General features: G+C 43.0%; 2 protein-coding genes across 2 annotated transcripts; one reads left to right on the forward strand and one right to left on the reverse strand.

Moving 5' to 3' along the window:
* Positions 1–1,738: 1,738 nt before the first annotated feature.
* PFDN4 (prefoldin subunit 4) lies at positions 1,739–5,569 on the reverse strand. The gene is made up of 4 exons (XM_044985815.1): positions 5,413–5,569; positions 4,078–4,185; positions 2,792–2,935; positions 1,739–2,165 (listed from the first exon to the last, which is right to left on the reverse strand). The coding sequence occupies exons 1-4, from the start codon at positions 5,434–5,436 to the stop codon at positions 2,034–2,036; spliced, it is 408 nt and encodes a 135-aa protein (XP_044841750.1). The 5' UTR covers positions 5,437–5,569; the 3' UTR covers positions 1,739–2,033.
* A 16,047-nt stretch (positions 5,570–21,616) lies between these two features.
* On the forward strand, positions 21,617–32,210 carry LOC123347928 (1,25-dihydroxyvitamin D(3) 24-hydroxylase, mitochondrial). Its single transcript, XM_044985112.1, has 12 exons — positions 21,617–22,034; positions 22,238–22,428; positions 23,124–23,217; positions 23,698–23,794; positions 24,426–24,517; positions 25,309–25,420; positions 27,013–27,158; positions 27,744–27,910; positions 28,118–28,196; positions 28,972–29,166; positions 29,291–29,402; positions 30,381–32,210. Exons 1-11 carry the CDS (start codon positions 21,750–21,752, stop codon positions 29,399–29,401), a joined length of 1,569 nt encoding a protein of 522 aa, XP_044841047.1. The 5' UTR covers positions 21,617–21,749; the 3' UTR covers position 29,402; positions 30,381–32,210.
* Positions 32,211–72,089: the final 39,879 nt, after the last annotated feature.

Here is a 72,089-nt window from a genome sequence, read left to right on the forward strand (position 1 = left end):
GCTGAAGCACATTGAACAATGAGTCCAATATTAATGTTTATTAGTAGTCCTTAAGCCATAGGGAAACAGAAGCAATGATTTTGTTCACATTCAGGTATATAGGAACAGAGCTAGTACTATGCAAGTGGGATCTCATTTTATAAAAAATCCAATGCTCCAGCCAACTGAAGTCTCTCTGCTTCCCCTGGACACCTCAGAAACCAGAGCGCTCTCATACCTCCTGCCTGAAGAACACAAGGGTTATGTGGTGTGACATGGAGTTCAGTAAATCTAGGACTTTAAAGACTCCTAACTGTAGAGTTCATTCTCTCACTAAAGGCCCATCTTGTAGTACCATCATGGTTTGACAGTCCACCGGTTTACTTAAGTGCCTTAGAAGAGTTCAACTATCAAAGAATTATAGCAAGAAAGAGGTGAGCTGAAATAACAAGGGCCCAACTAACAGTGCGACTAACTCTTGTGATTCTATTGTAAGTTTTGCAGGTTTGGCAAGCCCAGATCTTGGAAGCATGGCCTCAATCCTCAAAAGACATGCAGTCATGTTCTATGCCTCTTTAAGTCCCTAAGCCTACCATTTAGGCATCACTGACACTTTAAAAACCGCTACTCAGCTGTCGCCTAACCCCATCATTGCCTAGGGATGTAGGCACTTAAGTTTCCACTGGTCAGAATTTGCAAAGCCACCCTACAGCTAAGCTGCTTTGATCCCTAGCTCAAGCTGGAGCCCCAAAAGTCCTGAAGATTCTCAAACTAGGTGGGAGAACATGTATCTCACAGCAGGACACGATCCTGTAGGTGCATTCTGAGCATGCCTACGCCATGATACCTGTCAGATGCTGGAGGAGGAGGGTTGGATGCAGGCCACCAACAGGTGGGGGAGGCAGCACAGCACCACACAAAAGACAGCCAGGAGTGGAGAGAAACATGACACCTCTAGCACTCAGCCTATCATGATCAAAAGACAAACTGTTTCTATTGCTAGGAAATGGGTTAATGGAGCTGCCTAGGTACCCAAGCCCCTTGCCTTGCCACTTCATTTCTGGTTAGTTTAGGAGACTCCCTGCTCAGTTTGCTGGCTTCTGAAGATCTCTCAGGAGGCTGGGCTTAAATCAGGGCTGAGGATTCCACTAGGAAGCAGGCCACCTAGAGGGTTAGCTGTAGCTCAGTAGTTTTGAGGATTTAGACTGATATGATTAGGTGAGAATCTCAGCTTTTTCTTTGTTTTTTAAATTAAAGTAAGCTTCTAGTCCTCAAGGCTAGAGAGAAAAGCTTGAAAACATGATTCAATGTACCCTAAGGGCTCAAAGACCAGAATGAAGTTTTTAAGGTAAGCCATTATAATAAAAACTAGATATTTAGTCTAAACAAAATGTAAATTAGTTTCAAGATATCAATAAGTCTGAAAGCGTTGGATGGGCTACAATGACTTTGGAAACTAAACTTTCCTGAATCTCAACTGCCTCATAATACTTAATTTTTTTTTAAGTGCTTTGTGATCCTTGGATGAAAAGCAACATATCATTGATTGATAATGATCGTATATCGTGCTTTTCATCAATAGACATCAAAGCAGGTAAAAATCATTAAACAATCATACTAAAGTATTATAGTACAATTGTTAACTATTACCTGTCAGTGAGGACAGATTAATCCAATATATCTGATGGCAGAAATTTCAGATTTTTAGCATTTCACACACTCTGGATAGTAATTTCCACAAACAAAAACAAGGGAAATGTATGATATTTGCTTGACTTTATTATTATTTCAATAAAGAGAATGTAAAGACCTCAATCTTGATGTGCATCAGCAATACATGGAAGGCTATTGCTTTTCCTGAAACAAATAAATAGTTGTAGGTAAGCAAAATAAGAAAGCTTTCATTATATAGGTAGAACTCATGACTGGAAAGCCATAAAACAATAAATGAGTGGGATTTTTTTTAAAAAACATTATTGGAAAGAAGGGAAATGTCAAGAGTCACATTTAATAAACCAATACAAAAAACTGCATACTGTGTATTTAGGAAAAAATTAACTGTCATCAGCCTCAAGGTTTATATTGTTTCCAAATTTTGCATAAAGCTGAACCTTCAGGTCAGATAATACCCTCTGAATTGATTCCACTCGAGATTCTAATGCTTCAATTTCTCCTTGTAAGTTTTTCTGGAAGACAAAATATTGGCTAATTAATACCAAAGCACACTGAGCAAAGTGTCTCATTTATTTACCTATAGATTACATAGTCAAGCAAACTATACTCCAATTATTTTAGAGGATTCATGGACTGGGAACAGGACAGAATTCAGAGCTTTCAGTTGCAAGTTCAAATCCTGGTCAGTAGTGACCAGAAACAAATTACTCTCCACTAGATGTTCTGGGCCACATGTTAAGTTTACCGGTGGCATCTCTTCAGTTACTAATAGACAGGTAGATCTACATCATAAAATACAAATGCATATTCAGCAAAAGCCAAAGACTGAATCAGTCATCATGGCACACACCCTTGTATATATTCCCATCACTCCTCCAGATCAGCATAATACACACTGATGAGGCAGCAGGGGGAACCATTGTGCTGTTATTGCCCATGCAGCACTTCTTCTGTAGCTAACTTGGGGATTTCAGACTAGAGTCATTATTAATATTTGACATAGTACTATGTCAAAGATTCAGAAAGAATAAGGTTCTAAGTGACAGATGAACATCTCATGACCATCAGCACACCCATCCTAATGCAGAGCTCTCTGTAGCACTGAATATATCAAAGGGACTCTCCCACCCTCACAAACCTTTGCCTCCTCCAGCATCTCATGTGTCTCATCTTGGGAATGACTGATAAAAACATCACCAATCTGATAGGGTATCAGTATTGAATCTTCATCATCAAGCATCATCATGTCATCGCATGCGTCCTCCAAATTCTGAAGTTGTTTCTGTGAAGTCAAAACCCAGTCAAAAAGCTGGTCACCTTATCCCATACGATTTATGCATTAACAGCTACTTCAGCTTTATAATCAGAGCTATTCTGAACTGTAGTGGCATAATGTGGAGGAGGATCAGCAGAACTGTCAGGTATACTTGGCAGAGACAAAGTAGGTGAGGTCGTATCTTTTTTTGGACCAACTTCTGTTGGTGGAAGGGACATGCTCTTGAGAGTCACAGAGCTCTTCTTCAGATCTGGTTCAGGTAAGGAAATATTTCTTTACAAACTGCACAATCAACTTGTGAAACTTGTTGCCAGGGGATGTTGGGAAGGCCAAAAGTATAACTTGGTTCAAATAAAGAATTAGATACGTTTATGTAGGACAGGTCGATCAATGGCTATTAGCCAAGATAGTCAGGGACATAACCCCATGCTCTGGGTGTCCCTAAACCTCTGACTGTGAACAGCTGGGACTAGATGACAGGGGATAGATCACTCAATTGCCCTGTTCTGTTCATTCCCTCAGAAGCATCGGGCATTGGCCACTGTCGGAAGATAGGATACTGGGCTACATAGACCTAGTCTGACGCTGTTATGGCCATTCTTATGCCTGAGCTAAATACAAACTGGGACAGATTGTTAAGCACAAGGGGTTCACATATGCTGTAGTAGGCCTGACGATTAGGATTTCAACAGAGTTGCACCAGCATAACTCTAGAGTAATGCTTTGGGGAGTCTGGCCCAGAAACTGTAGCAAAAGCTCTGTATAATCCTTGATTAATTCACACACACCTTTTTCCCATATGATGATTAAGGGGTTCTAAGCATTGCATGCACAAGTAGAAGATACACATTCAAGATAAATATTGGTCATCGTGTGATAAGCTCATGCTAAAATAAATTTGTTAGTCTTTAAGGTGCCACAAATACTCCTGTTCTTCCTATACCTAATCACTCTTCCATCTTCATTTTGCTTTAGCTATTTTCAAACTAACTTTATAGACAGACTAGACTCCAAAAGCAAAGCCAGAACCAAAGTTCTTCCAGTTATAGTACACTCCAGCCCCTACTACGGATGTGGACCCCTATTTTGAGCTGCATCAAAGATGAGCTCAGTGCCCCTGATGACATGCGAGTAGATAGCAAAGGTACCTTTTTAACTTCTATTTCTTCTTTCAGCTCTGTAATCCTGCTGGTATTTCTCGCAAACTTGTTAATTTTCTGTTGATCTTCAAAAGTAACATTGACATCTTCAGCAGCCTGGACAGGGGGAGAGGTTATAGAGAAGACTTAATTGTTACATAATATTTTTAGGGACAATTAAGATAAAGTAATACCACCAAGATTGTTATAATTTTTATACCTAAAAAAGTTAAGTTATACTTATATTTCTCATAGTTTCTTTCCTAAGGACAGATCTATACTAGAAAAGATTTGCCAGTACAGTTATGGCAACAGATGCTCCTCCTGTATATACTGCTTATATCAGCAAAAAAGTGATTTTCCAGTATAGCTTATACTCATTCCCCTGTAGAATACTGACAAAAACAGTTTTATGCAGATTTAAATGCATCTACACTAGGGCTTTTGCCTCTTTAGAAACATCATTAAACAACCTCCCCCCTCCCTTTCATTATTAGACCAAGAGGTTTCAGTTGGGGTGACCAGATGTCCCAATTTTATAGGGACAATCCTGATATTTGGGGCTTTTATATGGGCTCCTATTACCCCCCCACACACACACACACACGTGCCCGCCCTGTCCCGATTTTTCACACTTGCTACCTGGTCACCCTAGTTTGAGTATAGACCTGACCTGACACCAACATAGTTACCTTTTAACCTTACCAGCACTGTGGAGCAAACCTTAATGGGAAGTGCACACAGCAGGGACTAGGCCAGGGCCCCCCATCAAGCTGAAAGGCATGGGGGGGGGGTGCCGGGGCAGTGCCTATGGGAGCACACAACAAACACACAGAGCAGCGGGAGGGGATCAGTGCCCCCGCCCCGCCCCGGGGGAGGGGAAGAGAAGATTGAAGCCCCCCCCCCGGCCCAGCACTCCCCTAGGCCCGGGAACGCCCAGCCTGAGGACAGGCCAGGCCGCAGGGGAGCCCCCCGTATGGAGGAGTCTGGCGCGGCCCAACACACCGGGACCGCGCAGGCAGCACCAACCCTCGGGGGGTGGGGGGGGCTAGAGGAAGGAGGCGCAGAGCGGGCCCCGGGCCCCTCAGACGGGGGGGGGGCGCAGAGCGGGCCCCGGGCCCCTCAGACAAGGGGGGGGCGCAGAGCGGGCCCCGGGCCCCTCAGACAAGGGGGGGGCGCAGAGCGGGCCCCGGGCCCCTCAGACAAGGGGGGGGGCGCAGAGCGGCGCCAGGAGCTCCCTCTGACGGGGGCGGGGAGGCGGCGCAGAGCGGGCCCCGCAGCCGGGGAGCGCAGACCGGGGAGACGGACTCAAGGCTCCCCGAGCCGGGTCCCCCCCACACTCACCGCTTTCTTCATGGTGGCAGCCATGTTGGACTGAACTATTGGCCCCTCTGGGAAGGGGGAGGTCCCAGTTACCAGCTCCCTCGCCCTAGGTCGGTCCCGGCTCAGCCGCGGCGGCGCTTCCCGCTCCCGAGGCCGCGCTCGCCGGCCCCACCCCAAGATCTTGGGTCAAACATATTAAACTGGAACCCCCGCACTTGGTACCATCCGCTTAAAGGCGCTGTCAGTAGGATATTTATCCGCCGACAGAATAGGGGGCTTTAGATGCCGGTCGCGGCAGTTGCCGCTAGGTGGCGCAACGAGCCAGCAAATGGAGGGAGGGAGCCCAGGGTAGCTTTACAGTAGTGAACCCCCGCCCCCCCCCCCAGCAATGCACCCATCCACACCTGGGGGAACCAGCCACACTGACTCTCCCATTACTGGGGGGGGAGCAGTCACCCATGCACTCCCCATGCTTGGGGGAACCAGTGCCTCACCCTTCTCCACCTCCCACTCATCAGTCCATTTATTATAATGAATATGGATCAATTACATTAATTACAGTCCTGTAAATAACATATTAATAAAGATGGCTGGTGCCAACGGTGTCTTCTGACTGCGGTAGCTGAGCGCCACATGAATATTAAGGGCATCTACCCTCACATACTCTGCCGAGATCAGGAAGCGTTAGCCCCATTTACAGATGGGGGCATCGAGGCACAGAGGGATAAAGCAACTTGGCCGAGGTCACAGAGCAAGGCCGTGCCCAATCTAGGAGCTGGTCCCAGGTTTCTCTAGTCCTAGGCCGGTGCCTGAACCACAAGACCAGTCCTCTCCCAGGGACATCAGTCTTGCTGTGGAAATTACTAGAGGTGGAGGGAAAAAATTCTTCAACTCCAAATTCCTTTCCTGAGGAACTTTGTGAGCAAATAATAAATATTTTGTTAAAACAGAGGGATTTTTTTTTCCTAAATAGAAATAAGGGCAGTTGGCATTTGTACTGCATAATTGCCTCCACATGCTTCGGTTTATTTATTTAGCTTATATCACAGCTACGAAAAAAATCAGGTCACCATAACATTTCATAACCACAGCTGCGGGGGTGTGTTTTGGCTTCAGTGGACTCCTGACAACCAGTTGCCATTAGTGCAATGTTGGGCCCAACATTCAAGAGCCTGGAGCCTTGGTAGAACAGGGTGTATGACTGATGATGTGTTTGGTGAGCTGACAACTAGCCAAGGTTTTGAGAGCAATTTTATTGACAGAAAGTAGCTTTGGTGGGCCATCTCCCTAATATTTGCAAGAGATCTTGTGCATACATTCAGAAATAACTGCTGTGTGGTCTCCCTCAAGCCTCAGTGAAGTGACCTTGACTTCAGAAAAGCATTTTTTTTAAAATCGCTGCTGACTGGCACAAAGCAGCCAGAGCAAGGTTTGAGATCTGGCCCTTAAAATTATGCTACTGGTTAGTAGTCCCTAAGTGCCTAATCCTGTAGTCTACCAAGCACCGCCTGAGGGTGATGTTGTGTGTCTTCAATTCCCACTGATTTCAGAAGAACAAGATAAATACTATAGCACTAAAGATCAAAAGGGGGGATTTCCAAGAAACATGTAGCTCATAACAGTAACCTTTGCAAATTTGACTTTCCTGTCATGCCCATTTGCTTGGTCTCTTTGGTCCAATAACTATTTTAGTATTTACACACAGTGGACTGGCACACGTACAGCACTTGATTTACTGTAAGTAGGCTCAGTGAACTCAACTGGAAAGGACTTCCTATGTGCAAAAAGTTAAACATTTGTAAAGGTTTGCAGGATCTGGATCTTAGATTGCAGGACGTGTTAATTGACATATGTAACAATTGCAGGAGACTCAAATATGCAAAGGTTCTTGGAAGCAACCCTATTTACTGTTTAGTGTCACATTTTCCTGAGCCATCTTTCCTGTACATGTATCCTCTCTTGGTTATTTTAAATAAAATAAATGAGGAAACCCACAAAATCAAAAGAAAAAAATTATACAGACACACACAAGAAGAAACAAATAGAACAGTATCAATGTGTGTATGTTTATGTGCCAAGCCCAAAATTAGTGCTTTACAGTTCTCTAGTACCTGTCATGCAAGACTTTCAAAACTCTCTACAAACATTAATTAATACTCACATCATCATTATGAGGTATCTAGGTAGGTATTAACTCCATTTCAGAGATGTGGAAACTGAGGCACAGACAATTTAAGGCCAACACTGGGTGCCCAGATTGAAGCATCTAAGGTGTCTCAAGTTGGGCACCCAATAATTGAGTATGTTGGAGAATTTGTGCCTAAGTAATGTGAGTTAGAACAAGGAATAAAATCTGAAGCTACTGACTCCCCACCCTGTGCTTCTGCCACCAGGCCATCCTTCCTTCACAAAAGGCTCATAAAAATGAATCCAGTTAACAGATGAGAGTAAAAATGAATGAAAGTGCCCCAAGAGCTATAGACACAAGAAGCGATGGCTTACAGAAACTGCTCCCGGCTAACACCAAACAGTTGGGGCTCATTAGTTTTGAAAGAGACGTCCTAGCAGCCATGGAGAAGAGTTAATGCTTCTTCCCTCATTAGACAAAGAGATACACAATAGCAATACAGATGCCAAGTCAAGATAAGGAAGAAGTCTGCATTTCTGTCCTGTTATCTGAGCATACTCCTCACAAATCCTCAGATTCTGAGGGGTTGGGGTACTGTCTGCACTGGAGCTGGCCAGGAATTTTTCAACAAAGCTTTTTGTGGAAAATGCAGATTCATCAAAACAGAAACAGTCCATTTCAATTAATTCCCTGTTCCTAAAAAATTTTTGGGAAAAAAAAGGTTCCAGAATTGTTCTAAGTGAAAGATATTCCATTTTTGGTTCAGAATGACTGTTTCAAAAATCAGGCTAGTTTGTAGTAAAAAGAATGTAAAATATATAAAATAAAATCTTCAAAATGTTTGGGCATGATCAAAATGAAACATTTCAATTGGCCTGATTCTCCCTCCTCAATATATATAAACAGTTTGCAAACATTGGTGAGATTTGCAACTTTTTGTCCCAATTTGGGATGAGAAAAATGTTCAAAATGTTGAAGATTTGGGACAGGAAAACCACTTCTGGCCACATGTATTCCAGAACCCGTCCTTTCATTGCACTAGTAGTCAGCCACCTACCTCTCTGAATTCTCTGCAATGTGCACTTCCCAGAGGTGACCGAGTTCTCTTTTCCCTTCTTAAGGGTTCCCCCATGAAAGAGGATGATTTAGGTCATAGCTATTCCTGTATCTGCATTAGATGAATAATACATGCTATATCTGAGCCAATTTAATTTCCCTCAACATAAAAGGACTGGAATTAATAGCAACTGGATGTTTCCAAAGCTTTGAAACTGCCTCTTCTCCTACATGCTTAGGCAGGATTTGTGGTGAGTACATGTTTATGTGTTACTGTGGTATATAAAGAAAGGAAAAGCAGTCTGCACCGGTACAATTTTCTGAGGGTGGCATAAGATAAACTCGTTGAACTCAGTGACCTAATTTCTCTTTCAGTTGCACAAATGGGTTGCTCTTTCTTGCTTGAGTTTTGTTTTTACATGAACTTACTCTCAGTTTTCTGTTTGGCAGAACTCATTCCATCAGTCTGTCCTTTTAGTACTTGTAACCTAACCACCCTTCAACTCATGCCTCTTCCTTGGTTCTTTGGGCATTTTCCCAGCCATTACATGCCCTAGTTTTTGCAGTACAACTCAGTGGGAAAGGAAAAAAGGCACAGACAGAACTGATGGAAGCAGACTAGGGCCAGGTCTATACTACAGACCTAGATCAGTATAACTGTGTTGCTCAGGGGTGTGAAAAATCCACATCCCTGAGCAAAGTCATTATACCAACCTAATCCCCAGTGTAGACAGTGCTATGTTGACAGGGGAAATTCTCCTATCAGCATAAATACTCGGAGAGGTGGATTAGCTACGCAGATAGAAGAAGCTCTCCCATCGGCATAGTAGTATCTTCACCAAAGCACCACAGAAGCACAGCTGCACCATTGTAGCACTGAATGTGAAGACAAGCCCAAGTCCATGCAATAGGTTCCTGCCCCAAAGTGAGCCCCATGTGCACAGAAGTGACTCACCAGCCAAAACCCTTTTGTGGTTGGAGCCTTCTCTTAGTCTCCCTCCTGTTGGTCATGGTGTCTGGGTCTTCCATGGCCAGGTAGCTTCAAAATTCAACCCTTCAAGTCCAGCTGTAACTGGTCACTACCCAAGCTGGCTTCTCCCAGCTCACCTCTTAAGTGTCCTTCACCCAGTTCTCATCTGGTTAAAATGGAATTAAAAGAAATCTTTTGCTTAGCATATCTAGACTTACACCTCTCATAAGCTAAACTAGACATAGTGTTGTTAGCTTAGGCCTTATGTGAGGGATTTAAGGTTTTATTTCAAGGAGATGGCCAAGAGATTCTTAAGTAACATGGCTAACTTACCTTATTCCACGCAGTCCTGGACCCATGCTTCAATTGGAAAGAATAAACCAGTTCTGTGTACTTTTCATGAGTTCTTTTAAAAAGAATAAGCAAGCAGATATTAAGCAAAAATGTCACTAAGGCTAAAACTATTATGACTTCATTAAATTAATTAAGAATGAAATGATACAATGATCAAATCAAGGGCACAGTTAAGAGTGAATCAATAGATCAATGGGTTAACAGTGATGTTGGCTTAGATAACCATCATACCCCTGGGAAAGAGCACTCTTAAATCCCTAAAATTAACCTTTAAATGTGCCACCTAATCAGTATAGTATCTCCTTGGTTAGAGTGAGCTGTGAGCATTGTAACACCCACCTCTGTTCTGAAATCACTTGGTAAAACTCACAGATGCCCTGGGGAGTAAGAAGAGAAGAAGAATAGCCACAATAACAAGAGTGAGATTTAATGAGCAAGCATGTAGTATCACTGAGGTTGGTCTCTGTACTGCCTTCAGACTAGCCTGATGGAGTTTACTGTTCCAGGGGATCCCTCTTGGTCAGGATCTAAAACCAAAGTGGACAGTTACATTCTACAGCAGTATCAGAGGGGTAGCCATGTTAGTCTGGATCTGTAAAAAGCAGCAAAGAGTCCTGTGGCACCTTATAGACTAACAGAACTATTGGAGCATAAGCTTTCGTGGGTGAATACTCACTTCATCAGACGCATGTGGCGGAAATTTCCAGAGGCAGGTATCAATATGCAGGCAAGAATACTTCTGTTAGTCTATAAGGTGCCTCAGGACTCTGTCGCATTCTACGCCAGATTTCACTGTCAAGACAGGATCTCTTGGTTGAGGGGTTTTAAACTAAAGCAAAACAGCAACTTCCTTCAGTTATGGCCAATGTCATTTCTGAAAAATAGCTAATGGTTTAATCAGCAACATATACTCACTCACACATTTTCTCATTAGCACATTACAGTCTTACATGTTTACAGGTCAAGCCCTGTCTCTGACCTTTCTAATGAGAGCTCACAGATTTCCAGAGCACACACTGTCCAGAAAAATAACGTTTCTGTCCTCCCACAAAGATCTAGCCCAACCCTGTTCAGACACAACCATCTATCTCTGATGTCAAGGCAATGTGTTTTCTAAGCTTCTCTCTCTAGTGCTAGAATTCATTACCATATTATGTGAAGTCTCTTTTCTTCCCCAAATCAGTTTTTTTCCTAAACACCTTTGAACCAGGTCATCTCTGCCACAATAGGAGGTTCCTTTTTCCCCCCAAGCATTAAGTGTATGGCTTCAAATCATTCTGCAATTATCAATCTGACCCACTGAGCTCAGGCAGCCCAAAGCAGGCAGAAAGCTCCCCTAGTGAAGCAGCTAGAGATTCCCGTTGTGTAGAGGAACTCTTTGGTGGAATAAATCTGTTTCGATGTCTCTACTTGACTTATATGGAAACCATGTTGGGGCAGGAGGTAGTGTGACCAGAAAGCTCTATGCTCCAGTGATTCTGGTCCAGTGGAGTGGCCTTCGGTATAACTTAGTGCAGCCCTGGAGCTATTCTTCCTTCCAGTATGGCAGGTAGCACCAGAATGAAGGACGTGAAGAGCTGGCACAAAAGAACGTCTGTCTCTCCACTGCCCCATCAGGACATGCACCAGCCACTATTCAGCCAGACACAAGGCTCTGGGCCTATAACCTTAGCTCTGTATCATTATCTTTCTACCGTCAATTTAATAAAGCATCGGCTTACTCTGACAAGTGACTATAAAACCAGCACATTGTCTCTTAGTGACTCCATATCAAATGTGCTCAGTTTACCATTAAAAATATGTTTGTTTGTTTGTTTGTTTTTCTTATGTGCAGACCCACAAGCTCAGCCTGGGATCTAAGAGTCTATCTGGCTTCTTGGTTTGCACATCATCACCAATAATGAAGGCGCAGCAGCTCAAATTACTCTCAGTTATACCTGTACAATCCAGCTGTACTCAACTGACGGTCTCAATGATACCTAGGCAACCCTTTTGTTCCCACTGGGTTGTGCAGGTGTCCCTTAGTAAACAATTCATATAAGAAGGGATAGAATCTATCTCCCTCTCCCTTAGCTGTGCTGTCTTTGCAGGGCCAACAAGAACAAAAAGCATTAAAAACTTATTCTACCTCTGGCTTTAAATACAGACAGGAACAGAAGGTCTGGTGAGTAAGCTGTCATTTTTGCACAGGCATTTTCAGAGTAAAACCGCACTCTAAGCCATAATCTGCATTCAGATTGGAAGCGTTTTAAATAATGCTCACTTAAACGATACCCTTTGCAAGCACTGTGTCTGCCTGCCTCCAAGCCAGTATGCATCTCAGGTTCTCTAAGACTGGTGCCCAATACAGCAGATGACAAAGCATGAATGGGATGGAAGAGAAATGGAATACTACCAATATATTTTGGTCCCTTTAGCTAGTTATTCCAAATCCACTGCTAAAGCCTCGTCTACAGTGAGCTTTCCCGTAAAAACTCCTATCTTTGTTATAGCACCAGAGCAGCTCCTCTGTAATAGCAATGATGGGAGCTGGTGTAGACTGGGTACAAATGTATTTACCATCTTGTAGTCTAGGCTTGCTCTGAGCACTATAGATGACAGAGTAATAAAAACGCCCCATCATGGGTTGCAGCACTTCCACCGCTGTTATAACTGGGGAAATTGTACCAATGACAGTACAGTGTCTGTGGAGTTCCCCCAAAATACTAGTGTTATATGTATGGAATCAGCAAAATGAGTTTGACTCACTTTCTAATGCTAGTCCTATCCATTTTCTCCCTTTTTTTCTTATCTTTCCAGTAATTACTAACATATCCTCCCCCTATATCCCAAGGCATATCATTGGATGAATTCTATCTATTAGAGATGGGCTCTAGCTGCAAAAATCAAATATAGATCCAGATTCCAAACACTCCATGCATTTCAATTCTGCTTATTAGGGATGGGAAAATTAATTTTACCAAATTGGACCCTACTATGAGTTCTAGATTTATGTCAAGATGGAGCTCTGAATGGCTCTAACAAAATATGAGCTGTGGGTTGCTGTGAGTTCCTTCCCCTAACCGCCCTAGAAGCAGAACAAGAATGGTTATTTAAAAAATCCTTAGTTTGTATACCATAAGATGTTCTTTAATTAGAAATTCATGTGTCTAGCTAGCTAGTTATCGTCAGTATTTCCGAAGTGCCTACATGCTGTCTAAATTTTCGAGTTGTTGTTTTATTTTAAACCCTCCTTCCCCAATTCTAAACTGTAGTAGGGAATGTTTCAAGAAAATGAAAATGTTTGTGGAAACCTAATTTTTTCAAAACAAAACAACAACAACAACAACGGTATAGAGGTTTCACACAGGCTCAGTTTTCCCCAGCCTTAGTGTAAATAATATTCAGCATCTTTTAATCTGCAAAAGTTCTTTCTTGCATTTTTCACAGAATCCAGTGGTATCCTGGGTGAAAGCCTGTGACTCCTAGTGAGTATCTGACATATGCACTAATTTGATGCTTGACCAAATAAAGAGATAAATATGGTGAGTGTTTTCCCCATGGTGATATCTGTATTCAATAGTCATATAGGTAGGAAACTAAAATCCCATCTAGAGAAATTCATGCATAAGCATTAAATTGAAAGAAACAGCAGGATCCCAGGAGGGTTTAACTGATGAGCTGCTTAGGCACTTGCTCTAATCCCTGATGTACATACACATGAATAGAAATAACCAGGATGTGGTCTAGAGGGTATTGAGTTCAATGGAGTGTGGCCTCAGTGCCTTTTGACTGACTAATGGTAAAGGCAGAGATAATTTTGATGTCTTTTTGTACTTTTAATGGAACGAATGATGCCAAAATACACTGTGCTCCATACAATTAGCAAACCAACATTTTAACTCATATATATGTGATCATGGAGATGTACTGCTGGAATAATAGTATCTTTTACATGTATATGGGACCTTTGATCTCAAAATAGTTTACTGACTAAACATGAGGATTGCTTCATCCACTCCTCGGGCGAAATACAACAATGCCACATAACAGTGTTGTACAGAAAGTGAAATGTCCCTGATTCTTTTGACACTGCAGGAGGAAGTTACAGAGGCCAAATGTAATTACCGATTTGGAATTTGAACGGGGGTGTTAAATGTCCTCTTCTCTGAAGTCATAAATGATCACAACCACGATGTTGAACGTGGTTCAAAAGATGACAGCTACAACAGCAAAGTGGCTCCTAACAGTACATTAGGACTCTGAGTTCAATACTGACTCAGAAGGAAGAGTGTTACTTCTTAATAACCAGCATAACTTCTTGATTTACTTGCCCAAGCCTCAGGGGGCTAAGCTTGTGAGATCTAATAAATCTGTATATTTCATGGAAATGAGCTATAAAAGTATCCTTCACAATACGTTATAAACCATCCTTACAGCAGGAGTTGTTCAGAACACAGATGAAGGGTATTTGATTGTATTAATGCAAAAAAGTTTCAGAAAATACTCTTACAGCATATTTTATTTTTTGATATCTCAACACAGCCTCCTAAAAAGAATATACTCATTGTCCTTTGTTTTGAACATTAGCTAGTAGCATCCTGTAAAAATGTAACCTGGAATAACTTCACATTAGTAACAGCATCAGTTTGCTTCCAAAAGATTCTGTGTGGTGTCAAGCTTGCCTGAATCAATATCACCCCTCAGACTGAAAGTAAAACATCTGCACAAACATTTCAGGCTCAATCAACTAATCCTGTAAGTCAGCTGGTGTTGCCTTTGGTTCAAGTTTTGCATAACTCTAGTAAATTTATTCAACAGGGCTAGACAGTGGCTACGTTTATTGTGCCAGGTTACAGACAGGATGTTAATGCAACAAGTAAAGGCCACTCAGTTCATTAAGTTCATCTCAGAGACTTGTAGTATGATACATATTATTCAAATTTCAGGGATACATTTTCCAAATGAAAATCATACATATTTTTAAGAGGTTTCCTTGTCTTTTACAAACACTCGTGTCACTGCTACCATCTTAGATTATTAATGACAAATATTTTTTAAAAAATCAGAGACAACAATTTTCATAAATGTGCAGTACAAATATGCTCCCATTAATAAGCAATATACTAAATTGTACAATACAGCTCCTAAGGTTACAGGAAATGCACATCTAAAATGGCCAAAAAGACAGCATGAAAACTGTGCATGAAACTGCATGCATAATTGCACCTGGAAATTAGGCACAGAACCACAATCATTTTTAAGTATCAGAGGGGTAGCCGTGTTAGTCTGATTCTGTAAAAGCAGCAAAGAATCCTGTGGCACCTTATAGACTAACAGACGTTTTGCAGCATGAGCTTTCGTGGATGAATACCCACTTCTTCGGATGCACTTCTTCTTGCATCCGAAGAAGTGGGTATTCACCCACGAAAGCTCATGCTGCAAAACGTCTGTTAGTCTATAAGGTGCCACAGGATTCTCAATCATTTTTAAGTTCACAGTTCTGAAAATCTGACCCCAGTCTTGCTTTTCACTATTCGGGGTTTTTACTTTTAGCATTTGACACATCATGGTCAGTAAAACTAGTTTGTCCGTTATAGACCGTGGTTCATTTTCTGTTGATAAGAAGTTGAGTTTGTTGGGGGCAGGGGGCAGTTAGAGCACCCTCCCTTGAATGACACTTTTGTTTTGAAACGGCTGGGAAGATCCAATGAAACTGCATCCCCCTTCCTCATTGGAATGAAAACAAAAGATTTAGAATGGTTTTCTGAAAACAGAATTGTGTCAAAATGTGTGTTTTTGCATCAAAAAGTGAGCGGGTGGCCTAGTAGATAGAGCTGTGGTGTGGGAGACCTAGGTTCAAGTTCCTGTTCGGCCTGATTCAGAAGAGCGTTCTTCATCCCAGATCACTCTGGGTCTCTAAGGGTATGTCTACACTACAGGATTATTCCGATTTTACAGAAACCGATTTTTTGGAAACAGATTGTATAAAGTTGAGGGCACGTGGCCACACTAAGCACATTAATTCGGCGGCGTGCATCCATGTACCAAGGCTAGCGTCGACTTCCGGAGCATTGCACTGTGGGTAGCTATCCCATAGTTCCCGCAGTCTCCCCCACCCATTGGAATTCTGGGTTGAGATCCCAATGCCTGATGGGGCCAAAAATTTGTTACGGGTGGTTATGGGTAAATGTCGCCAGTCAATCCTCCCTCCGTGAAAGCAACGGCAGACAATCATTTTGCGCCCTTTTCACTGGATTGCCCGGGCAGACGCCCTCGCATGGCAACCATGAAGCCCGTTCAGCCTTTTTTCACTATCACCGTATGTCTAATGGATCTTGCTAACAGACATGGTACTGCAGTGCTACACAGCAGCATCCCCTTGCCTTTCCAAGTTAGCAAAGATGGTTACCTGCTCTACTGTACCGTCTGCTGCTTTGCAAATTGACAAAGATGGTTACCAGTCATACTGTACTGTCTGCTACTGTCATGGGTGCTCCTGACCGGCCTCGGTGAGGTCGGTCGGGGGTGCATGGACAAAAATGGGAATGATTCCCCTGGTCATTCTCTTCTTTAAGTTTTGTCTAATGGAGAGTCGGTCCTGCCTAGAATATCAGGCAAGCCTACTAAAGAACCAGAGAGGCAAACGGCCACTCCGGGTCAGAGCCCCAGACATCCCACAGAAATGATGAGCTGCATGCCATTCTAGGGGGTGCCCCTGCAACAACCCTACCCGCTGCTTCCCTCCTCCACCACCCCTCCTGGGCTACCGTGGCAGTTATCCCCCCATTTGTGTGATGAAGTAATAAAGAATGCAGGAATAAGAAACAACACTGACTTTATTGCCTCTGCAAGCAGAGATCAAAGGAGGGAGGGGAGGGCAGTTAGCTTACAGCAAAGTAGAGTGAACCACCATTCTGCATTTACTCAGCCTATAGCTGAAAATGGGACTCTGTGAGAAGCACTAGGATAGAAGCACAGGCAGGACTGAATCTCCATTTGCGTGTGGGCCTTTGGTTGACACTGGTAAAATACAAAATGTCCCAGGATACGTATGTTGAGGGACAGTTCTAAACGGCAGCTTCATTTTTTTATTTGCAGCAAAATGTAGAGGTCTAAATATCTGATTGTGAGCCCTGGTAGCAAGGGGTAGGCGCAACCGCGCGGTGCTGCTGACTGGAGAGAGCAGCCTGAGGCAGAAGCCTCCAGCTGCCATGATATTCCAGGCAGGAGTGAATCTCCATTAGACAAAACTTAAAGAAGAGAATGACCCAGAGTCATTCCCATTTTTGCCCAGGCGCCCCCAACTGATCTCACCGAGGCCAGCCAGGAGCACCCATGACAGCAGCAGACAGTACAGTATGACTGGTAACCGTCTTTGTCAAACAGTAAGTACAAACAGTAATCAATAGGAGGTGAATCCTGCTTTTATGGAAGGATGTTGATGAAGTATGTGAATGAAGACAGACACAAGGCTGGATTTAATTAAAAACGAGAATTGATGAGTGATCTCATGCCCCCTTGAAGTCAATGTGAGTTTTGCCATTGACTTCAGTGGGGCCATGATTTCACCCAATAACTCTTGCTTCAAATGCTCTGGTCTCAGTGCCTGAACCAAAGCCCACTAAAGTCAGTGGAGAGACTCCTATGAACTTCACTTTAGATCAGGCCCTAAATGAGGAATGTTGTATCATGTACTTTGGAATACATTTATTTATTTATTTATTTATTCATTTTCATAGATACATTCAAAGAGTTACACAGCTATTCTTGAACTAAATGGATCTCTCAATCAAGCTGTTTTTTTGGTGAGATCCATAGAGGAGGGGAGGAAAGGAAAAGCTGTTGTTTTAAAATACTCTTAGCACTGCATTTTAACAAAATTTGAGAAAATCATTAGCTCTGGCAGATCCTGAACTTGCTGAGCTGTGGATGTAGTGACTTTCCTGCCAGTGAACTACATCACACCCATAGAACTGAAATAAAATCCTTTTCCATTACAGAATTCAAAAACTGCTTAGCAGAGGAGTGGATTGCATATTAACAGGGTGTTTTCCTCCCTCAGATTAGCCAGAATTATGGAAAATTTGATCAGTCTAGTCTTGCCCATTTCAGACTCTTTCTAAGAAGATCATTTTTGCAGACACCGAGTTGTGACCGTTTAAATAAGTGAGTTCAATGTTCTCAGTCTGGTTCCTAAAAGACAGCTGTCCATGTCACAAAACCACCAGCTCAGTGGGCACTGATTGTCCTTTTTGTTATCTGTCGCACCAGAAGGACCAAGTATCAAATGTAGCACAGAGACTGAACTCCCCAACCATTTAGACCTGGAGCAGGATGTGTTTTGAATGGAATTGGTTGAAAAACAACAATAATCTACTTTTGCCTCCTCGTCTTTTTGGGAACCCTTGGACCAGCTCTAATTCCGAGGCATCTTGGCAGGGCATGTCCCGGGCATACCCTGATTCTGTGGCTAGATCACTTCATTCACCAGGGTAACCCATCTAGTGTCTTTCCCCTGCAATAAATTCACTAAAGGTAGGGGTGAATGTGGTGTTTTGCGTCAATGTTTTAAAGAATTAATAGTAAAACCCTGGGGCTAGGTTTTGTGACTTTGCTTAATGCTGCCTTTGTTGTGTTGTTGCTTTTTTATCTCTGCAGTAATCACTGGTTTCCCTCCCTCCCTCCCCACCCTTCTATTTTCTTCACTGGTCTGATTATGAGACATAGGAACAAATATTCTTTATACACTGATCTCCAGTGAGATCTCATAGGCAACCCCTTTGTCTCCAGCTATTTCTGTCTGGATATCCCATGTACACTGGAGCCATCCCCCAGACTCTTCCATTTCACAGAGAGCTAGAAAGAGGCACAGGGGGAATAGATATTGACACATGAAATGCAACCTGAGATAAAGAGAGGTGAAAAAGGGATCAAGCCTCTATAGTTTAGTGTCTGCCCTGCACGCAAAGCCTCTGGATTGCACGTGACTCCCTCGCTCACAGCTGCAGTTCCAGCCTCCGTGGCTCTTGCCCTGTGAGAGGGAGAGAGAGGAGAGATGACTGCACACACATACACACATGCTGTGAACTGCTTCACCTCTGCTCACTGTCTCCAGTGCCAGGCCCTGGTTTGAACTGCTGCCTCAGAGGTGGGGTAGCAAAGTGTATTATCACAAACCACTTCACATCAGATTTTGCTATAGCAGCAGTATCAGAAATGGCTTCTTATCAGGGAATTTTCTACTGGTAGAAAAAACTGACACTGCAGGGGTACCATTTTTAACTGCATTCGCTTGTTCATAAGCATTTGGGTAGCAAATTATGAAGGAGGAGGGTCTCTGTGTCGGAATTTGTTACTCACCTTTATTCATTGCTTTTTAAATCTTAGATGTTTTAAATCTGAATTTAAAATGTGCACATAAATAAAATATTTGACCACATATAAACACATTTTAATATAGTGATTCAACTTTAAGTTTTGTTTGTTTGGTTGCATGTATATTTATATATATATATATATATGTTATAATTGTTTTAATGTGTACAATGTCAATATATTAATAAAATATGAATCAACAAAATACTGTAACTATTAAAATATAAGACTGAGTTAGTCACATAAGTATAACATATAAATTCCTATACATAGAATTAATCTGAATATTTCAAGCAGATATACTCTTTCATTATTAAATGACTTTGAAAAGTAATCAGTCAATTTAAAAAATGATGACAGAGAAGTAATTCAAATTATGATTGGAATTAACTCATACATTATTATATTTTTAAACTTTTTGCTAGAATTAATGCATATGCTTTTATTTTTCTCTATGCAGATGATCTCTAACCAAATTATGACTATTAGCTGCATTTCAAATGTTAATATTAATTACTAATTATCATTATTAATACAAGCCTAATCCTTATCCCAGTTTTTCCATGGTGTCCAGGTGTATATGTTATTTTCTGGATACTGGATCGTGACCTTTATTCTTATGCTCTGAAAAGTTATTTTTTGTTTCCTAACCTGCTCTCTCTCATATGGTATGCCTGCATATACCTCTTTTTTTCTCTCTCTCTTTCTCTCTCTCAACATTATCATCATTTCTCCTTTGGACAATTGATATAGTTGCAATAGGTACAGCAGCTCTCCAAGCAAACAACAAAATAAATATGATTTAATCTGTTTTTTTTTAATTAGAAAAGTTATGGAAATAGAAATCCAACTTATTGGTAAGATGTGATATTTATTTCAAAAATGAAATGTCATAGAATTCTTTTCATTTTGGGCAGCATATTGAAAATCATAAATCTCTCTAGTTGTCTTAAACTGTTCCTTTCATGCTGGTAATTATCATTACTGTAGCCCATTATTTTTGAATGCTTTTTCAAACACTGCAGGGAAGAGAAATCGATGAACTGCCATGAGGCTATATGCAGGTATGTCACACCTCCCTCAGCTCCCTAGGACACCAAAACACCAAAGACAGCTATGGTAACCATGAACATGCTCAGGCTGGTGTGGTAAAATATTTCGCTGAATCAAGTGTCCTTAGGCAGCTCGGAACATCATTCCAGATAGAGACGATCTGCCGTACCTGGGCAGTAGGCTATACTGTGCCTTTAACAGCACAGCCGCGGGGGAGAGAGTGCTGAGATGTACCATCCCTCCAGGAACACAAACCCCTCTGCCACCCATACTCAACCAGAGCAATTCGGTAACTGATCTGCCCCATCCCAGGCTTCTGCTCCTCCTTCCCTCTCTTATCCCCAGCTCCTGCCCCAGTCTATCAATCGGACTTTCTCCTTGCCCTGTTTTCCCATCCTCTGGAGGCTTGGGGGCCACCCTGCACAAACTCTACCCACCCTCCTCTCCGATATGTCCCCTCTGCCCCCCAGCACCGAGCGGAGTCAGGGCAGCGCCTTCAGCAGATGCTGCTCCGCGCTCAGCACCAGCGCAGGGCGGGAGAGGCACTGTCAGGCAACACACTCCCTCACCCGCAGTCAGCTGACCCCCTTAGTGAACCGCCTGCCCCGCCGCGGGGTCCCGGGGCCACGCCACCGGAGTCCCGACCCGCCCCACCCAGCTCTCCTATTGGTCCCAGGTTAAAGTCCAACAGACATCCCCAAGTGCTATATATACACACATCTCCGCCCGGCTATGGGAAACCACAGAGCGGGAGAGAGGGCAGCAGCAGCAGCATCTCTGCCTGCAGCTTGCAGCCAGAGCCCCTCTGCCACCTGAGAGCCAGGGCCCCTTTGCCACCTGCAGCCAGCTCCCCTCCGACACCCAGAGCCAGCGCCCCCTGCCACCTGCAGCCAGGGCCCCCCGCCACCTGAGAGCCAGAGCCCCTCTGCCACCTTCAGCCAGCGCCCCTCTGCACCTGAGAGCCAGAGCCCCTCTGCCACCTGCAGCCAGAGCCCCTCTGACACCTGAGAGCCAGAGCCCCTCTGCCACCTGCAGCCAGAGCCCCTCTGATACCCAGAGCCAGAGCCCCTCTGCCACCAGCAGCCAGAGCCCCTCTGCCACCTGCAGCCAGAGCCCCTCTGATACCCAGAGCCAGAGCCCCCCTGCCACCTGCAGCCAGAGCCCCTCTGATACCCAGAGCCAGAGCCCCTCTGCCACCAGCAGCCAGGGCCCCTCTGATACCCAGAGCCAGAGCCCCCCTGCCACCTGCAGCCAGCGCCCCCCTGCCACCTGCAGCCAGCGCCCCCCTGCCACCTGCAGCCAGAGCCCCTCTGCACCTGCAGCCAGCGCCCCTCTGTCACCTGCAGCCAGAGCCCCTCTGTCACCTGCAGCCCCGCAAGGCCACCTGCCTCTCCCGGCCAGGTCCCTCCGACCAGCCCCTTTGCGCCCACCCCCGTGGTGATGAGCTCCCCCTTGAAGAGAGCCCCGCTGCTCAGGTCCTTCCTGACGCTGCGCGATGCCAGCACGCAGCAGCAGCAGCAGCAGCAGCAGCAGCAACCCCGGCTGCCCACATCCTCCGCCTGCGCCTTCCACCCTAAGGCGGAGGAGGTGGCGCCGCGCGAGCCGGCTCCCCACTGCAGGGGGCACCCCCTCTCCGCCCTGCCCGGCCCCACCAACTGGCCGCTGCTGGGCAGCCTGCCGGACGTCCTCTGGAAAGGGGGGCTCAAGAAGCAGCACGAGACGCTGGTAAAAATACCCATCAGCTGGGGCTGGAGGCGGGAGGCTGCGGAGGGAGGCGCCGAGGGGGTTCCTGAGTGGCTCCGCCGCGCGCCTGGGGTCTGCCTTGCTCCCGATGCACTTCGCCTGGGGCCAAGCAGGGAGGGGAGGGGAGGGGAGGGCATCGCAGCTGGGCTGGTCCCTGCGCTCACCTGGGACTCTCCTTGCCCTAGGCTGATTACCACCGAACATATGGGAAGATTTTCCGCATGAAGCTGGGCGCCTTTGACTCCGTTCACATCGGAGCCCCCTGCTTGTTGGAAGCGCTGTACCGGAAAGAGAGCGCTTACCCCCAGAGGCTGGAAATCAAGCCCTGGAAAGTCTACCGGGACTACAGAGACGAGGGCTACGGGCTCCTGATCCTGTAAGTAGAGCTGGGGATCTGAGCCTCTCGGGGTGGGCAGGGAGCCACAGCCCAGGGAAATCCCTCAGCGGGATGTGAGAAATAACTTGAGCCCTTTAACCTCCCTGCCTCACTGCAAAGATGAAGACCGATACAGTGCGGGGCTCGGTGAAATCAAGGATGCAAAGAGGAGAACGGGCGCAGCAGCAGCCCCACAGCTGATAACGCTGCCGGGCATGCTGTGCAAATAGAGCGAGGTGCCAGCAACGATGGCAAAGCCCCATTTCAGAGGCTGGGAAATCGATCTTGTTTGCAACGGCTCTGCCTTGCTCAAGGCACGTGCCTATCCCGGCAAAAGGCGATTTCCAATTTACAGTGCAGTGATGCTATAAACCTCCCACTATCATTAAACGTGTAATATTTAGTTGCCATGAAGACCAGCTGTGCTTTAGCTTATCTTTGCATCCTTACCCACTGGAAGCTAATTCCTCTGAAGTGATGACATGATCATTAACCAGACATAACTGTACTTATTACACATTTTATCTGTTTCTTATTCTTTTTTCCGCTACTTTTTAATGTGATGAAGATGTATTGATACCTTAATGCTGTTAGTAAATATGCTCCCAATTTGCAATAGTTTGATTAAGCTTGGACATTGTAGTTGCTTTGCTTCGTTTTTAACTTTGCTCTTTTCTTGCCGTTATTTAATCTAGAGAAGGAAAGGACTGGCAGAGAGTAAGAAGTGCCTTTCAAAAGAAGTTAATGAAGCCCACAGAAATCATGAAACTGGATACCACAGTCAATGAGGTACTTCATGCTGAAAGAATGTGTGAACTGTCTTTTTCTCTTCCTTTAATCATTTTGTATGCAACTAACTCTTACAACAACATTAGGTAGTACGCTTTTTAATATCACTCAGGATAAAACTGTACACAAAGACTACACAAGAGTCTGATCCCAAAGCAGTACAAACTGAGAAGCTGATAGCTAAGGCCCTGGTCAACATCTAGATACCATAAAAAGCATAGAGAATTATTGTGGTGCTTTGCAGTAGTCTTCCCTTAAATATGTTGCTGTAACTGTTCTGTGCTTTAGTTTATTCTGATACAAATCCACCAGAATTTACAATTGTAACTCCTCCGGATAGAATAATCTTTTAAAAATATTTATCCAATGCTTTGAGATTCTCTCTGTTGAACTTGAAGAGTACTAGATAAGCAGTTCAAACCCTCTGCTTAGGCTCAAGAAACCAAACTTGGCTCCAAAACTTTTTCTCCCATCTTTTAGGTCCTGGTGGATTTCATGCACAGAATAGATGATCTTTGTAACCACAATGGTGAAATTGAAGACATATATTCAGAATTCAACAAATGGTCCTTTGAAAGTAAGTTTTCTTCTTTATAATTGAAAATTACATTCATATTAACACCTGTTATGACATTTTAATTTGGACTAAATGTTAGCAACTATACTATAGGCAACAATCCTGTGCTAGTCCCACAGGGTTGGATTAGATATGGCTAAAAGGTTTCCTCCATCTCTAATTTCTGATTTTATGATGTTTGCTAACAATGTCAAAAAAATTAGATTTTGATAGTTCTGATGCAATAAATAAATAAATAAATACATAAATAAGACATATGCATCTTTAATAGGACATTCAAAATCCCCTTAAATGTGCATTAGGGAATCCCATTAGCTCATTTGGCAAATAAGGTGACTGTGAGGTGCACAGTAAGAGATGCCACTTAAAGGAAGGGGTCAGTGGCAAGCCTTCCCTGGAAAGAGCTCCACTTCCCATGGGTGTCATGACTAGATTTCCCTGCTGCGATATTGGAGCCTCACTGAGTCTGAGCCAGCCAGTACAAAGGGAATCTTGAACTACCCTGAAGTCTTTTGTTTGTACATAAGAATGTATCCTAGAACTAGGAATATTTTTCAGAAGGTTAATTGAGTAAGTGGTGGATACTAGTCTAGATGCTCTTGTGTAACTACACATATATATTAAATCACAGGTATCTGCTTGGTGTTGTATGGGAAGAGGTTTGGACTCCTGCAACGGGATGTGGGAGAAGAAGGCCTGAACTTCATCAAGGCTGTAAAAACGGTATGGAGAAGGCTTAGGCCCAGATCCTCAAGGGCAATGAGGCACCTAACTCCTGTTGAAATCAATGGGAATTAGGTGTCTAAATAGCTTTGAGGAGCTGGACCTTAGTCCTTAAGCACATTGCTCATCATCTGCTCTACGTACAAACACAGTTCCTGAGACAGAGCACTGTTGTTTTTTTTAAATCAGTGTACTGAATTAGTGAGTTTTATTTTGTTGCTTCACTCCTTAATTTCCAGGGCACATCATAAAACAGACATAAATTCAAGGCACATTTTTTCAAACATTGCCTATACATTTACAACTTTGCACTTGCAAAGACACATATTTACATGTCCAAAGCAGGTAACTGGACATCTAACTGCCAGATTTGCCTTCTGACTAAACTGTACCAAAAAAAGTGTATAAAATAATAAACCAGCCCTAGAAACATGTTTGGGCTACTGATTAAATCTTTTCTCTAAAGAATAGGCACACATGATGCAACATCATTACCTTCATTAGGATGTCATGCCTATGTGAGATTGTTAAAATTACTCATTTGCATGGGCAGATATAGGGGATTTTGTGCATAACAGATGCATGCGTACTCACTTTTTACAGCACACTTGCTGTGGTCCTAGTTCAAACATGAATCCTTTCTGTCCAAGACAGACACCCCATCAGAACCACAATTCTGAGTTACAGTGAGAATTTTATTTCTTTTTGTTAATCCACTTTTTTTCACAAAGCATAATTGATTGGTGATAACTCAGAGTGAACAAAGGTGTGTTTTTTCTTCTTCATTACAGATGATGGGCACTTTCGGGATGATGATGGTGACCCCAGTTGAACTTCATAAAAGTCTGAACACAAAAGTCTGGCAAGCTCATACCAACGCATGGGACAATATCTTTAAAACAGGTAATTTTTAAATACAAATCCCACATGTTTATGAACTACTGGGAATTCCTACTAGGAATTCACTCACTTATAATTGTTACTGCATTGCAAAGCTGCTGATTGCTGACCTTCTCACAAAGTGCAACATAAGACACTTTTGCTTCTTACTCCAAACCACTAACTCAGAATGTGAGAGCACTGTTTACACTGCTCCCACCAAGTTTACTTGACTCTGACTTAGTTATGACTAACACTTTGCTTTGTCTGTAAACAAATGATGCATAGGGAAAACCCATCAGTTTGGGAAAGGCCCAGCAGTCTGGGAACAGCTTAATTGGTGGTTTCACGTTAGTCTCTAAAGAAAGGTAAATAGACTGAAAGCTGGATATTGCACAAAACTCAGCACATTTGAGAGAGGTAGGTAGCAGAATGCACCATGTTCTTAAGGCTGTTCTTGAGAGACAAGGACTTTGCATGCTACAGACCGATGTATGTTAAAAGTTAAAGAATTATGATGAAGCTGAAATTCAATAACCTCATAAGTGCAGACGTCCAAAGTGACAGAGCACTGTATGGTTCTTTTGAACAGCTGTTCCTGTTGATTTTGGTTCTACTGGCCTTTGAAATTAACAAAAGATACTGTATCTTCAGATATTAAGATGGGATTTTCCCTCTTTCAGACAGCCTTTGAATGTTCAAGTTAAAAATTAAGCAAGGTTGTGTAGCTCAGATTATTGTAACGTTGACCGGAATATTTATTCCCACAATTATACATTGTACATTATACATTGCATCCGACGAAGTGGGTATTCAACCACGAAAGCTCATGTTGCAAAACGTCTGTTAGTCTATAAGGTGCCACAGGATTCTTTGCTGCTTTATTTGTTGTATGATAGAGAAAAATATACACCACTTCACCATGCCCAGTTTGGTGCATGCTCATTTCATTGCTTTTTAAACTGTGTGTTTTTAAAAAACAAACTATAAAAGCTTGCTTCATTCATAAGGGGCAACTTCTGACAGGCTGACTTGTGTCTTTCTTATAACTTGTCCCAATGAGGCTACTCATGGAGCAAAGTAGTACTCACTGTGAATAAGGATGGTAAAATCTGGCACACTATGTTCAAAGAAAAAATACTTTATCAATTTGGGATCTGGCATTTACCTTCACAGGATAAACACATTGCAAAGATTCCAAAAAAATCCCCCAAAACACCTAGGATATTTTTATGCTAAAATACCCAACTCTCCTTGACTTCCAAATCCCATTGTCCCCTTTGAATATCCAAGCCAATGAACTTTATCCTTAAATTAGCTACAACCAATGTATTCATACTTCAATATGTAGCTTACATCAAAGGTCACTGATTTCTTTCATAGTTCTACAAGGTAGAATGCCGTCTAATATTCAGTAGTTTCTTCTGGCCATCCTTGATGTGGTTGTTGCAGTGCAGGAAGGGATACTCACATGAAAAGGGCAACATTAGTTTGGTGGTGGTGGCTCAATAAACATTGTCTCCTCTCTCATGATCACTGGTGTAAATATGTTTTTCCTTTGAGTTTTGATGAATTTTTAGTAACTTTCTGATCACTTCCTCCCCGTCTATCCCCAGCCAAGTGTTCAATTGACAGCAGACTGGAGAAATATTCTGCCAATCCCAGTGAAGATTTCCTGTGCGACATTTACTTTGGGAGTCAACTCTCCAAGAAGGAACTGTATGCTGCTATCACAGAGTTCCAGATTGCAGGAGTTGAAACGGTAAAACTGGTTTGTTTTCAGCAAGTTGTTTGTTTTGTTGTAATTCTGGCATTGCTGATAGCTATCACATACCAGACTGCGGGCTGTTCTCTACGTTCAGTGCACATCGAGATTACACACATGGAGCTGTGGATGTTTGTTGTTAGTCTCATTTTTAATATGCGCATCCTCACAGTCACTGAAGTTAGCATCATGGCAATTACCTAATTTTCCAGCTCTATCAAACCTTTCTGCCAGTAAGGGCAGGATATCAAATATCTAACTTAGTCTAATATCTAATATAGTCTAATATCTGCATAGTCACTTAAACTGAGTTGCAAGGATGTATGTGCAATTTTACCTAAAAGAAATACATGGTGATATTTTTACATTCTCCTTTTCCCAGTTCTTGTTCACTATCCTTTCCCCAGTTCTTTAGAGAACAATGGGCAGAAAGATCACATTATCTTAGGCTTAGGCAAGACTGAAGAGTTTTCCAGTGTAAGGCAGAAGGCTGCCCATACTATGCACATAATATGGATAGTCACGTTGCTTGATGTTCTGGTGTCTTAGTCATCAGTGCTTTCTTTTCTGGTCATGTTTCAGACTGCCAATAGTCTACTGTGGGCTCTGTATAACATTTCACGCAATCCCCACGTTCAACAGAAGCTTTTCCAGGAAATACAGAGTGCAGTGTCTGCTAATGAGAGTCCAGATGCTGAGGACCTGAAGAAAATGCCTTACCTAAAAGCATGTCTGAAAGAATCTATGAGGTAGAAATCTTTAGATAACTTCTACGTAAAGCAAAATGGGCTCTGTTTGATCACAATGGTCATCTTATATGCCAGAGTGGGGAAAGGTATTCTAGTGGGTATAACTACTTCAAAATGACCACTTAGGTGTTCAGAGTAAAATATTGCCCATATCTATGAGGAGACAAAATCATGGTAGATTAATTCAATTTATGTATTTTACTATAGGATAACACCATCTGTGCCATTTACCACTCGCACTCTTGACAAAGAAACAATGCTTGGGGACTATGTGCTACCTGAAGGGGTGAGTAGAATTTGTTACTGTAGGTAGCTTAAAATAAGTATTTTACAATAGACTTATCAATACAGGGTAACCACTCCAGTCTGAAAATGACTGTCATTTGCTGGTTACAGACTAGTTCCCATCGCTTAAGGTGGTGATAAGCTTTTATGAAGCATTCAGACAGCATAGTCATGAGCTAATACCTAAAAAGATGAAGGAACTGAATGTTGACGATAAAATATTAAGATTTCCCAGAAATTGAAAACCACTGAAATGTAGGATAAAATTAGATTAATGAAATGAATGCCTCAAATTATAAAGGGAATAATCTCAGACATTCATTTTTCACTCTTCTCAGTCTGCCCCTCCCCCCCTTCTGTTATTCCTTATTTTTCATCTTAGATTTGGTACTTCTCAATAGGCTACAAAGTTAGCGTGAAAGAAGTACAATAATTCTCTATCTAATCTCCGCTCTTAAAATCTGTCCTGTTGCAACTCCACTGGCTTCAATGGAGTTGCACCTGCTTACACTGGAACTAAAGTTAGCTCATATTTCCAAAGAATTTTAGGGTTGATTCCAAGACATTCTTCATATTTTCTGTTATTTCATATCTGTTGGGTAGCAGTGTCTGTCTGCTCTTTGAAGATTGTTTCATACACCCAGAAAAGTACTTTTTTGAGAAAATAACTTTTGCTTCACTTTTTTTTTAATCAGCTTTTTCCATTAATACAAAATGGCTCACTCAGTTATTCCAAAAGTTCTTACCTGAACTTCTCCCTCTGCTTTTGTTTCCAGACAGTGTTGATGTTAAACAGTCATGCCTTGGGGTCCAATGAAGAGTACTTTAGTGACTGGACTACCTTTAAACCGGAGCGTTGGCTTCAGAAGAATACAATAAATCCTTTTGCTCATATTCCGTTTGGCATTGGGAGGAGGATGTGCGTTGGGCGTCGCTTAGCTGAACTACAACTTCATTTAGCTCTTTGCTGGGTAAATATTACATTGCCACATTCTTTAAACAGCAAGGAACTGGTCTGATTATATGATTAAAAAATTAGGCTAGTGAGCCAAAGTCATGCTTGGCATCCTGTAACTCATGTTTTTGTCTTTACAGCTTGTTCGCAAATATCAGATTATAGCAACTGATAGTAAGCCAGTAGAAACTCTGCATTCAGGAATACTAATCCCCAGCCGAGAACTTCCAATTGCCTTTAGAAGACGATGAGGTAAAGTGGATAAGTGCCTTTGGAACACAGTAGACTCCATTCTGCTCTATGTAGTAGTATGCCACTTCGAAATTCAGTGGGGCTGTTCAGGCAGAGCAGATTTTGGCCTGTACAATCTAACATCATTGCATGAAGATTCATATTTCTTAGAGGTCATTATGCTTCACTGCCTTTAAATAACTCTTGTAAACTGGAAAAGAAGCTAGGAATTGCATAATAGGTTGATATAGCTTTCCAGCCTTTGATTGTATTAAGTATAATGCGCCACAACAGTCTGCTTCTGTCCTCCAGACAGATAGCGAAAACCCACCCGTTTTTTCCCCCAATTATATCATTCATTAGCTGGAATCCAGTAGATTTTTTCTTCTGCATTTCAAGAAGGCATTATCCTGAAAATAGCATTAGATTTTTCCAATGTACTAAGTCAGAGTGTTGGTCCATCTAGTTTCACCAACGGCAAACAATTGATCCTGACGATAAAGGCAAAACACACCAAGACAAGCAATAGAATTGCTTGATCTTCACTTGCATAGCACTTGCATTATTAACAAAGGTGGGCCAGTCGAGGAGCCTGGATTCAAATTAGAACTTGGAGTTCAGATTCAAGGTCAAATAAGGCTATGCTTTGATTCTGATGATGCCAAAATATCATGAATTTATGTGAGACTTCAGCTCCAAATAGCCAAGATACTATAAAATCAGCTCTATGCAGGCCTGATTTAGCTTGTACTAAAGCCAAATGTAAATTGGAAAATTAGGTTTCTTGTGGATGTAGATCTGAGCCAGAACCAAGCCCTCAAAATAGGGTTTAAGTGGAACTTAAATGTCATATAGGCTGTTTACTAGTCTATTAGACAAGAGAAAAATTCACCCTATGTGAATTAAGTAGGGATATTAACCATACTCTAAGCTCTGCTTAACATATACTTAGATTGTACAGAACTGATCATTACATGAATGGATTCTCTGTTTATCCAGATTGTCTTCTGTGGACTAAGAACCATGCTATTGCTGCCTTTTCTGGTGACAGCACATGTGAATCTGGAATACCAAAGCCATTAAGGCACTAAGCACTGGAGAAATCGCCATGGACATGCCTTCAGCAATGCACTGATGAGAAGGACAGAAATACAGAGTCAACAAAAGCTCATGTAGTCCTTACACTGTATGAAACTGTGTCAGTTAGCAGGTTTTTCTAAATGGATTGCACAATCCTAAAATGAAAGAACAAAAATATTGTGCATCTTTGCATCTGTGGGCCCATATACCAGAAAAGTTGAGGGAAATTCACTGTTTGAGAGTTTTATAGTGGGCTGTGGAACTCAATATAGGGCACCAGTCAGTATTGAGTGAAGGGTGTTACCAGCTGGAAGTTGTTCAGTGTTTGAGAAAGGAATTAGGCTCAATCCTATGTATGTCACAAAGGGTACATGGGAGTTATCAGGCATGATGGTCCTGCTAGGTTGGGGGTGAGGTGGGATAGTGTGAAGAAATCTTGCCTTAATTTTTCCCAGGCTGTTCCAGTTTTGTGGATTCAGTTGAGGATTTCCATCTGCAGGGCTGTCAGTTTGTGACCTTTTAACAAAAGAGCTAATGAGGAAAATAATAGAAGTACATTTCCCGCTTAAAAGAGTTTTCTCTTATAAAGCGTAGAATAAGATCAAAGCCATTTAGATGGACTTGTCCATGTATTTGAACCCTGCTTCTCTGTGACACAAGGAGTTCTCAAACTTCATTGCACTGCGACCCCCTTATGACAACAAAAATTACTACATGACCCCAGGAGCGGGGACCGAAGCCCGAGCCCCACCACCTAGGTGGGGGTCCTGTAACCTGATCTCCATCACCCAGGACTGAAGCCAAAGCCTGAGCCCCGCCACCCAGGGCTGAAGCCCTTGGGCTTCGGCTTTGGCCCGGGTGGTTGGACTTGGGCTTTTGCTTCAGCCCTGGGCCCCAGCAAGTCTAACATCAGTCCTGGCGACCCCATTAAAACAGGGTCCCAAGCCACTTTGGGGTCCCAACCCACAGTTTGAGAACCTCTGCCATACACAATACTTGAAAATGGCTAGGCAGCTAATGTGCTGGGACTGCTGCTTATTACACTAATCATAATCTCTCACTGTTTCCTATGTTTCTGTTCCCTCACCCGCCACCATCCCTCCCAATTTGGCTTATTACATCTTTAGAGTGTAAGCTCTCTGAGCCTGTGACTGTCTTTTTGTTATATGTGTAAACAGTACAAAGCACAAAGGGGCCACTTAACTAGGCTTTGAGGAGTTACTGCAATACAAATTAAAATCTTAACAGGGGGCAGCATTTTGTCAGATGAGCAATATAGAATACATGTATTTTTCAGATCTTAAAGCACCACAAACAATAAGGATCCGAAATATTTCAAAGGGGGTTGTTTACTGTGGGGATCATAGTTTGTAAAACTACACATGGATTTCAATATCTGTATCAATAAGGCTGAAGTGGTAATTGCCTTGCATGTGATGCAACACATAGTAACTAGCATATTTCCCCTTATGTCGTTAAGGTGTATCTTATTTCTAATACAGAGTTTGTATATTATGTAAATTGCTTTTTTTTTTAAAAAAAAGGAAGCCTATTTTTTAATTTGTTACTTTGAAAAGATGTAAAGTCTTAAAGTCTGTTTGCCTCCTAGAAAGGCTTGTTTCCCTTTCTTTAGGAGCTGGTTATGTTCATATTTCAAAGAACTGTATTATAGTGTATAAAGAAACTTGTGAACATCCTGCTCTTCCCATGCAATTTTGTAATAAAATAGTGTTTTTTCCCCAGAAATAAAAACAGTTTTCCATTCTTATTAAACACTTTTATTAATATAATAAATATGGTGATTCTTTCATTGTAATGGATATAAACAGTTTCTCTAGCTTACTGAATAATTACTTTCCCTGACTCCGGAAATCACTAATTATCAGTGGTGGGGCCCTATTTATCCCCATAAAACGTGACAAAATCTGATTCCACTGTATGACACACACAGCTCTGGTAGAGCTCCCTCTGGCTTCACACTCGGCAGGCTGTTGTGTCTGAGGCCACCTCACTTGGCATTCTGCACTTTAAGCTTTGTGAGTCTGAAAAGTCCCAAGGTCTGCCCCTGTCAGGAGTATCTAGGCACACACCTGGGGTGCGGATCCTCTGTCTACCATCCCCTCCTGAAAGCTGAGACACACACATGCCCTGGTCCAATTGCCAAGGTCTTGAGACTAGTTCTGCGCCTCACACTTCCCTTTAGCTGAAGCATACCATCCCCTAGAACACCAGCTGTGTGGTCACTCTGGGTTAACAGTTCACCTCTTCGGGGTATGTGATAGCAAAGCAAAGAGACATATGACCTTTGCATAGGATTCTAAAACAAATTACTTTTTACTTAGATGGCAGAAGATAGACAAAATAATAAACACACCAATATGCATTATCCTGCCTCAGTTTCTTCACCACTCTGGAGAGTTCTTTGGGCTTAGGACAGAGACCTCCGAGGTGGCCAGGATCCTTCTCCTGCAGTGCATAACTTCTCTTCAGAATCATAGAGTCTCTCTCTCTCTCCCTCCCTGGACCCTCAGTTAAATCTGACCCCCTTGATACTAACACATATTCATCTCTTCCTCTCTCCAGCCCAAAGCTTTCTGAGAATCTCAAGTTCATGTCCCACCATTGACACCTGGATCATTTATTCTTCTTCTGGGGAATTTCCACTCATCATTTCCCCCTCATTGCAGAGAAGTTGGAGGAACTAGTCTAGCTTCAGCCAACTAATTTTTCCAAGATATTTCCATCTACATAAATGACTCTTGTCTTTGGTTTGGCAGAAACATGCCAAAGCCCAGACAGCTTCCACACACTGAGGCATTCCATGGTATAACAATTTCATACCAGCTCAAATTCATAAGTTGTACATAAACTGATTCCCCAGATCATTACACAGCGCATGTAGAATATCAAATGCAGATCAGCTGGCATATCAATTAATTTTCTGTCTCTTCCCAAGTTATTAAAAATGATGGAATGTATCCCTTTCATGGGCAGTTGCTAATAAGACTATATTGGAGCTAGTCACAGGTTAATCCCCTAAAAGGATTTTGGTTCTCATATGTGCAACATTAAACCCCTGACAAAGCAGAAGTGATGAGGCATATGCCCTTAAAAGCCTTGCAATAAGTTGCTGCTCTTAATGTTCACACTAACAAAGAATGCTCGTCTCTAGAGCTGTAACTTTCACTCACGCAGTGGTATTTTTATCATACAAATTCATAGCATTCCCTCTGGGCTTGATCCCGACAATCTACATCTTCCACTGACTACAATTCCAGCTCTGGAAGTTCAAAAATTTAATAATACCTCTAAACTTTCTAGTGCCTTTGATCTTAGAGTGGCTACATTCTACAGTATTCCTGTTAGTGCAATTGTGTAAATTACATCATTTGCTGGGCCAGATCAGTTGCTGTAAATTGGTGTAACTCCACTCAAGTCATGGACTTCAAGAATAATGGGAACCTCTATCACTCCTCTTACATTACCTCCTCCAATAGTAATAAATCATAGCACCAGAGTATACCCTTGAATTACAATGCATGAACAATTAAACAGTATTGCCCTGAAAGTACTGGACCTACCTCTACTAGCTGTAGAGATATACTATAAGCTTGAATAACAATTTCTAAAGATCTTGGGAAATAAATGTAGCAATCCATCCTTCAGTCTCTTAACCTTCACTCCATTCACACAACCTGTACTAGCCTACAGCTTAGGCCTTTGCTTGCTTTGGAACTTGTCAAATTACCCTCTGCAATCTCTTTCACTATTTGCATTCTTATTAGGCCTCAGTGCATACCAAGTCAGCCATCCGACTCTCTGACTCTCACATCTACAGCAGATATATCAGTCTGAACACTACGTGGCTCTCCCCAATACACACACTAGTGCGACCTCCCTCACTAGATTGAACCTGTTCACTCTCTCTCCAAAATTAGCTAACGTCATTCTAAAGCCCTGCAGGAAGGCATGGAATAGTTTGAGTTCTTGCAAAAGCAGAAGATATAATCCTACGTAAAATGACCTGTCCATCCTACTGATATAGACAGCCTGAGGGTTACTTGAAGTACAAGTGGCACCTTTGCCAAAATTGCTCCATGTTTGCTGAGTCAAGGATGTTGCTGGCTGAATGAACTATGGAATTAAAACCCCACCCATTCTGTTTCAAAATCTCTCTTTTCAGATAAACACATTCAGACTTAGTGTCCTCTTGCTTACACTGTTGTAAACCAGGTGTTACTCCACTAATGTCAAGGGAGTTTCACCAGTGCAAAACTAGTTAATGTTAATGGGAACAGAATCAGGATTACTGATTCATTTCTGAGCATACCTGAGCTGATCACGTATGTTCCTGCTTAACTTTTAAAAGCAACCACATGAGCTCTTATTTATCTATCAGTTTTAAAGGCCCAGAGAGCCCACCCCAACTCTCTTTTAACATTTCTGCATTATCAGCTATTGTCCACATTTACTGAGTCAACAAGTTTAAAAGACAATGGATCAAATTCTGCTCTCAACTGCATTGGTGTAAATCAAGAATAATTCAATGGGAGTCACTCCAGATGGATACCATTGTACCAGAACGTTTAAGCTATCATAATCATACGTGTCCTTTCCCCCAGATTTCTCAAAGGTATAATAATTATTGACCTGGAAATTTTCATTCCTTGAGCTTTGTGATTTTTCAGGTTTCTGAACAATCTGCTGACTCCAAGTGACATTAACATCAGTTTACCCAGAATGTTCCTCAGTTGGCCAAAGACAGGGATACTTTGCAAAGAAGAGACAAAAAATATATCAGGCATCAAAATTACAAGGAACTAGATACATTTCAAACTATGCAGATAATGAATGACCATGCTAGAAATTCATATTAAGAAATCTCTGAGGAATCCAGGGCAGCTAATTCTCATATTCCAAGAAAACAAAATTAAAAAACAGGATGGTTCCAAGAATTAACAGTTGGCTCTGGAACCTTTCACCTTCAGGGCACCTGTTTGAACATAATTGACCCAGTTAACTGTTTGGGATGATTCACTTTTTGTGGATACTTATTAACTGAAAGTCAATATCATCTCCTGGCAGCTAGGTATCTTTTTCCTCAAAGGAGTTAATGGTGCCACTCCCTTATCAAAGGGAAAAGGTATTTAGATTCTAAAATAAATGGTACTATTCAGCACCCGGTTAACATTCCCAGAGATGAGAGAGTGGTAAAGGAGGCTGAGTTAACTTAACCAGAGGTGGTTCTTCCTGGTAGGTTTCAGGTGCACTGGTGTGGCGATTTGGAAGAAGCCAGAGCTATTGCTAATTAAGCTGTATGGGTGCAATCCATGGAGTTATTTAGATACTTTTTAGGCACCACTGTGATCCACAGAACTCCCACTCAGCTGCTAACTAACCTGTAATTGACTAAGTTTTGCCTCTGGGCATGAGCTCCATGGCCTAGGCACTATCTCCCAGCTGAGCATGCATAGTGCTGCCTCCTGATAGGGGTCTGAATGCCTACGCTCCGATTGATTCACAAGCTGGGAAAGTTAGGTGTTTGGATGCCCTGATCCAGTAGGAGTTCTCAGAGGGTGCCTACTGGATTGGGCCTCTTAGGGCAGTACACAAAAATCAGCTTGGGAGTGGGGGAAGAGCAGGGGTTTGAAGGGGGCTCTACCACCTCTTAGGAGAGTGCCTTAACCACTAGGCTATGGAATGACTTCATAGCCTAATGGTTAGGCTACTAACCTGAGTGGTAGCAGATCCCTTAGGAGGATAGGAGACTTTAACTCCTACTCCTGGGTGAGTACTCTATTGACTAGGCTAAAGATTATAAGGGAGGTGATCCTCACCCCAACCCACCCAGCTGTTTTGTTTCAGACCCAGATGCTGAATGCCTGTCTTTCCCTGGTGCATGGATCCCTAAGCAGAGCTAGGCACCTCCCTGCAACCCAGACTTCTGCATCTAGCTCCAGGAGAGGGGCAGGGCTTAGCACAACCCCTTCTCATCAGCTAATTTAGGCAACTCCCTGCCAAGCATGCTGGCTTTGTGGATTGCAGTTAATAATAATAATAGGAGATATACCAATCTCCTAGAACTGGAAGGGACCTTGAAAGGTCATTGAGTCCAGCCCCCTGCCTTCACTAGCAGGACCAACTTTTGCGCCAGATCCCTAGGTGGCCCCCTCAAAGATTGAACTCACAACCCTGGGTTTAGCAGGCCAATGTTAAGGTGCCTATCTCTCCCCATGCACTGTATAAAGAGCCTAGGCACCTCACCGAAGTTTTGTGGATTGCTATGTTGTTCCAGTGATTTTCTAGGTGCCACAACACTTTGCATTGCAAAGCCTGCATTTCTTCGAGGATCCCACCCTACTTGTTTGTAGGCAAATAAAGAAGTTCAGTTTTCAGGCCACCAATCTGGTGCTTTTTATGACTGTGTTTATTTCAATTTTTTAGTGCAGCAGTCACACCCTTAGTACTTTGTATTAGCCTACGTTTTTCCTACTAGAAAGTATATTACTTACTTATTTCTTTGAAATAAACTCCCATCTACGTTAATGTTGACTTTAATGGGAGTATGCTCAAGTTCATGGTGTATTTGACTGCCAAATAATCCAAGTTATTTTTTGAAAAGTCTTCAAAGAAATGTTAATGGCTAAAGTTTGCTTCAGGTCAAAGATCCAGATGCAACAAAGCACTTAAGCACATGTTTAATTTTCAATGTGAGTAGTCAGATGTTCAGCATTAAAGTCAGTAGAGCTATACTAACTTGCTCCAGCTGAGAGCCTGCCCTATATTGTCTAAATACACACATCCCCAAAGATGAATGAAGCACAGCAGTTAACTTTCTGCCATCCACGGAACTATGTGCCATGCATCCTGCATTAGAATCTGGTCACAGCTATTAAGAAAAAAAATGGATATAGCAAGTAGCCAACTTCTTAGTGTTATAAGAATGGTAAACAGTAATGACAGCATATAAGAGGGGTGGTAAACAATAATGTCACCAGTTATGAAAGCAGTAACAGAGTCTGATCATCTTCCAGAATAACATTCCATTCTTGTGTGCTCTCCTTGAATGAGTTCTGGGGAAATAATTCATAAGGAATCATTTATCTGGCAAATTTGGGTTCTCTTTCTCATCACAGACCATCCATAAGCCAATGACAGTTTTTCCTCAAATTATTTATTTATTTCAAACCACAATTTCTGTGAAAAGTCCTTGCTCTATCAGGTGGTTTGCAAGCTCTTCCTTATGAGCATTGGCTGTGTAAAATTCAAAGTTTGAGCTGCGTGGATTAGCTTTAACTAGGCGCATAGATGAGTGTAACTCCTGCAAACATCTCTTGTGCAGATTATAAATTCAAAATTCACTATTCAGGAATATCTCCAGGCTTAATATTTGCTGTTTCCATGAACATTCCTGCCTGTAAACTCATCTGCTAACACATTTCTGGGAAAGGAACACAAAGGAGTGTAAATTTGCAGTCAAAACAAAGTCAGCTGTAATTTTTAAAATTCTTCACTAAGAGCTGCTTTGGAACCTTACTGTCCAGTCCTCAGCAGACTAGAAAGTAGCTGGTCTGTTCCAGGAGCAGGGTATTTCCTACATTGTGACCCAGCTTCCCACTCTGTGCTGGCTCCCTGGAAGAAGTAGGGGAGTTGGAGTCAAGACTCCACCCATTCCCCTTCCACATCAGAGGATGAGTCTGAGCCCAGTGGTAGCTGCTTTCCCCTGCATGTGGGCTTTGATGGTGCAAGCAGACCACAAAGAGAGAGTAAGGGGTTCGTTATGCCCCCACTCATTCCTGTGCATCTGGGCTCATGTTTGAGCATCAACTCTTATGAAACTAGTAACAAAGGACGAATTCCACAAAAGTATCTAAGCCCTTGTTTTGGCTCCGCTACAGACCACAAAACTCCCACCAAGTGTGGCAGGTGCCTAAACTCACTCAGTGCCTAAGTTTTTCAGGGTGAAAGTTCCCTAGACACCTATGCTCCCAGTGGTGGATTTAGAGTTAGTGGGGCCCTGTGCGCAGCTTCATTTTGGGGGGGTTCCCTCTCAGGACCCAGCCAAGAAAAAAGAACATTCTCTCTTATCTCCCCCTCCCCCACCACTTCGTCATTGGGGTTCCCATGCCACTGCACTGTTTGTTTCATGGTAATCCACCAGCATAATGCTCCTGCCTCTGAGCATGCACACTGCAGCTTCCCTCTACGCATCCAGACACCTATCTCCTGCCTAAGCCACAGAGTGATTGATGAAGCAGGGGAAGATGGGCATTTGGCCACCCAGCTTGCATACAGGGGCCTGATCTGGTAGGCATGCTTAAAGGACACCTAACCAGTCAGGAGCCAGTCAAAATTTGGTCAAAGGCAGCAGAGGTGCCCACCTGATAACTTTTAGCCCAGTGATTAGAGCACACAGCTGTGAAGTCAGAGACCCAGGTTCCGTTCCCTCTTTCTGATCCAGAAGGGAGAATGGATTTGAACAGGCATCTCCCACCGGAGTACTCTAGCTACTGAGCTATGGGATATTCTGCTGTGAGACTCCCTCAGTGTCTCCTGTTGTAGCTGTTCTACTGAGAATATCTAATGAAAGTGTCAGTGGGCCAGAAAGAGAAAGAGAGAGAATGGGAATGACTGTATTTGAGTGGTTAGGGGGGAGACCCCAGATCCAGTTCACTTGCTCCAACCACTCTTTCATTGTTTATCCACAGTGGAACAGATTCAATAGAGGAGAGACTGATGGGGCACCTGATAATACTGCCATCACTCAGCCTCCTAAGAGGTGGAAGACCCCATTCACATCCTTTTCCCCTCCCTGCTGGAGAGGGGAACGTGGGTCTCCCACATCCCAGGTGAGTACTTTAACCACTAGGCTGCAAGTTATAGGTGGGCTGTTGCACCACTACTCCCTCCTTCCCAGCACGTTGTTCCATCCACATGTCTTTGAAAGCCTTCAGATGAGAGGTGATTTTTATTAGGCCATGCCGTAGTTTGCTTCTGGGAGCTGAAACCATAAGGACTTATTTATGGTGAGGCAGCAGGTGTTCTCGTTAATTCTCTATCGAGCAAGAACATTGTGTGAAGGTAGTTCAAAAAGATTAGATATGTACCAGCGTGTGGGCGGCTTTATCAATAAGCAAATTCCAGGCACTGGCTTTGGAAAGAACCCTTTTCAACCACAAGTGTTATGAAACCAAAAGTCACTAACATCTACACTGGGCTGTTTAAGTGTCAGCTGGAAGAAATATGAAAATACAGAGAAAAGCTGAATTGATCTGTGACTAAAATAACCCATGGCATGACAGCACTGGAGGTGCAGCTATTACTTTCAATTCTCTATTAAGCCTCTTCCATTGTCACTTCCCCTCTCTGTGCTTCACTTTCCCCATCAGTACAATGGGAATAATGATACTGACCCCAGGCTTTGAGATCTGCTGATGAGATGAGCTAGGTATTATTTTGATATCAGCTAAGTAAGAGCTATGTATTATAAGCACTTGATCCTGGGCCGGATCCCATGGACTTGATTCGGTTTTCATTTACTAAGGTGTAAATCAGGAGTAAATTCTCTGAATCCAATGGCGCTACAGTTGTATAAGACTGGTGTAGTGATAGGAGAATCAGACCCTATACATTCTTTATGAAAGGCCGTCCAACTGGTGTATCTTGAGATTATACTAGGGAAATGGTTCTCCACTGAGTTGCACCAGTATAAATTTTCCAGAAACACCCCACCTCATATATGAATTTTATTGTCCACTTGTTCTCCACCCAGTCATCCAGAGTTGCTTTAGCACCTTGTATTTCATTCTGTTACTAGACAAAGGTGCCATCCATTCTCATCTCTCACCTATTAGTTCCCTTGGACAGTAAGTGTGGTCCTATGGCTTTAAAACAACATTAAAATAGAGATAAAATTTAGCTATAACATTCAGATCCAGAATTAAACCTTACAAGATTTGCAAATATTCACATCCTGGGTTTCATTTTGGGCCCATCTCCATGCTGAGAAGAACAAAAAGGCTTCCTTATGAAACACAAAATACCTCGCTCCAAGGCACAGTGTCAAAACAAGAGTGGAATGGAATGTATTTTATAACCACAGCAAATTATACTTTGCTTTCTTGGGCATGTCCTGGATGACAAGTTAGAACGCTTTGCCTTTAATTGTTAAACGTGTTCAATGAACTCAGAGCAAACCAAACTAAGCCAGTAACTTACATGCAGTGTATTGTGGCAATGGAGCAGAAATTGAATCAAGGAATGACCTCCTGTTCCATAGACCACTGGAAATTAGTGTGCATAGAAGTGATAATTTTAGCCTCTGCCATCACCCTTCAATGCCAAGGAGCCTGGTAATAAATAAAGCACAACTAAAATAAGATTCATAATGTTGTTGATCTGGCTAACAACTGAGTGTTCCACATTAAAAGGAGGTAGGGGAGAAGAAGAGGGATGGTCCAGATCTTGCTTGCCTTGCACCAAAGAATAGTTTCACAGTCAAAGGGAACATCCACGGGATTACCTACAGCAAGTTGTGCATATCTTAAGACGGGAAAATGGTCTCCACATTTATAGGACTAACTGGAAGCAAGGCCTCAAAAGCAAGCCATACTCTGCACTTACCCAGAGAATCAAATTACTACCATAGAGCCAGATGCTCACCTCTGAATTACATTGGTGTAACTGTAGTAACACCATGGGGCTGGATCCTCAGGTCTAGCTAAACCCTACTTGGTGCAGAGGCAAATGTGGCTGTGCACCACGTTTATGCCATCCCAATCCTGGGCTGGGCCAAGGGCTAAGAGAATTCAGCCCATGATACAAGCAAGAGCAGCCTCAAGGCTCTACACTATTGACGAATTTACAGCTGGCCACCTAAGCCATCTTTAAATCTGCTTTGCACAGCTGGAACAGCATCAAACTGATTTGGTGGGTCCCAGGTTCTGGCCTGTTGGCTCCATGAAGGAGATAAGAACACTTTCTTTTACATTCAGATTGTGCTGGGTTCAGGAGATCCCATACTCTGATACCCGAGGCAGAGACCTTTCTTATCTCCAGGCTACATTTGCAAGTTGGTGGTGTAAAAATAAAAATAAAAAAATAAAATAATCAACTCCAAAGGTACCTTCTCCTTGTGAAATGCGAGTCGACTGTCTTAATTTCAAGGAATGTGATAAAGCTTCAAAGTGCATTCCATAAAAAAAAAAAAAAAACAACCAAGAGGGTTCTTATATGTAGTAACATGTTGCTTTATATTTCTCAACTAATTGAACATCCGAGACCTATTATTAAGCCATTACTGGCAGCCTTAAGAACAGCCTCTCCCTGATAATTAATTTACAAGTGGTTGGCATGCCACTGGGATATTTTTAATTGTTAAAGGCTAAACCAAAGAGCATCTTGGATTTTCCACTCAATTGAAAAACGTTGCACAACTTGCGAAATTGTGAAATCTCTGTATGCCTTCAAAGAATGCAAAAGACCCATTTCTTTTTAATAGCCAGCATTAGCAAACCAAACATGTTGTTTCACTTCTGTGCACATCTACTGTATGTGAAGCACCATTAAAGGGCATGTGTGTTTTGCTGGTGCTAACTACAAGTTCTAAGTTTGAAAAAAGGAGCAGATGTTTTTCTTTTTAAAAATACAGGTGACATGGATATTCATCTTGCAAAATGTTGACTGGAGGTTTATAGATGATGCTGTCAGAAGGGACCGTTGTGATCATTTAATCTGTTGTCCTGTAAAACATAGGCCGTATGACTTCACTGAAGTAAATCTAATTTGAATTATAGCCTATCTTTTAGAAAAAATATCCAATCTTGAGTGAATACTTTCCAGTGATGGAAAATCCTCTCTAGTCCTTGGTAAATTGTTCCAATGGTTAATTATACACATTTTTTAAATTGGCCTTGTTTCTAGTCTGCAATTTGTTCAGCCTCAACTTCCAGCCTTTTGATCTTGTTATATCTTTGTGCAGTAGATTGTCGAGCCCTCTCTCATCAAATTTCTGTTTCCATGTAGGTACTTCTGCTATAAAGGTACCCCTTAACCTTCTTTCTGTTAAGTTAAACAGATCCTGGAATCGTTCACTACCAGCCTTTTTCCCCATTCTCATGGCTCTTATCTGAAGCCTCTCCATCACCTTTCATGAACTGTGGACACAATATTCCCGTAGCAGTTGCGCCAGGTGATGAACATGTATTTATTTCAGTATCTCACAATCATTAGCACTACAAATAACTGGTTTTTACAGCACCTTTTGCAAGAATCAAGATGTTTTATCCTATTGTAAAACATGGGTAAGGTGCTACCCTGGGGACACAGGCCTGCTTTGCGAAGGCTGTAGTGGTGTGCTCTCCCTGAAATAGCTTTTGGGAGGCACTGGGCCTCAGGCAACCATTATGTTTCCCACAGTTGTATAAGATGCAGTGGAAGCACAATCCCCGCACCAATCTCTGAATGGCCAGTGCATGTTGGGCCATAGCTCTGGCTCTTCCCCACCCCATTTGGAATAGGTGGTGCCCACAGGATGCTAGCAGGGAGCAATCCAGAAGGCATGGACCACAACTGCAACAACCCTTTACTCTGTTCCCTCTGCACACCCACACAAAGGCCAAAGCCACGCACAATTTATAGGTAACTGCAGTCAACTTCAATCGTCCCAAACATGAAGCCACCCGTGGGGTAGGATATGGCAGTAGTTAATTAATCTGTATTCCTAGCATTGTTATGATAAAGACAAGAAGTGATGCCGTGTATTAGTATCAATATACAACGGATTGAAGAAACCCACTTAGACACAGAATGCCAGATGCCTTCACCAAAGTGCATTCAGAACAGCTGAAGAAAAAGGGGCGACTATCAGCCAGCTTTACTTTTCTCCAAACCCAGGACCAACCCAGAGGTGAGTGAGGGTTGGACCCTGCAGTAACTAAAGGCAGCTCTAATTTACACCTGATTACCCACAACCCAAAGAGCCATTCAACAGGTGGCCAGCTTGGAGGGATACCCTGGCCATAGCCACTTTTTTTGTAGGAATAACCCCAACATGCTGAGAGTCAGGAGAGGAGTGATTTAGGAACTGTCACACGCATACTTCACCACCTGGGGATTCTGCTTACAGACAGGGAACCCTCAGGATGCCAGGTAAGCTCGATTTCTAGCAGCTTAGTGCAAAGCAAACCAAAAATTAGACCCAACTGCCACATAGTGACTGGCCCCTTTAAAGAGACATTGTAGCCAGCCACACCTGTGGCATAATTAATTAGCTGCTTCTCAGCATGAGAGAGCTGGATTCATTGGGGTCAGGTACACCTGGGCCTCATAAAAGGGCTGAGAAAGTATACTTGGGAGATGAGTTTTAGGGAGCATGTTGGGTTCCTGTAAAAAAGTCCTGAAGTAGGTTCTGGTTGGCTGTAGGGAAGTAGCTTAGGAGTCAGTGCTTTATCCCCGAGTAGGAAGACTAAAAGTAACCCAGAAAGAAGTGGGAACTGAGTTTGGAGGGTAGGTTGAAGAGGAGCTCAAGCTGGATAAAAGTACTTTTGGTTTGTTTGGATTCTTGTTCCCCTGAAAGGGGATTGAACTTTGAGAGTGACCCAGCTGGCGGCCTGAACTATGTGACCCGCTGGGGGAGACAAAACCTGCATGAGGGAAACTGAGGCAGGGATTGCCTGAAAAGATATGTTTGACTAGCAGGAGGTGCTACAGAGCAGGTGTACCCCTACAATATCATGCAGTTTATGGACTAACAAACTGATTATAAGAACTTTTCATGAAAGAGTCTCAAAATTCTTTAAAAGCCTCATAGCAGCCTTGTGAGGTATTATTGTAACGCAGATATTAGTTCTTATGTTAATTGCCCTGATTTAAATTGCCTAACTGAGCAATTCGTTTTGGATTCCCAGCAGAAGATAGCAAATTCCCTCAAGCTTGGGCATCCAAACTTAGTGGACACTTGATCATAGTCATGTATGGTACCAAGCAAATGTGACTATTTCGGGCCTCTACTCCTGTGATCAGCTCACTAGATTACACCTCTCTACATCCTGCTTCTGGTAAATCAGCATGCAAAATTGAACCCCACCTGCAAAAAAAACCCCACAGAGTGCAAATGCTACCTTATAATCATGGGGGGTGGGTATCATAGGCTGGGGGAGGCTGAGCCTCACCAAATAGAGTGGCGTGACTCCGCCCCCAGACTCCCTCCTGCAGTTCTTGTTCTTCCATGGCTCAGGCTCGCTGGGGGATGGAGCTGTAGTCGCGCCACTCAGGGTGCTGGGACTGCACTGCCCAGGGCTGGGGGCTCTGCGGCCGCACTGCCCAGCCACCTGACACTCTGGGGCTGGGAGAGCTCGGGCGGCCTGGTGCTGAGGCGGGGAGGCTGGTGGTGGAGGGGGAGGCGGCAAATCGTGTTCTGGTGTGGGAGGGGAATAGATGGGGAAGAGAAGGGCAGGGCCTTGGGCAGAAGGGGAGGGGATTGGGACTAGCTTCCCCGCAACGGCCTGTTCACCAGCTGCCCATGCTTATAATCGACTGTGGAAGCACCTGTAAACCAATTGGTAGCCACATAGAAACATATGAATCTTCTCTGACACACTGACAGTAATTTATTCAGGGAAGGGAATATTGTACTATTTGATAACGAAATCCCAGGTTTACCTTTAAAGGGCAAGCAACCCAAATACCTAGATGATACTTTGTCTTCAGGAGCAAAGATGGATGGTGGTAAAGATTGCAAAAAACCAGAAAGTGTGAAAGCTTCACACATCTACAGACACAGAGTGGTGTCAGGAGCACAGATGGGTGGGTAATGATCCTGGAGGTAGCAAGTGAGAGAAGAAAGAATTGGAGGGAGAAGACAAAGGGAAAGGACATGGGCTTGGAAGCCAAGACTGACCTCCCCTCTCCCCTTCCTGCCACACAAACCATTTGACTAACCTGACTCTCTGCCCTGGCCTTTTCCCATGTGGCCTCTTACACCTTGGCCCTCCTTTCCAGGTCATTAATGCCCCCATATCCCATCCTTCAGGTCCTTCCATGTGGCCTATGCACCCTAGACTTCCCATCAAATAAGTATGAGCTAAACAGTGAAAACACTAAAGAAAACTATGTCCCTAGCCCATAGAAGAAATGTACAGAAACACCTGATGTGCTGCTTTCCCCTTGCTTTTTGTTTCTCCACCCCACTGTATATTGTCTTTCTAAATCATCTGGTTTCTTTATATGTTGTGGATGAAGCATGTCTTGCACTGTGCCCATTGTAAATAATAAATGTTAGTATTTGTATAGGGCTTTGAAGATGTGAATAATAGTAATAATATGGGTAGAAGAATTCAGATTTACCAGGAAGTTGCCTACTCCCACAGGGCTTCTCTCCTGCTCAGGATAATCACTTGCCACGTCACTGTGCAAGAAGTGCTAAAGCATCTGTCTTTAAGGTCTCCCATACAGCCTCAGTATCACGTCATCCTTATCAGGCACAATTCAGCAACACCACAAAGTTGTTCTGAATGTGGTCACTGTCTAGGAAAGCTGTTGATTCCTCCTTTAAAACTCTCCCTTTGTGCTTAAAACTTGTAATCCACTGATTCGCTCCTTCTTCATTAATGATCACTGAAAGCGCAAGAGGCATCTAAAATCTTACAGAAGGTTGGTTACAAGAGAGTAATAACATTTCTCTGTTTGACAGCCCTAGTGACTTACACATCTAAACAAAGAAACCTCCTTGATCTATTTAATGTCTCCTACAGCAAAGTTTTGATTGACCTAATTAGCTATCTTGCCCAGCAAGACTACTTCAGCAATGTAATTTAGCTGTGAATTAGAACCTTATTAAGTACAGACTTGATCGTGGAAGGAGACATTTTTATAGCTTTCCCTGACTGTAAATCCTAAATTCGTTAATAAAAGACATTTAAAATTAAAATATTAGGCGCACACCTCATACACATGATCCTGATCCTAAACCCACAGAAGACCATACAAAGACCCTCAATGACTTCAGGCCAGACCTAGACTGGATTTCTATCAGTGTTATATCTTGTTGTCTGTCTGTTGACATAGCTGAAACCTGATGGGGAGGGGAACCCTCTTTCTCTTACACACAGTGCATGTAACCAAGAGACTGCAATCCTTACTCATGTGAGTGGTGGAGTACTTGGGTAGGTTTGAAGGATCATGGGGGGAAACCTGCCTTCCTGAGCTCTGTTTAGTTTGGAACCTGATGTATGAGTATGTTGACAGACAGCCTTATCATATTCTTAACTTGCGTAGAAGCTACAAATATTATTAATAGTCATTAAAGTGGGGAGTTATTTTTAAAAATCCAACAACAGCATTTGACCCTATGTTCAAAAGAAAGCATTGTCTTTCATGACCTCTCAATGTATTCCTCTTTCATTTCATGGTGTCTCCTTGTCATTTTAGGTGACCAGTTGAAAAAATCAAGGATTAATCACTTCTCACTACAATTCCTAATTGTTCTCAGTCAATCAAGTTCCTTCTAGCTCTTCCCCTTTCCATGTTAAATAATCTCAGTTTTTGCCAGGCTTTCAGACAGCACGTGCCGACCTGGCCACAGCCCTACCCATGTTTGCCATCATTCTCTAGATCTTTTCAGTCTCTGCCATAACTTTCATGATATGAGGTGAGCCAAACTGGGAAGAGTAATCAAGAGGAGTTCAAACACTGCTTACACACAGTGTGACTGCAATGGCTATGTTTGTGCAGAGGTGTAGTGCCCTAGCAGCCCAGTGTGTAGAAAGGTGAGGGATGTACATGAACCTGTTACCCTCAGCACACTATATATTAGGACTGATACAGGGGGAAACATGCCATATGTCCTGAATCTTCCTCAAGGAGCTGATGAACAAGCAATACGCCTTGCATGTCTAGACAAAATTATGACTCATGACCCCTGCAACTTCTTGCTGCAGCAGCTAGTAGGGGAAAGGTGGGATATAACTACTGTGCCTCTGCTCTCCAAAGTACTCCCTGCTCTTCATTTATTTAGCCTTGCTTTTCTCCAGAAGATTATGGGGAGAAGTTAGCCAAGCGTCCATCCTGAAGTATCTGGATCAGTTCTTAGATCTGATGCTTGTGAAGCAGCCAGAGTACATCTAGTTCAGCACAGGCCCGGAGACAGAAGCTCTGGTTTCTTTACTGCATTAAGCAGATAAGAATGAAAAGAACTAAAAAAGTCACGGTATATTGTCATGGCACAAATTACTTGTGACTACTCTTTATCACAGGTATAGATAAACAGCTTGGCTTATATTAGAATGCACGCAAAAGAGATTACATGTGTATCTGAGCACTGAGAGAAAATATTTTGGATGGCCTCCAAATAAACACAAAGGCGCTGCAGTGAGATTAAATAGATGGGTGAAAACCTCCTTAACTATCAGAATCTTTATTTATAAGAGCTAAGCACTGACAGTAGAAAAGCTAGCTCATGATCTCATCATCTCAGCTGCACAGGAAATATGAGGCTTTACTCTGTGATATCAACCTTATTTTAATTTCATCTTTATTCTGCTTTTAGTGCTGGTTATAAACGCAAGAGATCACTCTTTCTGACACCCAGGAAGGTTTGGTGGGATGACAGGCTGGTCAATAACATAAAGTGGGATGGGATGACCTACATTCCCTTCTCCCTTTCTTACCTGGAGCACACGAGGTAACGTTATAGACACATCTGACTGTTTCTTCAATCTGGTTTGACTTTGTAAAAAGTAATTGCGTGGGTATAACCTGGATGTATGTATCCTACCTAAAGTGTCACCTGCAGAGTTTTCCTGCAATTATTTCAATGCCCATTGAAGTCAACCCTAAAAGAAAACTGAAAAGAAGCTATTGTATTTGTGGAACACCCATCACCATAACTTTATGGGCAGTTGCCATGTGTTCCACATAGAGTCAGAGATTCCACGATTTCACCATCCTTCCATCTTATTCTTTTCCATTTGATCTATGCATTTGACGTCTACAACACATTCAAGCTGATGTCATTCTTCTCTGCATCTCTGGCTATCAGTTTTCCAGACTTGGAGAAGATTTTGCTGTTGCACAAAGGATTTGTACACTTAAGAGCTCAAACCTGCATACCCAAAACTCTCATCAATTTCATTGGGAGTCTGGAGTGTGCAAGAATGCATGTCGAGGTCCTAAATGGGCAATTTCTAACTACAGCGCAAAATAAATTGGGCTGGATTTTGATCTCAGCTGCGCTGATGTATCTCTGTAGGACATCCATTGACACCCGTAGATTAACGGAGCTGCAACTGGGATCAGAATCTGCCTTAATGAACATTTTTAGCCTAGTTTTGACTAAATGGAATGTCTGTTGCAGTGAAATATTCACTACTTATACATCAAAACCTTGTGACCCTGTCCTTGAGCCACATTTCAGCCTACTGGCAAAAATACTAAAACTTCACAGTAGTAGAACTGTAGTAAATAAACCATGTGTTGAGCTATTTTGGGTCTGGGCAATAATACCAAAAGAGAGGCTAAAAACAGAAGAAACTATGCACCAAAAATAATAATTTATTCTGCAGTTTAAAAGGGAGCTGAAGTGTGAATACCCTTGAGCAAAGCTTTTTAGCATGACAAAGTTATATAGTTAGTATAGTACATATTATTAACTCAGAAATTAAAGTTCTACTTGGATTGGACTTTTGCAATTCTATTTTTAGCTCACTTTAATAGCAAATGGCACCAGGTGAACTTGTAATCTTGACAGTCTAATGGTGCTTTACTATTAATAGAAAAAGTCTTTAATGAGTAACTGGGATCAGTGCACCATAATCATAAACCCCATTTCTTCACAACATCTTTTTGTGAACTTTAGTACTTGGTACCTAGTTTTTTAAAAAATAGACAGTTCTGCTTGGATCCTTGAGTACAAAGCTGTAGGTGGTTGCACTGCCCCGGAGTTAACAGGAAGGCAGACTGTGACTCCGAGACACAGTGTGCTACCTGGTTCCCCTTTGCTCTGTGGGGGAAGTACCTTTTTCTAGGCTTATAACTGGGGTAGCTTAATTTCCTTGTTGTGTTAGCTACCATCCCTGCAGCATGCACATCCCAAGTTCTGCCTACCCCTGCCCCATCCCATCTGCTTATGTGAAAGGAAGGGGTAGAATGTAGAAGCTTTGTGGAAACTACTGTTGTCCCCAGACTGTTTCCTGATCCAGGTTGTATCATGATCAGTGGAACGGGAATTAGTGGGACACTGTTGCCTGGAGGGACTCTTTTTGAGTTGACCCCCATGGAACAAGGAATATGGGGAGTTTAGGCTGGAAGCAACTCAATCAAATGGACAGTGTGCACAAACTGTGCACAGGGTTTAATGAAGTTTCACGTGTTCAACTTAAAACTGCATTTGGCTTCATACTGTGTGACTGAAACCAGGTGGCAGTGCCAGAGGTGTCAGTTCTCTGCAGTGCAACAGCTAGCGCTGTGAGCCATGGAGCTTAGACTGCAACCATCTTCCACCCCACCCCCGAGCTCTGAATTTTGCGGGCACAAACATAGCCCAGTGATCGCGGAGGGAGGAGTTCAAGCTGTACAACGACCTGGTCGTGCAGGAAGATGACAACACCAGGAAAGTAAAACTATTATTTTACCTTAGTGGGGTACAAGACAGGGAGCTCTGGACTACTTTGAAGCTCACCACTGCCTCAAGCCTCACAGCAGTCATAGGACCCCTGGGGAACTGTTGCTCCCCAAAGCAGAACAAAACGGTGGAGCAACACACTAAAGACCAATCTGAAGCGTGGGGAATAGCCCCCTATGTTACTGCCTTATGCACTTCGCCTGCTTCATGCAAATTTGGGGACTTGTCAGGACTCCCTGATTTGGAACAAGGATAGTCTCCAGCACTTGGGAGCACCACCTACGGGAAGGCAATCTCACGTTAGACAGATGCTCAGACATGGGGTGTGCAGTGGAAGCCTCAAGAGAAAGGGTGAAAATCTTAGGAGGCACAGCACTCCTGAAAGTATAACTCATGAGAGAACAGCAAAAAGCAGGTGGCCAAGGTCCCCTACCAATAGTGAGATGCATTAACTGTGGAAGACAGAATAAGTGGGTAAAGGAGAAGTGCCCGACATTAGGACAGCACTGCAAGGAATGGGACAATTTGAACTATTTTAGTTGTGCAAGAGCAGAGGAAAGTCTCAGAAAGAGTCAGTCAGACATATGCAAGAGGAAGAGGGTACATCAACAGCAGTGATGACATCTTGACTCTCTCCTTGAGTCTGAGAGCATATCAGGTTCAGGCTCTCAGGACAGGAAAGCAAGAAGGGACAATACCAATCTCTGTATATGTTAACTGGGAAATCATCCTGTGCAATTTCTGCTGGCTAACAGGGCCTCTTGCAGTATGATTGTTTGGGGGGCATTGGTCTTGAGCACACCCATTATAAAGAGCACCACAATCTAAGGCTGCACTAGCAGCATCCATACAAGGCAGGATGCTGAGTGGGACTGGGCAGGTCCCCAATAGCAAGCATTTGACATGGTGAAACAAACAACCGATACCCCTGTCCTGAAGTACTATTAGCTAGGAGAGCAACTGACCCTCTAGCCTGATGAATCGGTGAAAAGATTGGGTGTAGCTCTTTTGCCAGAGCAGTCAGTCATTTATGTCACCAGAGCCCTATCAGAGACTGAACAGGTATACACCCAAATAGAAGAAGAGCGTCTGACTCTGGTATTTGGAGTGTTGCAATTCCATCAGTACAGCTATAGCCACCTAGCAGTAGTGCAATCAGACCTCAGCCCCTTGAGACAGTCATGGCAAAGCCCCTTCTTAGTCCTCCAGAGTCTGCTGCACATGTTGATGTACCTCTAGCATTACCAGGTAGCACAGAGATATTATCCAGGACAGTTATTGGTGTTAATTGACACCCTGAGCTAGACATATATACCCAGCATCAGCGAATTGGGGGAAGGGGTCAGGACACGGAATCTATTAACACCATCTCCCAGCTTCAGCAGCAAAGCTGATGGAAATCAAGGAGGCTGTTGAAAAGGACATCCAACCACAAGCTGTCATGTGAGTGATGTTAGCAGGATGCTCAAAAGACTACAAGCCAAGTACTGCTAGGAACAGAACAAGATCTCCAAATTAAAGATCAGCTCAGGAAGGAATCATATTTTGATGACAGAGAACTGCTGACTCTGCTTCAGGCCATGCTTAGGTAAAGCAAAAAAAAAAAATACATGCCTCACACCTGGCATGTGACATTGACAGCTGCCTTAGATGGGCTGAAGACTGTTTACACAGGCCAGGAGTGAATACACAACTCTGCTCCTTGAGAGAAGGGTGTGACACCTGCCGGTCTGCAATAACCACCAGCAGAAAAACCCTGTTACTACAAGAGTTGCCAACCTGACCATGGCAAAAGGTGGGAGCAGACTTATTTATTTTCAAAGAAATGCAGTACTTGAGTACATTGAACTACTATTCAAATTTTGAGAGATTGATGCCCTACCTGATACAAAAAGCAAGTCAGTGATTGGCAAACTGAAGGCCCACGTTGCAAGATATAACATTCCAGGTTCTGTATTCATGAACAACAGACCCCAGTTTGCTTAGGAAGAAGTCAAGGAATTTGCTTGCAAATAGAAGTTTAACCACCAACACCACTTCTGCAGCATCCCCACCAAGTAAAGATAAAGTGGAATCAGCTGTGAAAACAGCTAAGAGACTGTTACACAAGGCTGTCTCTTCTGATTCAGAACCCTTGTTAGTATTTTGGGAATACAGGAATAGTCCATCACAGGGAGTGACAAAATTGTTCCATCGGTGCCTGTGGTGGTCTGAGGACCAAAACCCTGCTACCCGTCCGGGGACTCCTGTTGCAGCCAGAATGGTGGAGTCACGGCTGAGAGGAGACGGCCAACAATCAGAGAAAGCAGGCACTAGGATATGAGCAGTCAGTCAAGTACCTACCAGCCTTGGGTACAGGCACTCCTGTGAGGATCCAGCCATTAGAGAGACAGCAAAAGGAGGAGTGGCCTAAAAGAGTTGTGTGAGGTTCAGTGGCACCCAGTTCATATCAAGTGACAACTCAAGAGGGACAAGTAATCCAAAGGAACAGGCATGGGTGGCACATGAACGGCCAGCTGGGGGAGGCTAGTCCCCAGCCCTGCCCCTTCTGCCCAAGGACCCACTCCTTCCATCCCCCTGCTGGAGCCACGAGCCCCACCCACTGTGGCTGCCAGCCCCTGCCCCAGGCTAGTGTCCCTTCCCTCCCCCGCCCACCCCAGTGGCGGAGTGCAACCCCAGCGCCCCCCCCCAGTGCCAGTGGCATGGCCCCAGCCTAGGACGGAGCCAACACACAGGAGGAGCCACAGAATGGGACCTGGTGGTGGAGCATGGGCAGGGCCATGCCTAGTGTTTGGGGAGGCACAGCCTCCCCCAGCCTATGATATCCACTGGCCATGGGAACAGGTGGCACTTATGAGCCAGCAGACAACACCCAGAGAGAGCTAGAGAACTATCCAGAGGCCAACCCAACAGGGAGGGAGGAGATCTGACACAGAGAGTTTTCAGAGATGGGACAGGAAGAGAGAGAAATGGGGGGAAGAGAGGTCATCCCAGGTGTAGTCATCTGTTCAGATTTGTAGAATAGGGAAGATAAATCATGATCAGTGAAACTGGAGTCAGAAGGCTAGTGTTCCCTAGAGGGACAGATATTGAGGGGACACCAATGGAACAGGGAAAGTTAAAGTTAGGAGCAACTCAGCCACATGAACAGAGTAATCCACAGAGTTTAATAAAGTTCCATTTGTTCAACTCAGCCTGCACTCAGTTTCAGGCTTTTTGTCACAGCTTGCGGGGAAGGGGATGATAGGTGACCCATTACTCCCTTGATCAGGCTACCTGGGTTTCATTCACAATCTGGCCCAGAATGCTACACAGACATTATAGAGATATTAACAATCCAACATATATCTATTTAAAAAAATAGAAATAGGCCCAAACTGCAAGGCTGGGATCTAGTTCTGTGCTTTCCTGCAAACTGGGGCCAATGCATCTGGGAAGTATGGAAGGACAGTGATTCAATAAGCAAGCAATAAATAAGATGCCAGTAATTTTAAAACAGCTTGTCTTAGATCCTTCTGTTATTTTTTAATGTTGCACAATGATGACATGGTTAGTGTTGTAGACAAGAATGCTGCTATTCACCATGCAAGTAACCAGCAGTGGGCATAGTTGCTGTCTGGATAAACAGCATGTGTCAGCCATGCTACACCAGAGGAAATGAGCTGAATAGTAGCTCTATGTGGGACGAGGCAGTGGTGAAAAGGTGGGATGAGAGAACAGGAAAATACATATATGATTTCAGAATGCTGCATGTTTGACTGACGTGTTTACTTCAGAAGTGAAGTGAGATAACAGAAAGTGAGGATTTGCCTCGTGATCCATTTCCAAAGGCAAAGTTCTGACCTGATTCAGCAAGTCTGGTCATTCTACTTTAAATAATGATTTGTAGAACAGTTTTTCCACACCTATGCTATGCTTCTGCTCTCACTTACACTGGCTTTCATGTGAGTGGAGTTATTCCTGAATTATGCTGATATGGGGACAGAATCACGTATCTGTGAAAACTTTTCCAAACTGGAGTGAGACACAGGTCATAAAAGATACATATCATAGCTAAATGTGGGAAAGGCATTCCCTGCTCTAACAAATTGAACACCTTTTCTCATGATTTGGTAAATATAGGCCAATATTTGTCCCCACTACGGTGAGAATTTCCCCAGTGAGCTCTACACCAGTGGTCCTCAAACTAGGGCTGCCGCTTGATCAAGGAAAACCCCTGGCGGGCCAGTTTGTTTACCTGCCCCATCCGCAGGTTCGGCAGATCGCAACTCCCACTGGCCGTGGTTTGCCGCTCCAGGTCAATGGGAGCTGCTGGAAGTGGTGCGGGCTGAGGGACGTACTGGCCACCGCTTCCCACAGCCCCTATTGGCCTGGAGTGGCAAACTGCGGCCACTGGGAGCTGCAATTGGCCGAACCTGCGGACACGGCAGGTAAACAAACCAGCCCAGCCTGCCAGGGGCTTTCCCTGAACAAGCAGCATCCCTCGTTTGAGAACCACTGCTCTACACAACCCCCTTGAAGTCCTCCACATAGGAAGTATAGCTTGGGGAAAGGACCATACTCCAACTATCGTAGCTGACATAATGTGCCCTCGGGGGATATGGCAGCTGGTCAACTGGTTCTCTTAACTAGGATGTGGAGGAGTGTTGTTAGAATGTGTTAGCTAACATGGTCTCAAACTTTAGTACCATCTACTAAGATGGTTGAGGTGAAGCCCAATGCTTGTACATGTTAACTAACTCCACATCTTAAACTGTAGTCAAGGCAAATCCACAAAGGTGGTTTAGAACCACCTTCCCCCCCCCCCTCACCCCTACTACCCCAGCTGCACCAGTGTAGGTGAGAGCAGCCCTCAGGCTGTTCTCGTCAACAGTGGGAGACTAACCCAGTGCTGAGACACCTGAGGATCAGGACGCTGTAAAAGTGGCCAAAAGCCCCTTTGCTCCCAACCATCCCCTTCTCCTCCAGTCCTGAGCCAACTAAAGCTCTAGCAGATCAGAGAATCTGGTTGTTAGTATACTAGTATATTTAAGTTACTCATTTGTTGTGTGTAAAAACAGGAATCTATCTGGGTGCTGGTTTCAGAGGGGGAGCCATGTTAGTCTGTATCAGCAAAAACAACGAGGAGTCCTTGTGGCACCTTAGAGACTAACACATTTATTTGGGCATAAGCTTTTGTGGGCTAGAACCCACTTCATCAGATGCATAGAGTGAAAAAAAAGTAGGCAGGTATAAATATACAGCACAAGAAAAGATGGGAGTTGCCTTACCAAGTGAGGGGTCAGTGCTAACAAGGCCAATTCAATCATGGTGGAAGTGGCCCATTCCCAACAGTTGACAGGAAGGTGTGAGTATCAACAGAGGGAAAATTATTTTTTGTAGTGACCCAGCCACTCCCAGTCTTTATTCAGGCCTAATTTGATGGTGTCAAGTTTGCCAATTAATTCCAGTTCTGCAATTTCTTGGTGAAGTCTGGTTTTTAAGAATGGCCACTTTGAAGTCTGTTATTGAGTGTCCAGGGAGATTGAAGTGGTAACATCTTGAACCCTAGAGTCTTAAACCCTTCTGAGAAAGAAACTGAACATGCAAAGACAGTTTCAGCTAAAGTTGGCTGAGATAGTTACCTTATGATTCTTTCACCATGGCAACACAGAGCTTGCTTGGTATCTCTACTCTACCCTCCGTGGAGTGCTCTGATGTGGGGGACATAGCAGAGGGAAAGAAGATATGATCACAACATCCTGGCTGGTGGAATGAGACCTTTGAGCTACAGGGAGCCACATGCAGGTTAGAGCAGCAGCTCACATTGGAGATGAAGTCTGGCGAGGAGCCCAGCTTATAGAGGAGAATGGGGACAAGAGGTAGCTGAACAACTCCCAAGAGGCACATCTCAAAAATATTTCCATTTGGAAATACTGCAGTTTTGGGAAAAATACTTGAATTTATGGGTGTTCATTTTTTGGAGGAAAAATAGAAATTTTCCACAGGAAGCAGACACTTTTCATGAACAACTTAATTTTACCAAAGCTCTGATTTTCTACTGAAAAACAGTTTTGCAAAAATTTTTACCATCCCTATTCTTTACACATAAACCCATGCTTCCCCCTCCTGCTCTCTGCAGTATAATCCTAGTAGACAGCTAAATGATCTTTTTATACACACACTATATTTTTCTCCTTTTATTTATTTCTGTAGTAACATTTGTGGGAGACCACTTACGAGAATTATTTGCAAGCTGGCCCCAAATGGTGACTAACAAATTTCCAGGTTAAATGGTCAGCTAAAAAGTCACATTGTCCAAACAGAAAACTGAAGGTGTCACATAGTGACTGCCCCAAAATTTCATTACATCGTCACCTGTTTTACATACTGCACAAACAAGCGGTGCGTGTATTCGCTTGCACTGGTGTTTGTTTCCTAGGAAGCAGGCAGCTATAAATAACTCTTGAAAGGACAGTGAGGCAAATACAAGACCAATATTCCAGAATGTATTACTATACAATAGCCAAACCCACTAATGCCTGTTTACTAAAGGAGCGCTCTGTAATTCCAGCCTAGATTTGACTGGAAACATTCAGCCCTCAATGGAAGTGTTGCCCAATTTTAGACTATTAATGTTTTCTAAGGAAGTCTCCCTGAGATGTTAATGGTTACCTCCAGGTCATTATAGCATCTGTGCCCACACATTGCCTATCCCTGTGTGGTAGCTCTTATTACTCAGCATTGCAACCTCACTTTTCTCTGTAGACCAGAAAGCCAACTGTCACTCACACTGACAAGTTTTCAGGGGTGGTGTTTTGTGTGAGAGATTATCCACCATCACCTGTACACAATGTGAATTCAGGATTGCAGTTATTTGGAGGTTTCTCAAACAAATTGGCTGTTTTAATGGCAAGAAAAAAATAAGAGTGTTACATATCTATCGGCAACATTCAGTGGCTTCTGTCCATCTGAGGTCTCTGGTCTATGACCTTACTTACAAAAACAAGAAAGGAAAATATTATGTAAGGCATTCAATAAAATACAAATGACTCCTGTGGAACTATTGTACTGTCTGTCTCTCTCTGTCAGCGTGGCCTGATTTTAGGTTTCTTCACATGCAAAGTGTGCGCGTAGTTCGATGATGTTCTTATTTAAATTGGCTACACTTCTGCATGCACAGTAGAGGCCTTTTTTCCAAAGCTCACTGAAGTCAATGGGATGCTTTCCATTGACTTCAAAGGAGCTAGGATCAGGCCTGAAATTATTCCATCATTTGAACTCAGTGACACTTGTCCCCTGGTACACAGACCCATTTTCTTATCACTAATTACACACCCTCTCCCTCTCACTGAAGTCACACTTTAACTATAAAGACAGTAACTACTCTGTCCTCTTTAAACCCAGGCCACAGGCTAGAGTATATAGGGCAGTGCAGTATTTTTCTGATAAGCGATAGCTAATCATTTTACACAACTGGCAATAATATTACTCAAGACAATTGGAAAAGGTATCATGAAAAACATACTGCTTCCCTTTTAGAACCTTTTTTGCACTCTGAGCACACCATTCGAATGCAGTGATAAGAAAGCTGTGTGAGTCATCTGTCAGATCCACTATGACATTGTGGTGAGTTAACACTGACATATGAGTCGTATTAAATAATTAACCTCAGCTGAGAACTCCAACATGCACCTTATAACCCCATAGCTGGAACTCCTAGAAAACAAGTTTTAACAGCAATATATTTTTTTATTATTTGTTTTTAAAGGCAGCTTATCATAGAATGAGACTTCTGGTGCACAAAACCAAATCTTATTACTAAAACAACAACAATATAAAAAGGGTCAGCTTGTGATCTTGTGTACATTGATGTTGTTCTAGTGAAGTCAGTGGAGTAGCACTACTTTACACCAGGTCAGGATCTGGCCCTATATCTGTAGTAAAAATGTACAGCCCAGATTCTCTAGTGCATGATGATTAGTTTGTGCTGCTTGGCTGGTGCAAAGGGATCACAGGGCTAGTTTAACTGGCAAGGTGAGACTAGCCAACTCTAGCTTCTATTCCCTAACTCTTCTGTTTAACATAAAACAATTAATAATAATGCACATGCTAGAACTAGAAGCTGACATGAAGCTGCCTTCAGCCTAAAAAAAAAGAGTATTTAATAAGGTGACTATTTCTCCATAGTCTGAAGACAACTAAATAACAAAAATGCCACTTTCAATTTGATTTTTCTATTTGTATCATATTCTACTATCTCTGTCTCTCTCCCCCATCCCCTATACACACACACACATTGTTTTGCAGCTTAGCACTACTGTTCCTAGTTGAAACCAGCTGAGGAGACAGAAAACTCTTTCCCAAGAGGGCTGGGGATATCCCTGGACTAGTCTGAAAACATACTCAGCAGTTAGCTACAGAAAGTAGAAAGGCAGAGTATCCCATCTCCACTTGCAAAAAAAAAAAAAAAGGCCCATTGCTTACTGCAGGCTGCCACAGGTGAGAAAAGGCACAAATATTTTTGTAGTAGGGCAGAGGCTTTCTTGTCTGGCAATAGTTGCAGGGCAGGAATGTTAGAAGAAGAGTTGTATAACACTTGTCCTGAGGCTCAAACCCTTGCCTGCTTCAAGGATTCATTATAAACCTTAATTAAGGCCAGGTTAGATGAGTTTCAGGTAAGTGTAGGCCAGGTGTCCAGTGTACATAGGCCAAGCTTCAAGGTAACATACATAAACCAATTTTCCAGATACCCTAGATTGCATTTCTAATAATCCTGGGGCTGAGTTTCAGGCAACCTGGGGCAAAGTTTGAAGTTAGCCTGTAGCTGACTGATAGCTTCGGGTGAAAAACTGCAAAACTATGCTTTTGGACTGATTCCAGGAAAAACTCAGTACTTTTGGCTGAATTTCACTTGAGGTTTTGAGTTCTTTCTAATCTGAATTACATAAACTAACTCTCCAAAAAACTTACACAAAGGTCAGTATACTGAACTGCAAATGAAACTAAACATGTTTTTGATGGCTCTATTCAAAAGCCTTTCCTGTAGAGTCAGATGCATGGGCTAAGCGTAGTTAGAAAATCCATTTGTACAGAATAAAGTCAGTTTACTCCACTGTTTGCAGTTTAACAGTGCTATAGTTACTAGAACTGAGTGAATAGGTAAGAAAAACAAAAAAATCCTCCACAGATTCATAAGTGACAGAATAGCATTTTCTTAGGATATTATACTGTACCTTTGATCAGGGGTGGCTCTAGACATTTCGCTGCCCCAAGCACGGCGGCATGCCGCAGGGGGCGCTCTGCTGGTCGCCAGTCCCGCGGCTTCGGTGGACCAACCACAGGCATGCCTGCGGAGGGTCCGCTGGAGCCCTGCCTGCCGCCCTCCCAGCGACCGGCAGAGCGCCTCCCGCGGCATGCCGCCGCAAGCACGCGCTTGGCATGCTGGGGCCTGGAGCTGCCCCTGCCTTTGATGGAAATACTATGGAAGCAAATGTAGAATGTTAATGTGTTCCTTTGCCTATCAATATATAGAATGTTCTTACAGCTCAGTTATCAAAGGCACAGTCTGAATTCTCAGAACAACCAAAACATAGGAACATAAGAATTGCCGTAGTGGGTCAGATATATGGTTCATCGAGTCCAGTGTCTTTCAAATGATGGTCAGTAACAGATTCTTCAGAGGAAGGTTCAAAAAACATTGCATTAGGTAGACGTGGGATAATGTGTTCCTCACATTGTCTCCTCCTAATCCTTAGCTGAAAATTGTTTTAAACCCCGAAGCATGAGGTTTAATTGGTTAAAAATTGGTTAACAAGAATATCCAGAGTTACAATAGTTAGTTATCCATATAGATGTCCAATGCCTATTGGAATATTGCTAAATTATTGGCCTCAATGGAATCATGGTTCAGACTATGTTTGTGTGATGGGTGCCATCTTGGCCAACTGGGCTTTGAACCAGGGAACCTCCAGAACTAAAAGCACAGTATGAGCTAAAACACCCTAGCTGGGTCCCTAACAGACTGATAACATCAGTGCATTGGGCACCCCCTGACCAGTGGGTTACACTTGCTTTAGGGTGTGATTGCAGTTCAGGTAGACATATCTGCACTAGCTGTATCCATGCTAGCATGGCTAAAAATAGCACTGTAGATGCAGCAGTATGGCCTTTGATGTGGGCTGTACAAACCTATTGGGGACCCTGGGTATGTACTAGTATTGCTAGCTCATGCTGAAACCTGTGCCTCCCCATCTACATCTCTATTTTTAGCAGCCAGCATGGGCATATCTACCTAAGCTGCAGTCACCTTGGATTGCAATGAAGACATACACTTTGTCAAAACTTGTAACAGGGCACTTAGAATCATAGAATATCAGGGTTGGAAGAGACCTCAGGAAGTCATCTAGTCCAATCCCCTGCTCAAAGCAGGACCAACACCAACTAAATCATCCCAGCCAGGGCTTTGTCAAGCCAGACCTTAAAAATCTCTAAGGAAGGAGATTCCACCACCTCCCAAGGTAACCCATTCCAGTGCTTCGCCGCCCTTCTAGTGAAATAGTGTTTCCTAATATCCAAGTTAGACCTCCCCCACTGCAACTTGAGATCATTGCTTCTTGTTCTGTCATCTGCCACCACTGAGAACAGCTGAGCTCCATCCTCTTCGGAACCTTCCTTCAGATAGTTGAAGGCTGCTATCAAATCCCCCCTCACTCTTCTCTTCTGCAGAAGACATAACCCCAGTTCTCTCAGCCTCTCCTCGTAAGTCATGTGCCCCAGCTCCCTAATAATTTTCGTTGCCCTCCGCTTGACTTTCTCCAATTTGTTCACATCCCTTCTGTAGTGGTGGGGACCAAAACTGGACACAATACTCCAGGTGTGGCCTCACCAATGCCAAATAGAGAGGAATAATCACTTCCCTCGATCTACTGCCAATGCTCCTACTCATACAGCCCAATATGCTGTTGGCCTTCTTGGCAACAAAGGCACACTGCTGACTCATATCCAGTTTCTCATCCACTGTAATCCCCAGGTCCTTTTCTGCAGAACTGCTGCTTAGCCAGTCCTGCTGTCTGTGCCACAAAGCTCAATTTCCTTACTACTTTGGACTTGCTATGCTTTTCCATAAACAAAGGGCAAATGTTTTCAGTCTCAAATACTTTGTTTGTTTGTGCATTAAGAAAAACAACAAAATAAAGGGCCGGGGGAGTAACTCAGTGAGAGCATGATATGTGCATCTCCTTTGTAAGCACGCTGCTTCTGCCCTGCCTCACAAAATAGCAGCTGCCCCTGCAAATTGGCAGACTCCTTAGAAATGTAAAGGTGCAGTGCTGAGAAAACAGACTGATAGCGAAATACACTTAAAGCACAGATCTTAACTTCTGTAATCCAGGAGCTCAGAGCACTTCACAAACATTAGCTATGAAGGAAGTCTCACACCTTACTATAGCGCAGGCGTCAGCAACCTTTCAGAAGTGGTGTTTGAGTCTTCATTTATTCGCTCTAATTTAAGGTTTCACGTGCTGGTAATAAATTTTAACGTTTTTAGAAGGTCTCTTTCTATAAGTCTATAATATATAACCAAACTATTGTTGTATGTAAAGTAAATAAGGTTTTTAAAATGTTTAAGAAGTTTCATTTAAAATTAAATTAAAATGCAGAGCCCTCCCGGACCAGTGGCCAGGACCCGGGCAGTGTGCGTGCCACTGAACATCAGCTCGCGTGCTGCCTTCGGCATGTGTGCCATAGGTTGCTTACCCCTGCTATAGCCAGTTACCAATGGAGGCTAGGAGCAGAAAGTATAATAATTGACTTGGCCAGAGTCATACACTTTAAAGCTAAGAGAAAACTTTCTCCTTCCAGCCATCTGACCCATTGATTTTGTAGCTAATGAGGCACACATTTTCCTGGTTCCGTTTGCAGAATCCTCATAAGTGACAGTTCATAAAGGGGCTGCCAAATGAAAGGCCTCTGTTGATTTATTAGTACATTTCCTGTAAGTACAAACCAATGCAAGAGGTATGGGGAACTGTTATCACAAAAATGGTATTTCTGGCAGAACAGCCCTTGTAGTAATATACAGGGTGTCCCTTCCTCCCTCTGAATGTTTGTTTAGCATCTGTGTTGTAGGGCATGGATCCAGCCACAAGGATGAGCAGAAACAACCAAGATTATATGTGTATATACACAGAGTGTAGATATCATAGTATTCTGTCCAAACAGCACTCTGTCTTGAGCTTGTGTGCCTGACGCTTGGGGGAGAGGCTGGGGGGTATGCACACACAATCATTAACCTAGCTGGGGGTGAAAATTTTCAAAAATGGAGAGTACCTTGCTCAAATGCATCTATCTCTATTGATAGATGGGGAAACTGAGGTGCTGAGTGTTGCCCAAGGTCCCATAGTGAGTCTGGCAGAGTTGTGAAAAGAATGCAGGGTTTCTGATAGTCTCCCATTCCAATGCCCTATTCACTGGATCTGAGGGCATGCCCACTGCCTGAGGCATGTTGTGCATTTTCTAGATCTAGGGGATATAGCTGACTTTCCAAAGAAGTAGAGAGAGACCTGAGCTCCCAAATTCAGACACATATCGGGGGTTTGAATTCTGAACCCCAAAGTTCAGGGTTGTTCTGGATCAGTGGATTAGATACAGCCCCTTATACAGATCAGGGGCAGCACTGAAATTCAAATCTGAATCTGAGTTCAGCCACCAGCCTTCCCAAGTGTCAGGGTGTTCAAATCCAGGGTTTTAGTTCAGGCCTGTCTCGGCAACACTATTTTTGGTTCAGAAATTCTTACTAGGCCACCAGTGCACATAAGATTAATGATTCAGCACTGCCATCTACTGACTGGTTGCATAGTGACAATAATTCTGAACTCTCTCATGCTTCACACAAGGTATGACACAGAACAATAATCTGCTTGCCAGAATCTCCTTTGCCTCCCCATCTCCCTTCTCTTGCAATCATATTAAAGAAGAACATTTCCACTGGGGTGCTTCAGTCCCCATTTTCACTTCTTAAGTGGTAAGGCTTAAACGTCTTGTAACTCACTCATTTTTTTCAGGGTCTTATTCATTTGGGACTTACTCAGCCTGGGAAGACCCAGATAAAACTTTTGATTATAGCCTTCCAAATAAAACCTGTAGAGTTAGCTAACCTTTTTCTACAAGCCCAACAATGGCTTTAGTTATAGAAACCTAATTTGTGTATTTTTACCATTTAATAACAAAGGTGCTCCTCAAATCTCTTTTTAAAACGCTGTTTATTATTTGTAATGAACTAGTACCTAAATGGACAGGACCCATTGTGCTAACCACTATACAAACAGGACCAAAACACTGTCTTTGCTTCAAAGAGTTTACAATCTAACTATAAAACAAAAGACAGGTGGATGTGACAGACAGGGGAGCACAAAGTAACCATGTGACCATAGACGTTCTGTCAATATAAAACATGACACACCTAGGTGTGACAGGATATATTAGCGTGGTTGGCAGGGAGAAAGATAACATTCACATTATTGCTGGCCCTAAATGGAGGCATTGCTAATGTACAGAGTATTTAGCGAAATGGAGTTGGGTCCAGCTTAACTGAGCTACCTAACACCTTAACAAGGTAGGTGTTCTTGGGAGTTTAGTAGCTAATGTGTTCTTTTCTAGATGCTAGAATCTTCCTAGCAGTAGAGAATGTATTTTTTTCTTGCCTATTTGTTAGGGCAACCGTTTTTCAAATGGAGGTGCAGACCCATTTGGAAATCTTAGAAAGTCTGCGGACTCCCAGGAGTCTGTGGGTCACAGGTTGAAATCCACTGTGTTAGCGTGAACTTTGGGGGAAGTGGTGGAAACCCCATTACTGGGACATTTAAGTCTAACTGGGTAAATCAGGTAGTATTATTACCAGAGGTACCCATAGCAATGATGACCCATTGTGCTGGGTTCTGTACACACACACGAAAAGAGGCATTTCCTGCCCCAAAGAGCTTAGAACAAGACTCTGAGTGTATCAGACAAGATCTTAATAGTGGTAATAAGATTAAACCACACCGTGTTAGAATAGTTAGGTGTGATTTACTTCTCTACTCAGGTAGAGAAGTTAGATGACATTTTCAAGGCCACACAGGAAGTCGGTGGCAGAGATAGGTTAGAATTCAAACTCCTCATTTCCAACAGTGGTCCCAGCCCAACACACATTTATGCATGGGAGTAGTCTCATTGACTTCAGTGGGAATACTCTCTAATGTTAAAACACAGGCATAAGTTTTTGTACTATTGGGGCCATTGTCCTCAGTTTTCCTCCAGACCATGCTGACTGAAATGTCTCTGGTATTTTAGAATGTCCATCTCTAATCTTGTATTGAAGTTTGCTGGAGTAAGAGTGTATCACTATATCACTGAGGCCATCCCTTAAACAAGAGGTAAAATCTTGGCCCCATTGAACCCTGTGGGGATAGGATTTTAAAATTTACCCAAGCTGTGAATCTGTGGGGTGAGAAGTTTAATTTAAGAGTGGGGGTGCAAAACATGCCTCATTACATTCAGAAAATGGTAATTGTGAAAACTCACTTTCCTCTGAACAAGTAGTTATAAAGACACAAAGAAACTTTTTTTCCTTTTAAAAATGCTAGTAAACAGTATTATTGTTTCTAAGCAGTTAAATCTTTGCCTATCCTCAATTTGCTGATATAAGCATTTAAGCTCAGATTGATAGACATGCTCACCAGTGGGTAGAGGGATGTGCTCTCCTAAGCATAAACTTGCTGATTCATTAGCTTTTTCTGGAATAAATGGTGTTTGCTGGCCCAGGTATTCAAGCCACTTCCTATTATTGGGAGTGTCTATTGCCAAGGGAGCCTGGATTTGTGTGGATTTCATTACAATATTTAAAACCCTGTTTCACGCTTGTAACCATTAAGTGACTGTAATAATGCATCTCAATTTCAGTCCAATGCAGCCAACGTGTGTCTAGAAGGAAGCAGCTGTGACTATGTTACAAAAGTATTTTGCTATAATTTGGGATGTGTCAATGCTTCAGTTACACCTAATATAATTGCTGGGGTTTAAATTCATTCAGTACTAAAATATTTGGGGGCATCTACAGAACATGTTCAATCCAAGCCATAACTGAGGTCAGCTGTATAATGTGTTTTTCTACCTCCAGTCTGTACATCTATAATGCACTCAGTTTGGGGCATTCCTGAAGACAGAGTGCACCTAAGCAGGCTAATGTGAGCCTATAACTCCCATGTTCTCTGCTCTTTACCCAATCCACATTCGCTTCTATGTGCTATTCAAGATGTGGGTTACCTAGCTGGTTTGGGACCCTGGTTTCACTGACAGCACCTCTCCAGGGCTCTGGATAAGCAGTCACAATCAGCTGGATTGCTGTAGCTGTGTGTCTTCAGAGTTGAACTCCTGGGGAAATATATAGCATTGGGATGCATGTCAGTGGTGGGACGGGACCTTATGGTCTGAGAGTTATACTACAACAAGCAAAGCTCTGGGGTAGGAGAGAATTTGCTCTTAATCTCTCAGCTAGATTTTTAAAGGTATTTAGGCACCTGTGCATGCCTAGGTGTTTTTGAAAATCTCACTAGGCATTTATCTGCATCTCTAGGTACCTACATTTCTTTAAAAATCTGGCCTTCATTTCCTCTGTAGCAGATAACAGTGCTCCTTTCTCCCACCTTTCTCTATTTATATTGTTCTTGGCAGGCAGATAGTCTCTTACTGTATGCATGTACAGTGCCTTGCACAATGAGAGGGAGTACTGAACAATTTCTGTAGGTGCCACTGTCATACAAATGGCTTTGTTGAAATGGGAAAACTCACTTTCTAGCATCCATGTCTTCAGTGGAGGGCGGTGTTGCAGGAGGCCCATGTTACAGTACGGGCAGCACATTATTGGGGTAGATTGTGTGAGAGAAAATGACTGAGGCCCAGATCCTCAAAGATAGTTTGGTGCTGCTCTGCTCAGTGTTGTCTGCCTCCTAGTGGAATCTTCAGCCCTAAGCTAGATGCCCAGGCTCCCCGTGAGGGCATGGGGAGAGTTAGGTGCATAAGAAAGAGATCCTTAGATGGCAGCAACCTAAACTAGCCAGGAGTGAAAAGCTGAGGAGAGGGGCTTAGGTGCCTAAACTGATGACCCTGGTGTGCCCAGCTGATAGGCCAGAGATAGGCACACACACACACCCGCGCCCAGCTCTACTGAGACTCCTTAGCTGCAACCCCTCTCCGAAATTAGTCACCTAATCTAGGTGAGCTGTTGAGGTGCCCATTCCCAAAAGTATAGTGGCCGCAGTGGCTCACACTAGCCACCCGAATATGTACCCTGTGGGTTGGGAGGGTTTGTACTTAGATAGCTACCTGAGCCGCTACCCACGTTGCCATGGCTACGCTGCTATTTTGAGGGTGCTAGCTCAAGCAGACCTAGTGCATGTCTATCTACCAGTGCTGGCAGGCACTGGCCCAGCTGCTACATACATATACCCTGTCTCCACACTCAATACTCTCTCACCCTTGCTATGTTTCTCTGTGCCCCGGGCTGTCTTTTGAGCAGGTGCTGTGGCCTGCATCCAACCCTCCTGCGGTGGGGTCTGACAAGTATCCAGTTCTAGGCATGTTTGGAGCATGCACACCAGATCATGCTCAGCTGGTAAGATAGCTTTCCCACATCTAGCCTGAGAATGCCATAGAGCGCCTCCCACACTTTGGTATGAGCTAGAGCTCTGAGTTGCTTGTTAGCTGAGGGTGGTGTCAGGGCTTAGGTGGCTATGCACGTACCTATAAGCAGAAATGTAGGCACTTAAGGGACTTGGGTGCCTTCAGGGTTACATGGCACTTGAGTGCTAGTTCTGAAAAAATATTAGTGGTGCCTAAATGGTGGACATAAGGCTCCAGAGAGACAGCTAGGCACCTGGGAATTTGAGCTTGAATCTCTGAAGCATATCAGCAGCCCATAGGTGGGGCTTGATCAAAATTTCTCTTTACTTCAGCTCTGACTCATGGGTGTATCCAGTTGGTTTTGTGGGAGTGGAAAGTTTTGCTGTCTGTGGAATCAGTAAAGAAAAGGCTTTTCACTTGAGAAATTACCACCCTTAATGCTATCTATCCTAAAAGGAAATGGGACTGGAGGCTCTTCCTGTGTTAGTTTAAGTATAAGTATCCAGGATATAATAGTAGAGGGTAGTAGGTGGGATCTAAGGAGCCTCTTGGGTTGTGAAGCTTTCTGACTTTCAGTGTTGCTGTTTCAACACAATCACCACAAGAAACAGGCCCAAACATATGGAACCCATGGTAATGCCATTTCACTCAGGCTTCAATATCATACATGATAAGTTCTGGCTCCTCCAGACAGGTTGCCAAAAGGATAGTGTGTAAAATGAAAAATTAAATTAGCTCCTGTCCAAAACAGAAACCTCAACTGCTCGTTTGTGGCACAGTAACCCAGTAATTACAGAGAAGCTAAGGTTCAGACAATCCAGGTAAAATGAAGGAAAGAGAAAAGCTATGAGGTTCTTAGTTTTCAGAAAATACAACCGGCTGTGCTGCATTAGAAAAGATCCGGTGAATAGCATTGCAGCATCAAATCCAGCTGCAAGTCTCCCTTGGACTATATTGAGATTCAATCAGCACTTGAATTGAAACAATTACTGCTATGCTGAAGGAGAGAGATTCAGCTTCAAAGCACAACATTTGACACTTGACTCATCACCTCAGTGCAAAAAGTCATTTCACTGAATTTCATTTAAAAGCTAAATCTGTAGGCCAAGAGACTGTTTTTGTTTTTAGTTTAGGTCACAAATGAAAATCAGCTTGGTAGCTTTTTTCATCTCTGCCCCTACTGGAAATTGGCCCACGTTGCAAAATTACCAGTGCACCATTGAGCACAGCTCTGCATACTGTAGGACAGTGCTTCTCAAAGTGGTGGTCTGCAGACCGGTGCCGGTCCAGGAGCCATCGGCTGCCGGTCCGCGGCGAGTTTCCTCATAAGAGCGTCAAATAAGATAATAATATGGCACCAGTCCCTGGCACATTGGGAAAAAAATTGCCAGTCCCCCCCATCAGATAGCTTGAAAAGCACTGCTGTAGGACACAGCAGAAATGCTGCACTGGTAGGTTAGAGCTAAGCTGTGTCAGAGCTGTGTGTGAAGTCTGTGCCAATACTGTTCCTACTGGCAGGTAGAGGTAATAGTAGCCAATGTTATTACCTCACAGCCTTAAATACTAAACTCATACGTAAAATGTATATTAAAAAGCAATTGTATCCCCCTACAAAAATGACATTTATGTCAAATATTGGTGAATTTTTATAGTGAGCTATAGCCATCAGGCGTGCCCTTTTGCTCATTAATTGCAATATAATCTTGGATTAATGTGAGAATATTATGGTTCCTTTTTATGTCACTTTTGTACATTGGCAAGTTTTTTCCCTCTTTTAACTGATTTTTTTATTAGAAAATGTCAGAGGGGAAAAAAACTAAAAAATATATCTATGATGCATTTAAAACTGCAAAAGGGTAGAGTATGCCCAGTCAGCTACATATATCCTGGATTTTATACAGTACTTGTGTCATGTCCCTTGGGATGTGAAAGCAACAGTTTCTGGAATTGGGAAGACTTTAGCAGAAAACTTTCTCGTCCCAGTTGTAAGTCCTCCCTTATTCCTCCCGACTCACTATTTATGATTATGTCTAAACGTTGGGCCAGATCCTCAGCTGGGACAATTCAGCATAGTTCCATTGACTTCTAAGGGTGTTAGAAATAGACAAACTAAAATCCCAAATCCTAACAACAGTAGCAAAGTTATCTTCCTGCTTATAAAGCACTTTGTATCCATTAACTGAAAAAATATTCAAGTAATCAGTAATAAAGCTTTCATCTGGCCAGTGCACTACAGCTACAGTTGTCTTGTTTGTGTATACTGTCTTGTACTTTTCATTATCTTTAACTTACTACACCAATATTTGAAGGGAAAAAAATGGTTCCAGCAGCCTTGGCCTTCAGTGACAGTTCTCCACTCTAGTAGAAGAGAGATCCATAAATTAAATAACTATAGAATCATTTGACTGTATTAGCTCACTCTGCAAAGTATTCTGTGATAGTTTGTGCACACTGCTTTCCTGGAGATTTTCAAAGCCTTTTGTAAGCATGAACTGTTTATCACTAGATCTCTCAGAGGCAGGTAAGTATTATCCCTTTGTGTAAAATGGGGTTAATTTTACAGAAGGGGAAACAAACTGACTTGCCGAAAGCCATGCAAGGAGCTGGTAGAAAAGCCCAGGTTAGAAGTCAGGACCTTGATGCTGATAGTTTTGTGGTGCCCGTATGCACAGAACTCTCTTAGGTGTTAAGTGCTTGTAGGCAGAAGACCCAAGTTGCGGAGTTGAGAAAGTAATGCTGCTCCAATGACACCCTACTCCTACATTCTTGTACATCCCATACTGTACTTGCACATCCTAAATTTCACAGACCTGGTCTTTTCTCAATGTTTCTTTAGCTCGCGTGCCTATGATCCATGCACACCAACAGTCATGATCTTTAAAGTTACCCACCCTTCTTGTTAATATTGCTGCTGAATTGCTCAATAGGAACGATTTGCCAAAAAGCTAGTTTCTCAGCAAAGTGCAGATTGATATACTGCAGCCTAGACATGAGTAAGCCATTTTTTTCAGAAATTGGGTCTTTCATGTGTCATTCTGAGGGGGATGATGGAAGATATGAAAGAGAACGCTGTAGTCATGAAGCTTCAAAAGCACTGACAGCTGGTGAAAATAATTATTTAGGCTCTGCAGAAGCTGTATTAATGAAGTGAAATGTTTAACATTGTACTGTTATCGTCAGTGCATATTTGGTGGGAACATAAAATGCTCATACAGGAGAATGATTGTGGTTACAAATGCCTGTTCCACCCACTAAACAACTGTACATACAATGACTCCCTGTTTCGGTTCTGACACAGTAACCTTTTATCTGTTCTGCAAGCTCCCACATGAAGAAATAGCTGGTTTATATTTTGTAACGCTCTTTTAAAAACAGAAAAAAAACTTTTTCTCCTGGGGAGGAAGAGGAAAACAACCTATTTCCCATTTAACAGCAGAGACGATTAATTATTATATGAAATTGTAACATCACACTCCAAACTGTTCGTTAAAGAACATTAGCAAATGTTTTTTATTTTCAGCCATGTTTCAACTGAAATATCTAGGCCAAATTCTGCTCTTACCCCCAAAGTAAACCTGAAAAGACTTCCTTGAGGTCAGTGAAGTTACTTAGATCAGTGAGATCTAAACATTTTGGCTCTCGGTTCCCACAGAGAAATAGTGGCAGTATGGCAATAATTACTGATGATTCTGGTTTCAGCAATTATTCTCTGCTTTTCATTACCTATTTAAATGGCAGTGTCTAAATAAAATACATCATTAACAATTATTATGGTGTCTAGTAAAAAAAAAATCAACTGGTTGCTGAAAGCTGAAATTCCTCCGGTTATCATCTATATAATCATCTGGTTATCATATATAGCAACTTTATCCATTGCATTTCATTTGGGTACCTAGAAGACTATCCCAGGGTGGGTTAAGTACTAAGTAAGGGGCGTATGTTCAACTGACAAAACTGTCTGACCCTGGGAGTTCCCAGTCTCACTCTCCTAGCAACAATGTTACAGCTGGGAAAAAGACAGGCCACTGTTTCTTACAATATAATTTGTAGGGCTTTATCAAGTTTAGATGTAAATGTTAGCAAGGATGGCACCTCTACCACTTCTATTGCAAGACCAGGCAACAGCCCTCAAGGTGAAAGTGTTTTTCCCCCCCTGATATTCAGTATATAATTTCCTAGCTTTCTTAATCCTATGGGGCAAAATCCTAATGCCTTTAGTAGGGAAAAGTCTCACAGAGACATTCAAATACCTTGGCGTTAAATGTGGTGTAGAAAGACGACATAGAAGTGAGTGGGGACATTGCTGAGTGAGTTCCACTAGCTTTAGCCCATTATCACTAGTGATGCCTCCTTATTCACCCGTTGTTTTCCTTTAGCCCTACGCTCCCTTCAAATACTTGTAGATAGTGACACTGGAATCACCTAATATGTAACTAAAGCTGCTCAGGAATTTTTTGATGATTTTTTAATTGAAATACCAAAACTTTTCTTGGGAATATATGTTTGAATAAACTTTCAGGGGGAAGGGTTCTCACGTCCAGGAGAGAATTCCTGGTCTAAGAGAGTGACCCACCCCCAGAATAGTCAATAGCCCAGTGACTAGGACATTCAACTTAAACCTGGCTCTCCCATATCCCTGGTATGTGCTCTGATCACTGAGTTAGAGAGACATTTTCTGTATAAGTAATTAAATATTCATTGGTCCAGAGAGATTTGCTCCATATCCCTGTGGCTAGGGCACTGACATGGGATGTGGGGGATCCAGATTCAAGTTGAGTGCTCTAACCACAGGGCTATTAATTATTCTGGGGCTGTCTCTTTCATATCTTCTTGTGGAAAAATTCCAAAGGGGTTTGGTTTCATTCCAATAGGAAAGAGTACACATTTTGTAACTTCAACTTTTTGTGAAATAGAATTATTGTCCTCTTGCCGGCCTATTTGTAACTATATCAGATTCATCCCAGTTAAGTTACTCTTGAGGAGTTTGGAGAATTTTAACTTGTTTTCTCGAGATGCGCTTACAGGTGTCAGAAATGCCTACAGATTGCCCCATTCAGGCATCTTGGGTGGTAATGCACTTGAACTCAGTGAACCTGGAATTTTTCATTGTGGAAATCTTTTTATTTTGTAATGCCCATTAGTAATTGTGAATTAAACAAGCATCAGTAGGGAGTTGACTCAGACTTCATAGCTGAACTCATGAGTCATGCCACAATAAACTTAGAGATCTATCAAGGGACCAGCGAATGTTGATTCTTCTCTCACTTCACGGTCAATGACTTTGCTTAGAGAAGATGGAAGGCTTTCAGCACCACAGGATCCTGTCCTTTGGGGTCCCTATGCAGGTTGGAAAACACAAGGGTTAACTCAAT

Source organism: Mauremys mutica, chromosome 13 (genome assembly GCF_020497125.1).
Source record: "Mauremys mutica isolate MM-2020 ecotype Southern chromosome 13, ASM2049712v1, whole genome shotgun sequence".
Taxonomy (NCBI): Eukaryota; Metazoa; Chordata; order Testudines; family Geoemydidae; genus Mauremys; species Mauremys mutica.

What these genes read in the sequence shown, in the direction of transcription:
- PFDN4 (XM_044985815.1), bottom strand. Translation starts at nt 5,436, where the DNA reads ATGGCTGCCACCATGAAGAAAGCG. An exon ending in AAGAAATAGAAGTTAAAAAG is followed by an intron (nt 2,936 to 4,077) that starts GTACCTTTGCTA and finishes TTGACTTCACAG; the next exon opens with AAACAACTTCAGAATTTGGA. An exon ending in AGATGCTGGAGGAGGCAAAG is followed by an intron (nt 2,166 to 2,791) that starts GTTTGTGAGGGT and finishes TTTGTCTTCCAG; the next exon opens with AAAAACTTACAAGGAGAAAT.
- LOC123347928 (XM_044985112.1), top strand. Translation starts at nt 21,750, where the DNA reads ATGAGCTCCCCCTTGAAGAGAGCCCCGCTGCTCAGGTCCTTCCTGACG. An exon ending in TGGATACCACAGTCAATGAG is followed by an intron (nt 23,218 to 23,697) that starts GTACTTCATGCT and finishes CCCATCTTTTAG; the next exon opens with GTCCTGGTGGATTTCATGCA. An exon ending in GGACAATATCTTTAAAACAG is followed by an intron (nt 25,421 to 27,012) that starts GTAATTTTTAAA and finishes GTCTATCCCCAG; the next exon opens with CCAAGTGTTCAATTGACAGC.